This window comes from Eretmochelys imbricata, chromosome 6 (genome assembly GCF_965152235.1).
Source record: "Eretmochelys imbricata isolate rEreImb1 chromosome 6, rEreImb1.hap1, whole genome shotgun sequence".
Taxonomy (NCBI): Eukaryota; Metazoa; Chordata; order Testudines; family Cheloniidae; genus Eretmochelys; species Eretmochelys imbricata.
Window position 1 is genome coordinate 12072597 of NC_135577.1, and position 70429 is coordinate 12143025.

General features: G+C 50.7%; 2 protein-coding genes and 2 non-coding genes across 4 annotated transcripts; 2 read left to right on the top strand and 2 right to left on the bottom strand.

Moving 5' to 3' along the window:
* Positions 1-2674: 2674 nt before the first annotated feature.
* Positions 2675-8259, top strand: LOC144266428 (calcium-binding protein 2-like). The gene is made up of 6 exons (XM_077819881.1): positions 2675-2920; positions 5307-5337; positions 5933-6076; positions 6942-7051; positions 7170-7317; positions 8179-8259. Exons 1-6 carry the CDS (start codon positions 2675-2677, stop codon positions 8205-8207), a joined length of 708 nt encoding a protein of 235 aa, XP_077676007.1. The 3' UTR covers positions 8208-8259.
* A 13887-nt stretch (positions 8260-22146) lies between these two features.
* ACY3 (aminoacylase 3) lies at positions 22147-33749 on the bottom strand. Its single transcript, XM_077819270.1, has 9 exons — positions 33695-33749; positions 28743-28876; positions 28195-28307; positions 27288-27539; positions 26443-26638; positions 26268-26361; positions 23662-23769; positions 23229-23338; positions 22147-22338 (listed from the first exon to the last, which is right to left on the bottom strand). The coding sequence occupies exons 1-9, from the start codon at positions 33747-33749 to the stop codon at positions 22147-22149; spliced, it is 1254 nt and encodes a 417-aa protein (XP_077675396.1).
* Positions 33750-38588: 4839 nt separating this feature from the next.
* Positions 38589-38671, bottom strand: TRNAL-UAA (transfer RNA leucine (anticodon UAA)). The gene has a single exon. It is a non-coding gene; the product is annotated as a tRNA-Leu (tRNA).
* A 5800-nt stretch (positions 38672-44471) lies between these two features.
* TRNAL-UAA (transfer RNA leucine (anticodon UAA)) lies at positions 44472-44554 on the top strand. Its single transcript has one exon. It is a non-coding gene; the product is annotated as a tRNA-Leu (tRNA).
* The last annotated feature ends 25875 nt before the right edge of the window (positions 44555-70429 follow it).

A 70429-nucleotide genomic window follows, 5' to 3' on the forward strand; every position in this document is an offset into this window, starting at 1 on the left:
TAAGATGCTATCTCCCCCACTCGCTAGGTTGATGGCTTTGTTTACCTTTTATGTAAAGCTGCCTTCGTTGACTCTGCCTGAGGATGAGGTTGGTTAGACAAACAAATACCCATTTCTTTGTCCAGGGCAGACTGGGCTTATGCATTGCTTGCCAAACACATTTTAAGAACATAATTCTGGCCTATATTTATAACTCTTTCTACAGACCCAGGCATACATCACCCAAGGATATTAATGACCAGTGAGCTGTTTGTTTTTCCATTGATATCGTACATGCCACCTTTTGGCTCTATAGCGTGACAACCGTGCGTTAGGTGTAGCAAACATATCAGGTGTGCCAAGAGTCGCTGACACTGCGTTTGAACCACAACCAGGTCTCTGTGTTACACTATGTCCTGTTCAGCCCAGGTTAGTACAGCTGTCATTAACACAGAGGTGCTTGAGGGATGCCTGATTAATTTTGTGAGGTCTCCACCACTGGAGTTTATGAAAGGTGAATGGTAAAGAATGCCGAGGGTGGAGACAGTGGGGCCCAGAATTCTCTGGACAGAGAAAAGATGGTCAGGGACTGTGACAAGCTGCAGGGAGGAAAGATAGATCTCCTGGCACTGGGACAATAGAAAACTCCTGTGCCTTTTGCTAAAGTGCATTTGGAATCACGGGGGTCAGGAGGCTATGGACCCATCACTTGTTACCAGCCATAAGGGGGAGTGATGGGGAGTGGAAGGGGGCGGAGAGGAGCAAGTGGAGGCTGGGGGCTTGGGAAGATGGGGTGGCACAAGGACGGGGCTTGGGGAGAAGGGATAGTGCCCGGCAGGAGGGGGCGGGGCCGCAGTTTGGGTACTCATGGTTCCCCTACTTTGAGGTAGCTTCCACTGCTCTTGTTTGGAGTGAGACGGTTTGGTGGGTACCTTAAAAGCGGGGGTGCCGGATTGTGTTCAAAGAGAATGGCCGGTGGGAAAGGATGGCTGAACGCTGACGAAAGCTGTTAATGCGATAACCTGCTGCAAAAATGCAATGTTCTGATCCCAGAAGGAAATGGTAAAGACCAAGAAACCACCGGGCGGGGTGGGGAGGGCACAGCCAGCGCCAGCTCAGCAGGAGAAAGCAGTGTGCTTTCAGGTGTGGGAGAGGCCGACACCAACTATAACTGCCACGTAGCAGAGGAAAGTAGCTTGACCTCGGGCCGGAGCAGGGGAGTTAAACCCTATGAACTGAAGACACTGTCCCAGCTAGCAGCTGCCAGCCTGGAGCAGAGAGTGGCCCCCACTCTAGAAAGCATCCAGGGCCACCCCTCACGAACCCCAGGGAGGGGAAGCAGGGAAAGGGTTTCTGAAGGGGCAGGAAGGTTGTACAGGGAAGCTCCTGAGGAACAACAAAAGCCCTCTGAAACCTTACAAGCAGACTTGTGCCTGCCCGGCACTGGTTGGTGGGGGTGGTGGTTAATGGTTTCAGGCGCATGACTGCCCTTCGGTTGGGCATGTGGGAGCACAGAGGACTCATGAGAGGTTAAGGAAGGATTTTTACTGGTCAGGGATGGAGAGTGACATGAGAGACTATTGCAGACCTTGGGACAGACGCCAGAGGTGAGAGACCTGCAGGACCCCAGTGAGTTCCTCTGCACCCCTTGCTGCTGACACAAGATACATTTGAGCATTGGGCACTGTGGGCCCTATGCCTACCCAAAGTGGTAAGAATATCTTGGTTGTAGTGGATTTGCCATTGAGTATCCAGAGGCAGTGGCTCTAACATAGGGGGCCCTCCCTAGCAGGAGGTGCTCTGACACCAGGGAGGGGGAGGAGCCTGCACTGCCAGCCCCGCCCGCCCCAGCAGCGGATCCCCAGTTTCTCCAGGCAGGGCTGGATAGTGGCCCAGGGGTGTGTGGGGTTGGGTTGAGCTTCTAGGCCAGGCTATGAAAACTGGGAAGAATGAGGGAGGAGAGGGGGCAGCAGAAGTGGTGGGGATGGGCACAACAGGGGGAGTGCAGGGGGAAGGCAGTGCTGAGGGGAAGGTGAACTGTGTGGAGGGGAGCCATGGAGGAGGGCAGTGGGCAGGAGACAGACAGCTGGGCAGAGAGCAGAGTGGGAAGAGGACAGGGAGCTGTGGGTGGTGCAATGGTGAGGGAGAGGAAGGAGGGGGAAGAGCAAGCCATGGGGGGGGCCCGGAGGGGGAGTTTTGGGGGGTGGAGGGGAGGGGGAGCTGGGGGTAGGAGGGCAGTAGTGAGGGGAGGGGGAGTGTGAGGGGGCAGTGGGGAGGGAGAGCTGGAGAGTTGTGGGGGCAACGGGGGGGATGAGGAGGGGAGAGGATCGGGGGGCAGTAGTGAGAGGAAGGGGAGCCATGGGAGGCAGTGGCGGGGGGGTGAGGAGAGGAGGGGGAGCCGTGGAGGGCAGTGGAGAGGGACAGGGAGCTGGGGGGGTGCCAGGGGGCACTGGTGGGGGGCAGCAATTCATACAGGTGGGGCTGGTGCTGGAGCGGCTGAGCTGCCAGTGTCCTGCCTGTAATCCCAGCTAATTGGCTTTGCCCCTCAGCCCTGGTGTTCCTGGGGGCGGGGGTGGGAAAATAAGAGGATTTCTCTGACTCCTTCTTAAGGCCCCGCTGTCCCGTCCGCTTGCTCTGTGCCCGACCTGGAGCTGCCTGTCCCAGAGCTGGCTGCCGCGCCCCGGTGCCCGGCCCCATGCCCCACAAGCGGCTAGATGAGGTCGAGTCGGAGACATGCAGAGAGGGGCAGGACCTGAATAAGGGGGGCCAGGCGCCCCCTAAGGAGGAGGAGGAGCCCAAAGCCAGCAAGAGCCCCGGCTCCGAGTCGCGTCGCAGCTCACACTCCAGCCACGGGCGCAAACATGGCAAGAAGCATCACGCCGATGCCCATGCCGACGCCACCAAGGCCTACTCGCCCTTCCTCAACACTGTCTTCGGCAGGGTGCGCTTGCCTTGGGCGGAGATGGGGGGGGCAGAGCAGGATGGGGCACCAGGGAGGCAGGGCATGAGGGTGCTGGATGTGGGGCAGGGCATAGGGGTTCCGGGAGTGGGGCAGAACATGGGGCTTCAGGGTGGGGCATGGGTGTGCTGGGTGTGGGGTGGAGCATGGAGCATTGAGGTGAGGCATTGGGCTTCGCGGGGGGGCATGGGTGTAGGGTAGGGCATGGGGTATTGAGGCGGGGCATGGCGTTCAGGGGTGGGCATGGGGGCTCTGGGTGTAGGGTCGGGCATGGGGCTCCAGGGTGGAGCATGCGAGTGCTGGGTGTGGGGCATGGGGCACTAGGTTGGGGGCAGGGATGGGTACATGGGAGTGGGAGCAGTGATGGGGCACAGCATGGGGATTTGAGGAGGTCAGGACATGGGGGCAGAGTGGGATGAGGACATGGGGGTGGGATGGGGCAGGGTATGGAGGCACAGGGGGTAGGAGCAGAGATACAGGTGCGGTGGTGGGGTATGGGTGTGTGGGGGCAGGAGGAGTGGATGGATTGTTGTGGGGGGCTGGGCTCGAGGGAAGAGGGTGGATCATGGGTACGAAGAGGGGGAAATGTGGGCAAAAAGGTGCCCGGCAAGTGTGGGCATGGAGAGGACAGGCTGTGGTGTGAGAAGGGCTGGGCATGTGGGGTGGGGAGTGCTGTGTGGGGGTGGGCTGGGAGAGGAGAGGCAGCTGCAGTAGGGAGGCAGTGGGGGCATGGCCAGTTGGACGGTGTTGGTTGGGGAGCTCTTTGGGGTGAGATGAGGCATGGCTAGCTGGATTGGTTGGGTGGGGAGGGCGGACCATGGCTGGGTGGGCACGATCATGGTGGGGGCATGCTGGGGTGGGATGGGGGCAGCAGGGCAGGGTGGCTGTGCAGCACGTACAGCTTTCTGATGCCCAGAACGGTGCTGGGGGGCAGGCACCCTGCCCCCAGGCTCCTCCAGAGCGGGGAGGCGCTGGGCAGGCTCAGAGGGCCCAAGGGGTGGGGGAGAACGGGGCACTGCAGGCACCGGTGGGCCAGGGGTCCCCACTCCCAGATGGGAAATGGGACAGCCCCACTGGTGCCCATCATTCCCTGGGGCCAAGAGCCTGGAGGGATGGAGCCCAATCCTCCAGGTCCTTCTCTGCCCTCCAGGCAGCTCAGTGGGCTGCAGCATGGCATGGCGCCCTTGGGGCTTAACAACGGCCCTGCTGCCTGCACCCTATCACCCCGATTAGCTGGTATAAATAACCCCTTCTCAGCTCCCTCTTGGGAGCCCGCCAATCCCATTATCCCTGGGCGTGGGGCAGCCAGTGCCGGGGCCAGTCAGAGATGGGGGAGTAGGGGCTCTCAGGCAATGGCGTGGGGAGCAGGGCCCTGCTGGGGGGAGTGGGGCAGGGGTTGAACGGGTTGAACCATTGGAGGGCTGGAGTGTGGGTGGGGTGGGGGGCACTGGGAGCTGGCCGTTGAACCAGGCTGGGGCTGGAGATCACAGCTTTGCCCACAATCTCCTTAATCCCAGTTTCAGCAGGTTAATTTTGGCTGGGATTTCTCACCCGCTTCTGTGGCTTCTAAATGAAGTTGCCACCCTGACAGCACCTCCCGCGCCTTCCCTCCCCCACTGGACCCTTCACATCACCCCTCTCTGCAATGAGGTGTGTGCTCAAAGAGATGAGACCCCTCCTCACATTTCTCCAATAAAATATCACTGCCGAGCCCAAAATCCTCTAAGGGATGCTGGCTCTGATCTGGCCCTGGAGTGGGGGAGGACTGCCTGGCTCAGGGGGCAGCGAATGGAACACAAGGCCTTTCCCCTCTAGGGGACGCCAGCTCTGATCTGGGCCTGGGGCGGGGGCACTGGCTGGTTCAGGCGCTAGGGGGCCAGTTGGCTGAGGCAGGCTGGCGTGGGGTGCTGGCTGTGCTGTGGGGCTGGGGGCGTGTGGCTCTGCTGCGCTGACCCTGCTGTTCAAGGCTAGTGGGGAAGGTGATGGGGATCGAGTTACAAAGGGCAGCGGTTGGGGGCATTAGCACTGAGCTCCCAGCATCCCTGGGAGCCACGGAAACACTCTGGGCATGGAGCCCCTGTCGTCCACCCCTGCTTGCTTTTTGGGGCTGCTCTACCCTCTGCCCTCCCCCACTTGCCTTGTTCAATCCCTGCTTGCTCTGGGATGGGGGGAGTTTTTCCCAGTTAGCCCTTTCCTGCTATCTCCTGCCCTGGCTCCTGACCCTGCTTGCCATGCTGGCATGGCTCCTAGGGGTGGGTTTTGTGGGGAGGGTTTCCCTGACAACAGCTCTGTACCGGGGCTGCCTATCTAAGGGGGGTCCTCCCCACGTTCCTGGGGTCTAACTGCCTGCTCTTCTTTCTGCCCCCAGGAGAGAGATCTTTCCCCAGTAGAACTGGATGGTGAGTTGGCAGGAGTGGGGGCCTGCCCCTGGAAGGGGGGCACTGGGGCCCAGGCATGTCTGTTTGACCTCTTAGAGGTGGGGCAATAGATTGTGCCTGTCTCTCAGACATGCCCAGTCCCCTCTGGGTCAATGGCCAGGGACACAAGGAAGGGCACAGTGCCTGCCAATCTGAGGGGGTGGGTCTGGATTTATTTGTAGACTCTCCCAGTTGTGACCCTGTCCTGGGCTAGAATGTCTCTGGGCAAACCTAGGCATGCCCAGCCTGCAGCAGAGGATTCTGGGTAGCATGTCCCACCTGGCATTGCCCACTTTACAATTAGAATGACCACTAGGGGGCGTCCCAGCTGGAACCACTGTTAGTGGTGGAACCCCTCACCGTGCATCCCTGGGGGTCCTGGCAGCAGGGTCTTGGGCGCTGGGTGGCATCAGTGCAGCGGCCAAAGAAGGGGTCACCCCCATGCATCGATGGCCAGTTCGGGTTGGTTCTGACCCAGTTCTCACCCCACTGTGGCTGGTTTCCCTGGAACCCCCAGGGGGACGCCCGGGATAGGCACCCCAGCGCTGAGGGTGGCTCTGGCTCTTCCTCTTGGCAGAGCTGCTGGACGCCTTCAAGGAGTTCGACACGGACCAGGATGGCTTTGTGAGCTACAAGGACCTGGGCGCCTGCATGCGCACCATGGGCTACATGCCCACCGAGATGGAGCTCATTGAGATCTCCCAGCACATCAAGATGAGGAGTGAGTGTGGGGAATGGCTGTACCCTCAGGGGTCCCTCCCCGCACTGCATCTCACCCACCCGTGAGACCCCTTCTCACTGCTCCCTCTGTGGGACCTGTCCCTGCCCCAGAGAGACCCCCCTCCCCTCAGACTGTTCCCCACTGTGGGACCTGCCCCTGCCCCAGAGAGACCCCCCTCCTCACACTGCTCCCCCCTGTGGGATCTTCCCCTGCCCCAGAGAGACCCCCATCCCCTCACACTCCTCTGCCCCATGGGACCCTCCCCCTGCCCTAGAGAAACCCCCGTCCACTCACACTGCTCCCACCTTGGGACCCAGCACTGGCCCCCGAAAGAGACCTCCATCCCCTCAGACTGCTCCCCCCTGTGGGACCTGCCCCTGCCCCAGAGAGACCCCCCTCCTCACACTGCTCCCCCCTGTGGGATCTTCCCCTGCCCCAGAGAGACCCCCATCCCCTCACACTCCTCTGCCCCATGGGACCCTCCCCCTGCCCTAGAGAAACCCCCGTCCCCTCACACTGCTCCCGCCGTGGGACCTGCCTCTACTCCAGAGAGATCCACCTCCCCTTTCACTGCTCCCGCCGTGGGACCTGCCCCTGCCTCTGCCCCAGATAGACACCCCTCCCCTCACACTGGTCCCCCCGTGGGACCCTGCCCCTGCCCCAGAGAGACTCCCATTCCCTCGCACTGCTCCCCCGCCATAGGACCTGCCCCTGCCCCAGAGAGACGCCCCCTCCCCTCACACTGCTTCCCCCTGTGAGACCTGCCCCTGTCCCAGAGAGACCCCACTCCCCTGATGTGACTTCCCTCCGTGGGACCCCTCCCCATTGCGGGGGCTGGGCACTGATTTCCTTGTCTCTCCTGCAGTGGGTGGGCGCGTGGACTTTGAGGACTTTGTGGAGATGATGGGGCCGAAACTGCGGGAGGAGACGGCCCACATGGTGGGGGTGCGTGAGCTCAAGATCGCCTTCCGTGAGGTATGGGGGTGTAGGGGAACATGGGCACAGGGGGGAGGGGGAGCAGGTGGGGATGTGGCTGCACCCATCCAGTCGGGTGGTCCCACGCTCACCCCATTCTCTGTTCCCCTGCCCCCAGTTGGACAGGAACGGGGACGGGGAGATCAGCAGCGTGGAGCTGAAGGACGCCCTCCTGGCCCTGCTGGGGGAGCAGGTCCCGCTGCCGGAGGTGGAGGAGATCCTGCGCGACGTTGACCTCAATGGGGACGGCCACGTGGACTTTGACGGTGAGAGACCCTCTGCAGCCCCCACCCCACCAACCCCCTGGGGAACCCATTGACCCCAGGGACTCCCCTCACCCTACTGACTGCACTGGCCTTTGGGAACCTGCCTCCCACCCACTGGTGCTAGAGACCCCCCACCTCCCTTCATACTGAGCCCTAGGGATACCTCCTCTGCCCCCCCCCCCCCCCACAGCAAGGACTCATCCCTGCAGAGATCTCCCCCTTCTCTCCCTGCCAGTGTCTTCCTGTGACACCCTCCCACCCCCGCAGTCCTCTCTGTGCTCTCCCCCTTGTGTTTAGTTGTGTGCTGGGCCCTTAACCCAGAACTATAGGGTCTAGGTCCCTGGGCTAAAGAGCCACCCCCCACCCCCTCCAGAACAGGGTGAGGCTCAGACCCACTTTCTAGAGCCCCAGGAGGGCTGTTTTTTCACAGGGTGCCTGGGGGCAGAGCTGCCTCCTTTGGGATTGGATGGAGGAGGGGAGGGAGCCAAAGCTAGGACTGGGGAGGGGCAAATGAGAGGAGTGGCAGTGATGGCTGCGGGGTGGAGGGGACAATCTCCCCCCAGCATCCTGTCTCCCGGGGGGCATGATTCCTGCCCTTTGGCTGCTCCAAGCCCTCACCCTGCCCTTCACAGCCCCCTACAGCCCTGTGCCCCCTCCTGTGGAAGCTCTACATGCACTGCTTGGGGTGGGCAGCAGCATCCTGAAGCCTGGTAGGGGGAGCTGTGGCACGGGTTACAGTCTAGGGGGTGGGATGCAGTGTGGGGTAGCACAGGACAGTGCAGTCCGGCTGTGCTGTGCAGGATGTGCATTGGGAGGCGCTGGTGTTTGCTCACTCCAGGTCCCACGTTGTGTCTCTCTCAGAGTTTGTGATGATGTTGTCCTCCCGCTAACAAGGCCCTCACCCCCATCGCCATCGCCATTCCAGCCTCCAGGGGACCCGAGCAGCTCCAAGTGGATCCCCACTTCTTGACAACTGGTGACCCCCCTTCTTCGCCAGCAGGAAGTTCCCTCACGACTCCCTTATGGGCCTTTCTAAGAAGACCCCTCCCACCGGGTCTGCCTGCCCTTCTGCTGGCCCCTCTCCCTCACAGTGCGCTGCCAGGGAGCAGGGGCCTGAATGCCCAGTTGGCAACCCCACTGGGGGGCTGCTAAGTCTCTGACGAGGGCAGGCCCTGCACCCCAGCTGGGAGCCCAATAGGCGGGCTGTGGAATTTATTAAAAAACTACACGTAAGAATAAAAAACCTTCCCTTGTATTTCAATGAGCATCGGAGCTGGATGGCAGTCTGTACGTTTGCTCTCTGGGACGAGGCCCCTTTCAAATACTATGCACACGTCACATTCCATTCCCCAAAGTGAGGCTAAGAGGGAGAAAAAGTAAACACAGACAGACGTGCCCTGATGAATGCAATGTGCTGCAATGAGCCTTTGATGGTGATGCACATAAAAAAAGACATACAATTCAAGCCTAAATTTTATATTTACTTTTGACTTAGGGTAAAAGCTGAAACGAGCCAGACCTGGAACGGCATTATAATTAATTATATCACATTTAAAAACAGTGGAGAAAGTGACATGTACTTGGGAAGACTATTTTGGGAATGACCAGAAATGATTAATTATTAATTGCTTGTCATCCCAAAATATTATTCTCAAGGGTGTGTTGTTGTCTCCACTGAGCATGCTTACGTCCAGAGTTCTTATATTTAGCTTTAATGTTAGTTTCCACTGTCTGAAAATGTTAATTCTGGCACAAATGACAGATCGCAATCTAATGCTAGCCACCATGTTTGTTTGGATTTTAACCCTACTAGCCTCGTTATGGGTTGGTTCCTGAATATTCAAGATTCAAAATTAAGAGTGACCTATGATAGACGCAACGTTACACTACAGTCATATGAACTTGACGTTACAGGAGTCATATGATGGTATCAAGGTATGCCATGGCAGAGAAAAACATTGGGAACCACTGCTTTGGAGGACTCTGCTCAGTGGACCAGGCCCCCAAGGGGCCTCCAGGGCCGGCCACACCCTCTTCCTCCAGGGCCGGCCACACCCTCACTTGCCTCTGGGCTCCAGCCCTCCTGCCTCATGTGGGGAGCTCTGCCCAGCAAGGCCAACTGAGCCAGAAGTCCGCTTAGGGATGTGTAACTCTCCAGGGCCTGATGCACTCCAGCGGGTATTTGCAGTGACACGGGGCAGCTTTTCCAACCAGGGCAGGGTTGGTTAGTCCCCTGGCATACAGCTTTCCAAGTCCTGAGGGTAGCCCAAAGAAAGGAAGGTTAAAGCACAATCCTTCTGGCCAAGCCCGAGCAAACCACCTGCCTTGCTGTAGCAAATTCCATCTCAGGCACTGTGTCTCTCTGGCGTCCTTAGTCGGGGCCAGGTTCTTCCAGAAGCCCACTCTTGGTCCTCCACTGGTCACCTCCCAATCCTTTGGCTCCAGGCAAGGACATGCAGAATTCACAGCCCTGCCTGCTGTCCAGTGTCCAGTCCTTAGGGCTTCCCATTGTCTCTCAGGACCCTCTCTTGAGCTGGGTCAGTTTCAACCAGTTTCCTGATGAACCTATTCATTGCGGCCCAGACAGCAAGTCTCTCACATACACACTCCCCTCCTGCCCCACACAGCCCCCCCAAGAACTGATTTAACTCTCCACTCCCAAACTGGTTAGCAACACAGTACAGAGGGAAACTGAGGCACACAAGATTCATAAAAATATTACAGAAGATTTCCACTTCAGCACAGCTCTCCTCCCTTGGGGGCCGAACTGAGCAAGACAGCTTTACCCTTTGACCTGGGAGGTTCGAGCCCACCATGGTTATTAGGAGACGCCCTAGCATAATGCCCATTTCCATGGTAGCAGTTCTACCTGGCACTTGTGAGATGCGTACAGCACAGTTTCTAACCAAGCGTACAGGTTTCACAGCACAGGGCAGAGCTGTTTCACACCCTCCCTTTGGTCTGTTCTGCTCGATGACACGAGCAGGGTGCACATGGGAAATTTCCATGCGGTCCCCAGCCCTTTGGCCACCCCAGACCCTTTGGGTTTGAAACTGAGTCCTGCCACTACCTCCTCCCTGTCTTTTTCCAGGGAAAGATGAGGGCAGGGAACCCACATTCCTCCATGGGTCAGCCATCCTGGCTGCAGACTGGGGTGTCCTGACCCCTAGGTTGGCTAGGAAGTGACCCCGTGAGCGTCTGGTGGGGTCAACCTGTTGCCCTCACCCTCAGGACAGAGTCCTGTCTTATGGTCCCCAGCCCCGATGGGCTGTGATTCAGACTGTCTTGGGTAGGCGCACCCATCAGGTCCATGGCCATGCCCTGACAAGTTGTGTCCAAGTCCAGTAGTTGCTGTCCAGCTGCTTTACCCTTCCCTGGGGCTTCTTCCTGCTGAGCAGGACAAATATGTCTGGCAGTTGTCCTGCCCTGCCCACGTCCTCCCACACTTAGCTAGGGCCTCAGCCACCACCGGACCTAGCCTGGCCTCTACTTCCCCAGGCTGGCTCCCTTGGTCACAGCAGCAGGCCTCAGGGAAGTTGTGCCTGAGCCCATGTGACTCACATCTGCTGTGTGGAGATGGCTGGGTCCATTCCTCTGCCCCACTTGGATACAGCCGTCTGCTTACGGGTCTCCCGACCTTAACCTTTCCTCCTTCTCCCTATATGCACTGTCACTAACACCTCCGGTCTGCTTGGTTCAGACTCTGGGCTAGTCCAGGAGGAGGGGCTGAATTTTATCTTAAAGTGACACATTCATTCCCAAAAAGGAAGTCAAAGCTGATGTCCTGGAGACCAGCCACCCTGATCCTTCCTGTGTCTGCCAAGGGATCTCAGCCATAGGTAGGGCCAATGGCTTCCCATTTGCAACCTTCCTTCAGGTTGTCCTGCCTTTCAGGATTTGATGGGGTTTCACCAGCAAGGATTCTCTCTGTCCCACAGTCCCTCCAGCCCATGAATGTCTTCCCATTAACCTTCTGCTCCCACTACAGCCTTAGGCTTTCTGTCCACTAACCATGTTTTAAGCTTGTAGGGACATATCTTACAAAGTTGTTCCCCAGATCCTCCAGTGTAGTGACACCTGCATCTTTGCCCCATCATCATTCTTCCATCAGGGTGGTGGCTTCCATATGTGTCACAACCTTGATCTTTTGCATACACTCCAAACCTTTTCCTGTAAGCCTCAGGTGTCATTTCAGATTTAAGCAGTGGAGTCTTTTCAAATTGTTCATGGCCCCCACTATCAATTCCATCCGTTTGGCTGTATACCTGTATTGCTTTGGAACCGAGTGAGACAGACTGTACCCCTGAGTCCACACCCTATTGTACAAGGCATGCCGTGAGAGGTATCCGTGAAAAAACTCATAATTTGCTGATCAATAATATCATGGCAAAATATACATAGCCACGTTCTATGGGAAGTTCTAAACATAAGCGGAGATCATGACTAGAAGTAGGTTTTCCAGAGTCTTCTGGGGAGTGGCCAAACCAGTTCCTCAGAGAGGAAGGACAAACTGATGCCTCAGCCTGGTGTCAACAAGCAGGGCCATTACCTGCTAAGTGGCCATTCTTTGGCAGGAAAGGGGGCAGGGGCAAAAAAACCCCAAACCAAAAACCCTACATCTTAGCAAAGAACCAGCCTGGGGTTCCACTCCACACAGGCTGTCTGTCGCCTGTTCCCAGCTGGAAATGCATCTCAAAGTGGGGACAGGACTATAAAAAAGGGGGCAGACACCCCAAGGGACTCCTCCTTCCTTTCACTCTGTCCATCGATTTGCTGCACCAGAAGGAACAAAGGAAGCAGCCGTTACACAGAAGCCCAGAAACGCAATCACGGAGTCAGTGAGGCTACAGGGCCTACCCTGGAGGAAGAGTGAGACCCCTTGAGGGTCTAACACACTGAAGGGGTTCCTCCAAGAAACTGTTTAAAAGATGCAATGTAGTACCAATCCTGTGGCAGTTGGTGTTAGAAGTGGGATACTGAATGCATCAGTAGTATTTTGCAATACTGACTTGCTGAAGTAAAAAACAAGGTTAGTCAAAGGAAGAAGCAAGAAAATGGCATATAACTATCTCCCTAAGAAGGACATCATAAACCTGTGCGGGGAGAGAGGGTTTGGCCTAGGAAGTTGGGGATTGGTCCTGCTTTGAGCAGGGGGTTGGACTAGATGACCTCCTGAGGTCCCTTCCAACCCTGATAGTCTAGTCTATAGTCTAAGTTTGGCCCGTAAAACTGTTGAGAGCATGTGGTGAGAGAAATTTTGCTGTGAATTTAACATCGTTCGTTCAGGGAGGCTTTAGTTGTGTTTTATCTTTACTTTTCTTGTAACCCTTTCTGACTTTTATGCTTCATTATGTATTCACTTCAAAGCTCTCTCCCTCTGTAGCTAATAAACTTGCTTTATCTAATCCAGTGTGTCTAAACAGAAGTGTTTGGGAACCTCCATTTAGGACAGCAGGTGGGTGCATATCATTTCTATGAATAAAATGATGGACTTTAAGTGAACATGTGTTGGCCAGGAAAGGGCTGGGCAGCACAGGATGTACGTTTCTGGGGAAAATCTAGGACTGGGGGTATGCTAGTGTCACCCTGAAATATAGTCAAGGCTGGTGAAAGCCAGAGCATCATCCATGTGTGGCTGGCTGGCTGCAGCCCACACACAGACACAGCTGGGAGTGACTTGTTGTTTGTGAGTTGTCCAGACTGGAGTCTACAGTAGCAAAGTCGTGTAAAGGGCACCCCAGGTTAGAGGGCAGGGGTGACAAAGCTACTCACATGTCTGCATTGTACCCTGGTACTGAGTTAGTGGGTAAGACATTGGAGCTGGTAAGCAGGGTCATCCTGGTTCAAATCACAAGGCTTCTCAAAGGCAGTGATTTTGGCATCTATATCATCCCCTTAAACTGGGGCAACTGTTTGGTATCTAGGCTTCCTGAGGTCTTTCCCCACTTCCATTTCTCCATCTCCAGTTCATGCTTCTGTGTTCTTTTTCATGTTTTTGCTGCTTCTTCTGGTCAGCTCCCTCCCTTGCACAGTCCTCCAGTCTCTGCCGCTCTACTTGAAGATCCTTAGCTCCCAGCTCCAATTCTCACCACTTCAAGTCTATTAATGGGAAACCAGGTCATGAAGGTTCCCTGCTGAAAGGAGAATCAGGTCTTGAGGCCGCCTTGCTGCTGCTGTGGCTTTTCTTGATCTTGGACCCCCTTAGAACTTCAACTGGCTCTGGAATCTGGTTCTTGGTCCAATCATCCTTCTTCAGCCATGCACTCAGTTGCTTCTTGTTGAGCTTTCCAATGCTTAACCCTCTCTCCCAGCACAGGTTTATGATGTCCTTCTTAGGGAGATAGTTATATGCCATTTTCTTGCTTTTTCCTTTGACTAACCTTGTTTTTTACTTCAGCAAGTCAGTATTGCAAAATACTACTGATACATTCAGTATCCCACTGCTCACACCAACTGCCACAGGATTGGTGCTACATTGCACCTTTTAAACAGTTTCTTGGAGGAACCCCTTCAGTTTGTTAGACCCTCAAGGGGTCTCACTCTTCCTCCAGGGTAGGCCCTGTAGCCTCACTGACTCCGTGATTGCGTGTCTGGGCTTCAGCCCTCCTGCTTTATGCCACAAGCACTGACCAGCGAGTCCAACTGAGCTAGACTCCTGGTAGAGACTTGTCCACTCTTCAGGGACTGATTCACCTGAAGGAGTGGGGCTGGATGGGACCTGGCCAGAGGGCTGAGGCGTGGGAAGGTGCCACTCCCCAGCCTAACAGTGACTATAGCCAGGAGGTGCTGGAGCTGAAGAGGCTGCTCCAGCCACTCTCGCTGGCTGGTGAGCAACCCCTCTATAGGGGTACCTGGGATCCCTGGTGGGGTGGAGATTGGAGGAACCTGATATTGGAGAAAATGGGAATGGATGGGTGCACACAGACCCTGGCATGGGGAGGTGGGGAGGAGATGGGTGGCCCTGATATAGGGGAAGGGGCCAGTGGGGGGCACAGGGAGTCCCTAGCATGAGAGAATGGGGGCACACAGGGACTGGGGGGATGCAGAGAGTCCCTGCAATAGAGGGGGATGGCAGGTGGCAGCAGGGAGCTGTGGGGGGGATGGAGGGATGCATGGAGCCCATAGGGTGCAGTGCACTCAGTTGACACAAGCTACCACCTGTGCACCCCTTAGCGTATTGACCCTCGCAGCTCCCCATGAGGCAGAGCAGTGCTGTGATCCCCATTGTACAGATGGGGCAATTGAGGCCCAGAGGCTACATGATTTGCCCAAGGTTACCCAGGGAGCACATGGGAAAGCTGGAACTTGAATCCAGGCCCCTCAAAGCCAGTGTCGTAACCACTGGGCCAGCCTTCCATCTCAACTGCCCCCCATTGCTCCAGCACTTCCCCCTGGGATCTAACTCTTTTTGTGGACCATGGGGATCTCAGTGCTGGAGACAGACCAGGCTCAAGGCCTGGGGCAAGACCCCTAGCTCCCAGCCCCCTAGAGAGAATCAGCTCTTGGGTCCCTCAAAGCTGCTCCTCATGGGTTACGTCCCATGGGCCAGTCCTGAGGCCCATGGTTGCCATGCTGCCCTCCCGCTGGCTGTTGCACTACAGAGTGTCACCTGGCTGTGGCCCCCTAGAGTCCCTTTCCAGGTGTCCCTGCCTGTCAGCGGGGCTGGAGCAGAGCCTTCTGCCCAGGCTGCTGAGCTAAAGGAGAATCCCACCAGCGTGTAGAAGAGCAGTTGTGATCCCAGCCAGCAGAGGGCAGGGTGAGACAGGTGCTCATCCAGAGAGGTTAGGAGTCTGTTCCAGATCTCGAACTCCTGCTGTAGTGGCTCTGTGCCTTTAGCTCCGGCGGACCCCACTTCAGTGCCCAGTGTGTCGGCTGTCACACACCCCGCCGGGTCCCAGCCCCAGGGAAGATCTCCAGGCTTGTAGTCTCATTCCTTTCCCTGCCCGTGGCAAAGCCGCTGGAGGGGCGGGGGTCTGAGAGCCCCAGCCAGGGGTGGGGCCGGGGGAGAAGGGCTCCTGAGAGTGGATTCTCCCATTGCAACCCCTGCACTGATCTGGATTCGCTCCCTTGGTGTGTGCGCCAGCATTTCCCCAGAAGGGGAATGGGATTGGGGTGGGGGATGGAGTGGATGGCATCAGTTCCCCCGGACTCACCGTATTTCTGCTCTGACACCTCAGAGCTCGTGTCAGTCCCATGTGCTCCCCTTTGCCCTATGGGGTGCATACCCTTTGCTGCTTCTAGTACTGCCCTTTCCCCACTGGGCTGCCATTGCGGGGACCTTGCACAGTTCAGAGATGGTGTCTTTCCCCCCGGTTCTAACTCCACCAACGAGCTAATCTCCAGCGTGCAGCATCCTCCATTGCCGATGCTGCAGTCACCTGGCTCGGCCGGTCTGAGCAGAGCATCCGCTGCTCTCCAGGCTCCTGGGGTAGAAGCCTCCTGTCTGTGTGTGACACCATCCTTATCAGACCCCCATCACCGTAGTAACGGAGTACCGCCCAATCTGTGACGTATGAACCATCACACTCCCTCCCTGGGAGGCAGGGCAGTGCTGTGATCCCTGTTGCACAGATTGGGAAACTGAGGCACAGAGCTGCTAAGGGACTTGCCCAGGTCACGCAGGGAGTCTGTAGCACAGCAGGGAATTGAACCAAGTCCCAGGCTAGTGTTTTAACCACTAGACCATCCATCCCCTCCCATATAGCAATATGGGGGGGCAGGGCAGGTGTGACTCCCCCCACCTCCAGTTGAGACCCCCTGTCCTGGTTATCCCAGCCCCTTCCTCAAGAAAATAATGGGCCTGAGCCATCATCCCCACCCAGGGCTCAAGAGTCCTCAAGCTCCCTTGTGGCAGAGCTGTGCCCTCCCCTTCCTGCAGGAGTGGCAGGGGGAACCCAGGCCTCCCACTTCCTTCCAGCCCAGGAACCCTAGAGTAAGCAGCTCCATCCATCCCACTCACTGCTACTTCCCACGGCCACTTCCTACCTTCAGGCTGATGTCAAGTCTGTTCAGGTCGCCTGGCCGCGCAGCCCCTTGCAGGCTGGGCCCGTTCCAGCTCCCTGGGAGGGCCCTTGCTCAGATGCTGTTCTGGCCAGGGTCTTGCTGCCCTGGGAGCTCAGCTGCTCTCTCCCTAGGAGGCTTCTCCTTCCAGGAGCAGCCTGTGAGCTCAGCTGTTGCTAGTCAGCAACTTCCTCACAGAGCTTATGCCCATTAACCCCTTTGCAGCTGCTACTGTGTGGGCCCCTCCCATGCTAGGGGATCTGTGGGCACCATACCAGGGTACCTCAATTCTTTCCTCCCCAGCCAGGGGTTCTGTGTATCCCAATTCCCCTCTTCCACCCATGCCAGAATCCCTCATTTCCTCTCGCCACGTCCCATGCCAGGGGCTACCTGCATCCCACCCATTCCCTCTGGCCCTCCCCACCATTATTATTGGGCACTCAGTCATCCAGGGTGTCAACATGTTAAACTCTAGTGGGAGGCTATGCTGAGCTGAGATGGGGGTGTTGTTATGTGTGCCGGTATTAAAGGCGCGGTCAACCAGCTGTATGAGCTACAGACAAGTGGAGAGGTGCTTGACGCTGTGGCTGTGCTAATCAGATGCCGGGGCTCTGTGGATCCCCCATTTCAGATCCCCACCCCCGCATTTTAATAGTTTTCTGCCCATCACTGCCTAGAAATTCTCTGGGAGTTTGGAATGGATGGGGTGTGTGATTCCAAGACAGACAGACACTGGAGATGCCATCAAGCTGAGTGACAGAGTGAATGGGGTAATTATCTTTTATTGGACCAACTTCTGTTGGAGAAAGAGATGACCTTTCAAGCTCCACAGAACTCTGCTTCAGGTCTTCCCTGTATACGCTGGAAAGCCTGTCTCTTTCACCAACAGAAGCTGGCCTCATAAAAGTGATTACCTCACGCACTTTGTGTCTCTCTTATCCTGGGGCGAACGTGCCTGCCACAATACTGCATATAGCCTGCTCAGCCAATTACGGACTGGAAGGCACTCAGACACTATGGAGGGGGGCATAAGTACCTTAGCTAGAAAAGAGCAGTTCTTTGTTTCATGAGTTTGCCCCATATCCCAGTTGGGCTGCAGCAGTTGGCCACCCCTGCAAGCAGCATCCCTGAGATAGTAGCCTTGTATCCAGGTTCAATCTCCCAGCTGGGTGAGCCCCCCCCTCCCCCCACGCTAGTAAGTGGCTTTCTTTAAAATTGCTCTTTTCTGATCCCATTGGAAATTTATCTACCCAAGGAAACTGACCAGCCGTGCAACAGTGGAATAAACGATTCTGCTACAGGTCTGCCAGAATAAGTCCCCATGTGGCTGCTCTATTCCACAATAAAAGTGACTTCCAAAGCAGAGTAAATATTCTGGATTAAAGTTAGTTTTGTTCTGGAATAGGGTCTCCACAGGGGGAGATATTCTGGAATGGTTTATTCCACTATCCCGGTCAGTTTCCGCAGGAAGATAAGCCTCAGGGTATGTCTGGTTTAGTTTTTAGAAAGTAAAGGGACTTTTCCATCTCAGACTCTACAGTTCTGGGCTTTGGCAAACCCCGATTCATCTTTGAGAGAGGAAATACACTAATGGTGCAATCCAGAGCGCATGGAGGTTGATGATGATCCCATTGGGGTCTGGCTCAGTGTACAGTGAGTATCCTGTACTGGTGGCGATAATGGATTGTGTGTTGGCCTTTCAGAGCTTGGAAGATATTGAAAGGCAGTGGGTTTGACACACATTGCTGATTCTTACCCATGGAGAGAGCAGTTTCTGCATGGAGTGCAGATAAATGATTTCCTCTGCAGCAAGATATTCTAGCCTGTGTTATGCATGTGACCAGATGATCATAACAATCCCTTCTGGCTTCTAAATCTATTATTCTTACTATTTGTATTTATGGCAGTGCCTAGAGGTTCTGGCTGAGATCAGGTCTCCATTGTGCAGAACGCTGTACAGACAGTCATGGAGATCAGGGCCTGTTCTGCCGGACTCTGCATGGACATAGTAAACGAGATTGGGGCCCATTGTCCCAGGCACAGAGTCATAGGCCGTCCCTGTCTGAAATGCTTGCAGTCTAAACAGATGAAACAACCGAAGCTGCATCATTATCCTGATTTTGCAAGTGAAGTCTGAAGAGGTGAAATGACTTAACCAAGGTCACACAGTGAATCTGTGGCAGAGCAGGGAATTGACCTTGGGCCTCCTGCATCCCAGCACTGATCCTTAACCAAATTCTTTAGGGGATAGGATTATGTTAGCCTTGGGGAAACTGAGGCACAGCTCAGCATTGCTTTGGCCAAGATTGATGCTGAAAGAGGGGAAATTGAGGCACAACTCTTCATTGCTTTGGTCAAGACCGCAGCTGAAAATGGGGAAACTGAGGCAGCTAAGGAATACTGCATAATATGTGATTCCTATGCAAGATTGGAAAAAGCCCCTGATACGTGTGCAGTAGCCAGGAGGCCGCTGCCTACGATAGAGGCCCCTTTTCAGAGGGTGGCCATAGATACTGGGGGACAGCTCAGTCAAGGGGCTCAACAGCAGCGATGGATGATTTAGGCTCAAGCTTGTGAAGACCAGCTGTTTTTCATTGTGGTGAAATATTTGCTGCCAGTTTGCATCCAAACTTCAGCATAATAGAATAAATAGAAATAAACCTATTTCCCACCAGATTCTTCACATATGGGGGTGGTTCTAGAATGGAGGTATTCCCACAAGCTTGTCGTTTGTCTCCTGCTTCTAGGAAGCAAGGCCAGATTCCTGGGAAGGCAAAGATGGGATTTTTTGCATAGGGGGATGGAATGTTTTTCTGTCTCAATTTGCTATATCCCTGTAACCCCTGCAGCACCCCTTTCTGGCTGGGGGGAGGAGTCCACATGACTCACCTTCTTTGATGTTTAGTAGAAGGAGACATTTCGTTCCTATGAATAAAGCAGCTAGGAGAGGTGGGAGGGAGAGGTGAATGTGTCTGGGAATGCAGAGTGCTGACTGTTAAACTCATGCATCTGGTGCTAGCCACGGTCCGAGACAGGATACTGGACTAGCTGCACTGGCTCTGATCCAGTCTAGCTGTTCCTGTGTTCTGATGCAGCCCCGGAGGGAAGGGGCCTGGCTGGCTCGGCGGTGGGAAATGGAATTACGGTGTCTTTCTCCTCTTGGGGGTGCTGGATCCCATGTGGTCCCCAGGGGCTGGGACTAGTTGGCTCAGGGGAGCGGGGAATGGGACATAGTGCCTTTCTCCTCCAGGTCCCCAGCTCCCATCCAGCCCCAGGAAGATAACACAATGATGGGGATGAGTTTACCATCCCCCAGGTTACCGCTGTGCTGGTCTGTGTCTCCCTCTAGTGACTGCTCCGCAATGAGGTTTGTACATCCAACAGTGTTTCCAGCAGGGGCAGGGCTAGGTGGGGGGCGGGGAAGGGGACTTGCTGGAGCTATAGTCACTGCAAAATTTGCATATCCCCCCGCCCCGCCACTCTGCATCAGCTGCCGCTCTCTGGCCGCCCAGCTCTGAAGGCAGAGCAGAGAGAGCAGCGGTTGCTGGCTGGGCACCCAGCTCCAGCAGCAGCGAAGGAGTAAGCCTGGGTGTGGGAGCTGGTGTGCCTGAGGGCAGGCCCCGGACCCTGTCCCTGTCCCTGTCCCTGCCTGCTGGGGTACACTGCCCAGGACAGGTGGAGGGTCCGTGGCTCCCCACAGCAGCCTGGACTAACCCACTCTGGCCTGGGCTCCTGGGCCCCACCCCTCGTGGTTACTGCTTCTCGAGGGCTCTGCTGGCCCCAGAGCTGAGTCACCCTTCCCAGGCAGCTCCTACTGGCTGCGAGTAGCCAGCGCCCGAAACTGCCTGGCTCTGGCTTCCTGCCTCTAACCTGGCCAGGGGGTAGGACCTCGGGGGGGGGGGGAGGAGGAGGAGAGACCTTTTGAGAAGTAGCAGGGGGTGGGGCCACAGAGAGGGGCAGGGCCTCATGGCGAGGGGCACAGTCCCCCGCCTTCTGTCTAGCCCATCTCAGCCCCCCACCAGGAAAAGGCTGGCAGCGCCCCTGGTCTCCAGCTGGCAGACACCACCTCTGAAGTACTGAGCAAGGGCCATTTGCACTGTGCTCCCCAGGGGAGCCAGCAGGCAGCCCTGGCAGCCCCAGGCCAGAGCAGACTGCAGGGCTAACGTTTAACCCTGGCCTTTGGCCGATGCCACCTGCGGCTTATCTGCCTCCCGCAGGGCTGGTTAAAGCTAAACCCCAGGGCTGGGTGTGGAACAGCTGAGCCCAAAATGGGGCCCATTCCCTGCTCTCGCCCCAGCTGCGCCTGCTCCCGGCAGGGGGTGAAACCCTGAGTCCAAAGGAGGCTCCACCGCTCAGGCTCGGGGCTGCGCAGGAAGCCAGGCTATGCCCGGGGTGGCAGAGCCATGCTGAGCAATCCCCCGTGAAGGCAGGGGCAGCCACTGGAGCTGGCCCACTGGTGGCAGCAGGGGGCACTAGGGATCAAGGCCATGATTTTGGGGGGCTGTTAACGATCCTGATTATTGCCCTGGCCTCATACGAGAGGAAGAAAACAGTGGACTGGGAGGTGGGTGTGTGTGGGACAGACCCATCCCATGCTACTCCAAGCCTCTTCTGCTTCCCCTCAGCAGGTTGGAACTGGCCTCTATGATCGCCCAGTTCTGAGCCAGACCACGGCATGCCTGAGGGGACTCACCACACCTCCCACCCTCACCTTTAGCCCTGTTTCGCCACCCCCTCACTTCCCTGGCTCCAGCCCCCCTCCCGCTGCATTGGTTCCTACCCATCCTCCTCCCCCAGGGCCTCCCCCAAGACAGCCCCTACCTCTTCACTCTCCCACCCTACACCTGTCCTCACTCCTGCATTGCTCCTGCTACTGCAGTCGACTCAGGTTGCACCTCCCCCACAGCACCTGAGGGGGTCACTGAGTGCACAGGAGAGCCAGGTGCCCCGCTCTGTGTGCTGCTGCCTGGCACCACAGCAGACAGGAGTAACAATTGCAGGGAAAATCTGGCTCAGCCCCAGACTGGAGCACGCTCAGTCACCCTGTGGGGCGGGCCCATGGGCACTCTAGTCCTTTCTAGGAGCTGGGAGGGGTTGGAGCATACTCAGTGTGGACAGAAACTTCAGGGAATTAAAAAGGCCCTACTGAGCGTGTGCAAACTCAGATTCTCCAAAGGCACATAGAATCATAGAATATCAGGGTTGGAAGGGACCTCAGGAGATCATCTAGTCCAACCCCCTGCTGAAAGCAGGACCAATCCCCAATTTTTGCCCCAGATCCCTAAATGCCCCCCTCAAGGATTGAACTCACAACCCTGGGTTTAGCAGGCCAATGCTCAAACCACTGAGCTATAGCACTTGGCCAAATTTGGGTGGATTTTGATGAGGATGGCAAACGGCACTTCCCTCCCTCCAAGGCCACCCTGCTGCTTGGGGGCGCTAGAACCTTGCAAAGAAACTGCTGTAGAAATTAACCTGGCGAAACAACACCTTTGCCCTAGCCTTGTTCTTGGGAAAAGGCTGAATGGCTGAAACGTTCCAAAAAAATTTCTGCCTGAGGCAGACACCAGGCTGGCCTGGAAAGTTTCAGCCTGAATGGTCAGTTTTTCAAAGTTATAAGAAAGAAAGAAAAGACGTGCACTGGGAAGTGTCGGGGAACCTGGATAATAGGTGGTGCTACCAGATAGTGCACCCAACACCCAGCCCAGCCCCTCCATCACAACACAAGGGTGATGTCCGCCTGGTAACACCCATCCCATCCCTCATGGCACACACCGTCATATCCATTCAGACTCTGTTTATTCCCTCTTAGCCCACAGCCCACCTGGCTCATTCTCGCTGCAGGCCGGGCATGGAGAATGTGTGCTTCTCCATCTTGGCAAAGGCCACCTTCTTCTCATAGTAGGCAGCCTCGTTGATGAAGGCTGGGTAGATGGTTGTGTCGTCCTTGTACAGGATCTCCTCCCCACTGAAGGTCTGGAAGATTGGGTCTCCGGGATTCAAGGGGAGGAAATCCTTATCCTAAGGGTGGAACAGGTTGGTGATTGGCTGGGGCTGGAGTAGCCAGGAACTCCTCCCCCACAGCCAGTGCTCTTGCCCTGCTCCCTACAGCACCCCCTGCTGGTTGAGGCCAGGATCCCCACTGTCCTGGCAGTACTCTCTGGTAACCAAACATTTCATTAGATATGTGGCAAGACCCCATGCAGGTCACAATGCCTTGTGAACTAAGCCCACCCCAACTCATCTCCCGGCTGTCCAGTGTCACCCAGCCTGATGCTGTATTGCTACAGTGTACAGCTCCCTTGAGCCTGAGGGCTGCATAACCAAGAACATGGAATCAACTTCACTCGCCCCGTGCCCCGGAATAAACCCAGCTTCACCCCGCTGAGCTTGGGGCTAACTCTGGCACTGCCTTGCCATGGCGGAGCCTTTGGGGTACAGGCCTCAGTTGCACTAAGGCCCCTTTGTGCCGCTCAGTAGTAGAAACAAGAGCAGAGATATCCCAGCTGCTCTAGAGCTGGTGTAAGAGCCCTGCTCCCAGCCCCCACTATGGGCTAGACTGTGTGGGGGTGGGGTGCATTATGCTCTGGATATTCTCTGCCACCCTGGGACCGTGGAGAGCAGAGGGTAGCTCACAGCAGCCCTTAGGCTGCTTTAACCCACACCAGCGGCCAGGCGCACAACCCACAATGCAGGGAGCACAGAGGTGGTTTAAAGCCACCCTCCCCCGCCCCCCCAGCTCTACCCAGAGCTCAGAGAAGGGCTGAGAGAGAATCCGGGCTAGTGAATCAGGCCTTGTCGTTGCCAGGCTGGCTTTGCGCACATGCTGGAGCTACAGCTGTGATCCGTCTCTCCCAGAGAGAACAACAATGCAGGGTGCTGGGACTACCCTATTCCAAGCCCACACCCACCTGCAGCTTGGGATGCACCATGGCTGAGATCTCCCCATCAGGGTAGCGGGGATAGTTCATGAGCCCGGTGATCTTGTAGGCTTCAATCTCAAAGGCAGGGAACACTGTGCCTATGGAGCAAAGGGGGCAGCAGAGGGCTCAGAATGGGGGGGCACTGCATAGGAAGGCTGCTCTCCCCCCCGCCCCCCCAGTTAATCACAGGCTCCCACCGCTGTGGCTGGTGAGGAAGGTGACCTCCTCAAAGTATTAATATGGGAGGAGGGCCTCACCTAGGGTGACCAGATGTCCCGATTTTATAGGGACAGTCCTGATATTTGAGGCTTTTTCTCACCTACCCCTAGGGCACTGCAGAGCAATGTGTGATGGGATAGCTCAATTCATCTCCAGGGTGATGCCAGGTGGGATAGCTCATGGCTCCTCTGGGATAACTCACCCTTGTTAAAGAGTTCGATGAAGTCCAGTGCGCAGGCCATGAGGGCTCTCATCTGAGCAAACAGGTCAGCTCTCACCACCCTCTGGGGCTGTGGCCCCAGCTCCAGTGCTGCAGGGAGACCACAGAGACCCAGTTACAGCTTGGCTACCGCGCCCTCCCCAGCACTTCTCCCCAGAGCATGCTGCAAGGAGTCCCCCAAACATGCCCCAATGCCCATTGCTACCCCCGGGGCCCTGCCCCGGGGAAGAGCATCACCCACCCCCTCCCTCAATCACAGCTATGCCCCAGGTGCCTGCTAAAATACTACCCGTGTCCTTTCATCCCACTCACCCCCAACCCCGACCTCACACACCTGGCCCTCACTGCTCTCAAGACCCGCCATGCATGAGACAGCGGAAAAGGCTCTGGATGGGGATGCAGAAGCCGTGGGGTTCATCCCTGCCTCTGCCACCAACCTCAGGTGTGACCTCCAACCCATCCCTCTCTGAAGGCCTGGCACTCTAAGCCTGGCTCAATCCCAGGTTTTGGAAAAACTTTAACCATCTCGGGGGGAAAACACCAGGGAGGCGGATGAGCTAGCCAAGCTAAAGGGGCAGCATCGGCACAAGAATGAAGGGGGATCACCCAGCCATGCATAAATGCAGGCTAGAAATGAAAGGTGGGGTCTACCCATCAGATCAGCAAGGGTCCAGATGAGCCTCCCAGTGGGGTAGGGGGGTTGTGTAGGGCACTTCCCTGAAATATCCTGCACAAACCTTCTTTCAAGGAAGTTTAACTTAATTTGACAGGTTTCAGAGTAACAGCCGTGTTAGTCTGTATTCGCAAAAAGAAAAGGAGTATTTGTGGCACCTTAGAGACTAACCAATTTATTTGAGCATGAGCTTTCGTGAGCTACAGCTCACTTCATCGGATGCATACCGTGGAAACTGCAGCAGACTTTATATATACACAGAGAATATGAAACAATACCTCCTCCCACCCCACTGTAATAATAATAATAATAGTAATAAGTAATAATAATAGTAATAATAATAGTAATAAGCTATTACCAGCAGGACAGTGGGGTGGGAGGAGGTATTGTTTCATATTCTCTGTGTATATATAAAGTCTGCTGCAGTTTCCACGGTATGCATCCGATGAAGTGAGCTGTAGCTCACGAAAGCTCATGCTCAAATAAATTGGTTACTCTCTAAGGTGCCACAAGTACTCCTTTTCTTTTTAACTTAATTTGGTATGTTTAAGCACCTTAGGCATTGGTTGTATTGAAAATGCAGATGTTTGTGTGTTATTGGGGGATGGCATGGAACGTCTCTTGGCGGGGCAGGACTAAGGTAAATCCTGGGGCAAGTTAGGAGCTTCAGAGGACTACTTGGAGCAATGGGCCAGGCAAGACTGGGCATTTCAAGTGAAGTGATTCCCTAGGAAATCTTGAGGGGGAGGAGGATGCAAATGTAACTCCTCTGCTATGCAAGAAGCTTCGCCCTGAGAATGGGAACTTTGTCTGCTGATCACTGGTTACATGAGGACAAGAGCAGAGGGCCAAACTGTAGGAAAGAGGGACACATTAATTCATGGGGATGCTTGTTCTGAGTCCCCTGGTGTGATGAACTGGTGACCACAGAAACATCCATGGGTGGGGTCTGAAGGACTGATCACTGGGCAGAGCCGTGGCAGGAGTCGGGAAGCTTATTAGCAGTAGTGTCGAGTCTTTTGTTTTAGCAGCTTTTCTCTGTCATGCTTTCACTTTAGGAATAAATGTGCTTGCTTAGAAAAGCAGTGTGATAACTAATTAGGGTTAAGATGGAGCTCAGTAAGTTTGTGAGCATCAGCAGGGATGTGGATTCAATGATCCGAGAATGACTGGAGAAAGGATGGCTACTATCTGCTGACAGAGCACCTATGCAATAATCCTCAGCATGGCGATTGAACCCTTGGCCTCTATAGTCACAGCCAGAAGCCACTACGGTGTGAACTGCAGGAGGCAGCAGCCTCAGAAACCTGTATTTGTGATCGGGACACTGGAGGGTGACAGAGCCCCACACAGCATTACTGCACTCTGTCGAGCCACCCCAATTCACCCCATTTGCCATGGGAGCCCCGAAGGAGCCAGTCTCAGAGCTGGGGCAGGCAGCGCCCTATGAGGGAGGAGGTCATGGTGGGGCTTAGCTGGGAGCAGCAGTGGGAGGGGGTGTGTCTCCCAGGAGTAGGAGATGGGGAGCCATGGGAATGAGGGGAAGAGAGGGCACTGGGAATGGGAGGAGAGAAGCCTTGGGGATAAGTGACTAAGGGACAGGGCTTGAGGGCTGGGGAGAAAAGGGCAAGGGTTAGGAGTGGGGGCAGAACTTGGGGATGGGGAGGTGGGGCTTGAAGGGGCAGTGGGCACTGGACATGGGGCACAGGGGGCAGGGGTGTGAAGCTGCTGGAATGGTGATGGGGTGGGGAGGAGGTGACATAACCAAGGACGTGGTGGGGGGCAGCAGTGCTTGGTGCCAGAGGGGCATGGGAGGGTGGGCTCTGGGGGGGTAGCTGAGCAATGCCATTCCCTGCCCTGGGACAGATTCGCTCACTCCACAGGGCTCTCCCTGCCCCCTGGCAGTGCTCCCTACCTAGCCCGGCTTTGGCCACCGAGTTGATAGAGTAAGTCTCCTCGCCTGGCAACTTGTACAGGTAGATGGGACAGGGGCTCCGTGTGTAGTGCGTCTGGGGGAGAGAGGAGAGGGGTTAGGATGGGGGACCCTGGCCTAGTGCAGGGCGCGTGGAGAGATTGGAGGCTGGCCCCACCTGGATGTAGTGGCACATGTGCATGGGCAGCGGGCTCTCCTCTGAGTCCACGATAAGGCAGGCGCCCATGTTGGCCGTGGTGTTGTGCAGGTCAAACATGAAGTCAAAGGCCTGGGCTGAGCCCTTGGGGCCGTAGGTCTGGTTGATCTTGCGGGCCCGGACCACCTCATAGGGCTCGTCCTCTGCCTCTGCAGAGCTGGGATAGGGAGAGATGAGTCACATGGAGCCACCAGGGCCCCCGGAGCCAGGGGATGGCTCCAAGTAGGGCTCACCCTCCCCCCAGCTGCTGGGAGCCTTCTCCACTTCAGTTCACGTTGGTGGCCCCAATCATGGTGTGGGAAAGGTTCCGGGGGGGTCAGTGTGAGGGGTGGAGGATCCCTCTGGGGCAGGATCCCTGGGGGGAGTAGTGTGAGGGAAGAGGGGTCCCATGGGGGGTGCAGTGTGAGGGAAACCCTATCCACTTATGTGGGGCATGTGATCAGTCACCCCACACGGTGCTCTCTCATGGGCTATGAAGCCCCAGCTCATGGAAGATCCCTGGGCTTCCCACCACCCCCTGGGTTAGCAGTACAGAGTGTTGAATGCTAGGATAACTCATCCCAGCCCAGGGAACTGTTGCAGAATGATGCATCATGGGATACCTTACCCGTCACTGGAAGCCTCTCCACAGTGATGCATCATGGGATAAGTTTCCCACCCACTCCCTGAGAACCAGTGCAGAACGCTGCATGCTGGGACAGCTCTCCCCACCGCCCCGGGGACCAGTGCAGAGTGGTGCGTGCTGGGGCAGCTCTCCCCACTGCCCTGGGGACCACTGCAGAGTGGTGCGTGCTGGGGCAGCTCACCTGAGGAACTCGGTGGTGAAGGTGCGGTTCAGATCCCGCCCCACGTACCGCACACACTTCTCAATGGCACACGGGTTGCCCAGGAAGGGCGTGACGGCAAAGCTGTCACGCTGCAGCTCCATGGGGTCCCGCAGCCAGTGCTTGGCCAGGTAGACGCCCGACATCTCATTGCCATGGGTGCCCCCACTCACAGCCACACGGCTCAAGGGCTTGAGACGGCAAGAGGCTGCCATTCCTGCGGCTGCTCTGCTCCTGTGGGAGGGGGAAGAACAGAGGATGCTGCCCAGGTGAGAGCCCACATGGGATCTTCCCCATCCAGTGGCTCTTCTGCTACTCTGATATCATCTCCACTGGCCTGGCCTGGCCTGTGTGTGTGTGTGTGAGGGGTAACTGTAGGGGACTGATGCCCAGAAGCCAGCTGGGATGCCCCCTGCTACAGTCACCCTCCAGCTGGAGGCCCTGCCGGTATTTTCCCCCATCAGTATTTACTGGGGCTTCAATCCCCCTGACAGCGAAGTGTTCCTCAGCCGGAGGAGTGTGGAGCCCACCCCTGTCTCTATGCCTCTGTGAACAGCTTCCTTTCAGCGGTGTAGGCGTTATATGAGCTTCCCCTTACTCAGCCCACAGACAGTGCCCTGCTCTTCTTGGGAATCTGCTCTGGCAGTGCCCATGCCAGGCTTCACACTGCATGGCAGGGGTGCTGGGGCTGGCCTCCCTGGCTTTCAGCAGGTGCACTGGCCACAGCAGGTTCTCCAAAGGCTGGAACCTATGACACAGGGCAACTGGCCCTTTAAGAGGGAGTGGAGTTTAGGAGTACCTGTAATGGCTTCCCTGATGCCCAGGGGGATCCCTGCCCCTCTTAAAGGGCCAGTCACCCCGTGATATCCAGGCAGCCACACTTACCCACAGGCTGGTGTGGAAGAGCCTCAGGGCAGTCCAGATGGGGACAGAATCCTCAGCAGGATGCTGGGGCCAAGGGGTTATAAGAGGAACATGAAAGCCACTGGCAGGAAGCCAAATCTGCCAACGTCACAAAAAAGAAAAACCCACAAGGATGGGGAGGAGTTTCCAGGCACTGAGACCAAGCGAGCGCAGAGATTGGCCCTCCATCATTCCCTCCTGTGCCTCCTTCCCCTGGGAGCACAGGGCTGAGGAACCACCAGACTGGATCCAACCCACGCCTCATCTAGCCCAGCATCCTGATTCGTACAATAGCCAGCCCCAGCTGCTTCACATGAAAGAAATGCTGCAGTTGCAGGATCACCTGCCCCGCAGACAATGGTCACTCTAGCCCCCAGTTGTTAGAGGCTGCAGGGTTGTGCCTTGAAGCATGAGGGTTTAAAGTCCTTACATAGCCCTAGTTTATTCCTTGAACATGTATCCTAACTCTGCACGGTCTTTTTTTCCATCAAAATGACTGCCTCTTTTAGAAATCCTGCTAAGCACCAACAATACCTTGTGGCAATGAGTGCCGCAGGCCGATTGGGTGTGGGGTAGAAAGGCGTTTCCTCTGATCAGTTTGGCACCATTCCACGGCACGTCCCCTTCTTTTTGTTGCGCGGGGGCGACGGGACAGTGAATGAAATAGGCTAGAAATGGTCCAGCCAAAGGCGTATCCTGGAGTGCTGAACACTCACCTCTCAGGCAGCCGATAAAGGTCCCAGCCCACCTGCTGGTTGTGGGTGTATGTCAAGACAGACCCCCCAGCTTTGATTCTGTCCACTGCCAGTCAAGGGCTGTCAATAACAATCTCCTCGGGCCTCCCATATGTGAGAAGCTGCTCCAGGTCCAAGCCATGGAGCCCCTCTGTGTTTAATGTTTACCTCCCACTGTTGGAACTTGGGTGAATTATACCCCAGGGCTGGCAGCGACCTCTTCACTGAGGCTTCCCTCATGGCCTCCAGCCAGGAGACCTGCTGCACCTGGTGACCGTAACCCAGATCACAGGCGTCTCAAGGGGCCAGATGCTGGATGTACAGTCCCCAGGAAATGAAAGTGAACTCCAGGCCTTGGAAAGGGTTGGGGGAACCCTGAGAGGTTTGGGGAGCAGTGACTGGATTCCTCTGGCTCCATATCCCAGCGTCCAAGGGACAGGGCCCCAGCAGGTGTACACTGGTGTCGCTACATTGGAGTCTGCTCATTTGCACCCGTTGAGCATCAGGCCCCACATGCTTATCTAAAGCCTGCCCAGATCTCTCAGTGCCCTCCTGTGCCCCGCAGGCTCTCCCAGCCTGCCCCACACAGGGAGATTGGGGAGGGGGGGGAGGGAATGAGCAGCAGCTGGTGGTGGGAGCTGGTAGAATAGACAGGAAGTCCCTGCAAGCTTGATTTCATCCCCCCGCTGTTCCTGCCCTAGCGCCTCCTGCCCTGCCCCTCCACTGTCCACAGGCCCCCTTGCTGGTCTGCTTTTGTCCCTCACTACTCTGGGTGAAGTAGCCACAGCCAGGTCTTCTAATGCAGCTTAGGCCCGCCCCGCAGCTGCCCCGCTATCCAAGCCCTGCCCCCTGCAGCTGTGCCAATGCCCTTCAATCCTGACTCACAGCCCCCCGTTACCCTAGCCTTGGGCTCCCCCACTCTGCTGAAGCCCCTCCATCCTGACCCACAGCCTCTCCCCCTCCATCTCTTTGCCAGGTGGGAGTGGCACTAAGCCCGTTGCGAGGGGCAGGGCGTGTTCCCTTCCGCCTGGGCATGCAGCTGCAGCCGTCCAGAGAAAGCATGACACAGCAGCGCTAAGGGCCCCAAGGCCGCCTCTGGTTCCGAGGGCATGGAAGACCGTAAGGGCTGCTGGGGGTGGGAGGGAGAACAGGAGAAAGCCGGAGGGAAACTCCATCCATGAGCTTGATGGGAGCTGGGGGTGTCTATAGCCAGACCCACTGCTATGGCCTTGACTCCCTGGGAAAGTACAAGTGTTGAGATGCCTGCCCCCTGGTGGCCCTGAGGGTGCATTGCCCTCAGCTCCCTCCCTTCTATCAATCAGTTACTGACCGCAGAGTACCTCAAGCAGAGGGAGGTCTGATGTATTAGCTCTTTGAGAGAGTCTAAACCCCTCTTCATTAGGGTCCCTATAGAGGCTCAGTTGGGCCTCTTTCTGGAATCACCAGCCCTGCCCCTGGAGCTGGGTTGGTACAAACCAGGCAGGTTCCTGTCATGGGATAGGATAGGATCGGATCGGATCGGGTGGGGCAGGGCAGGGCCAGGATGGGTGCTTGGGGAATCCCTCCCCCTAGACCCACTCTCTTTTAACTGCGCTCTGGTAGCTTTGCAGGCTCAGGTGCTCCTCACTCAATGAGCTGCCAACCAGCCACCTAGATGGTTAATCACTACAGGTGAGCTGAGTTGGGCTCGTTCTCTCTAAAGAAGCCAGCCTTGGGTAGATTGGGCCCTGTCTCCTCTTGAAGGAACCTGCTCCCTTGTACTAAGACCCTGGTGGTGTCCAGCTCTTCTTTGAGCAGCCCCTCACTCTATTCCAGCCCCTGGAGTCGTGTTGTTTATATTCAGGTAATCCACTAGTCTTAACAGTAAGTCATTGCTAGTAACTTAATGCCCTTTGGTGTGAGCTACGTAGTTAACACATAGACAAGAACATCACAGGTGTCTGGCTGAGAGGGACCCGGTGGTCAGCGCCTACAGTCCCTTCTCCCCCTCCCGCCAATGGTGCCCATGCTCCCTGGGAAGATGAGGCACAGTCACCCACTTTGGTGGCTGCGTTGTGACCGTCTTCCTCCCCACGTGGGGAGTTAGCTTGCCCAGGCTGCAGTGCCACAAAACAGCCACTATCCTTGGCGCTAAGGCGGCAGAGAGACTTAAAGGGTCAGATCTTCAGCTGGTGGAAATTGACATTGCTTCATTGACTCCCATGGAGTGACAGCTGATTTACCCCAGCTGGGGATCTGGCCAACTGGCTCCAATGACGCTACGGCTGATTGACACCAGCTGGGGATCTGGCCTTATGGGTGGGATAGAGACTGTATTTCCTTCACATGCCTGCAGGGGGCGTTTCTCCATGGCAGAAGTCAAACATTTTGTCCCGGAGGCAGGGGAGCGGGAGGGGCAGTGTGTGGTGTGGTGTGGGCAAACTGGTGGGCTGCGTAGCCAGTCAGCAGCTACACAGAGGCTGTCAGTCCCCAGGGATCTCCATGCGGCCTCCTCACTGGAGCTTCCCTCACAAAGAAAGCGGGATCGCTGCTGCGCTCTCCCTTCCTGCTAGTCCCTGGGGCTGTGGGTATCCTTTGGGCCAGTGAATTGGTGTCACCTTCCCATTCTGGGCTCCTTCACCAGGGGCCATTGCTCAGTTCCTGACACGCACAGCCCCTGAACCAGTCACCTTCCCACCCTGTGCCTCCTGTACCTCAGCGCCCCGCACCAAATGTGCTGCAGGGAACCTCTTCCATTCTCTTCCAGCTTCCCGGCCCTGTGACCTCGGGCCCCATAGCCACTGAGGGCTACTGCAGGGCCTGCCTTTCCTTGCCACCTGGGCTTCCTCACTCTCATCTCAGTCTCTCTGGCCCTGTTTCACCAGTAATGAGAGCACCCAGGATGCTGCAAAATTGGAGAGGGTGCCAGGAAGAATTGGGAAAAGGCTTTGATGGTGGGAAAAAATGCCTGACAATGAGAGACTGAAAGAGCTCCGTGTGTTTCGCTTATGGAGGAGAAGATCCAGCAGGGTGGGGTTCTGGTGACAGCGTCTCAGTACCTCCCTGGGAGAAAACACCAGCTGCTCTCTGAGCAGAGAATAGGCATGACAACCAAAGGCTTGGCGCTGAAGGCAGACACTTCTGACTAGAAACAAGACACGGCTTTAACAGCGAGGGTGGTTAACCATCAGAACAGACTGCTGGTGGATTCTCTTTTTCTTGGTGGCATCAAAACCAGCCTGGAGGCCTTCCCGGAAGATGCTTTAGCCAAACGTAAGCGATGGGACTCAGTGCAGGGGTAAATGGGCCATATTCTCTGGCCTGTGCTATGCAGGAGGTCACACTGGATGGTCTGATGACCTTCAGCTCGCTGGCTCTATAGTGAGCTGCGTGACAGGCTCAAAGCGCGAGATGGGCTATTTTTTAAAATCAGCAGATTTAGTTTTGTGAAGGCAGCAGTATTCCCCAGCTGCACCTTCCCCTCATCCTCTCCCAGCAGTAGAGATTTCTCGGTTCCTCATTTATTGTTGTAGTGGATGGAAGTCAGGAAACTGCAGCATGGAAGTGAAAGTCCTGAGCTCGGGAGTCAGGCCAATGCCAGTCCGTGCCATGCCTCCCCATCCCCCAGGGCCTCAGTCCAAGCTGAGAGGAGTCCTTGCTTTGAGTGTGCCCCGGGGCTGTCACTTTATAGCCACAGACTCAGCTCACACAGCCGTAGGCTGGGAGGATTCTGGGGAGGTGATGCAGTGACATACATTTGCACTCACTCTGGGGAACTCTGCACACAGTTAACTGGCCCCTGTAGGCCTGCTGCCTCACAATCATTAATGTATTTATACCCACTGCACCCCGGGAGATAAGGCAGTGCCATTATCCCCATTGTACAGAGGGGAAACTGAGGCACATGCACATGTCACACAGGGAGTTTGTGGCAGACCTGGGAGTCAAACCAACATCTCCAGAGTCCCGACCTTAACCAGTGGGCCACTCCAGCTCGCTGCTGTATGGGTGTGAAACACCCATTAAGGCCAGGGTGGGTGTCTGAGTACAAACCCTGCCCGAGGCCAGGATCCTCTCAGCATTCCCTCAGATGCCACCTGGGAGGTGGGACCTAGAATTTAGGCCACTCACCCCAAATTTCCCCTTCACCCAGCGTGGCCTAGTGGATGGAGACCTGGATTCTATTCCTGGCTCGGCTGCTGGATGACGTGGGTATGTGACCGCACCACTCTGTGCCTCAGTTTCCGCATTGGTAAAAGGGTGATAATAATACTGCCCTCCTTTGAAAAGCACTTTGAGATCTGTGGCAGAGAAGAACTAGGGATGAGTATTATTAGCACAGGAGGCTCAGGCCTGGCTGCCCCGCACACCCTGGGGGCCCATCTAGTCCAGACTTGGGTGCTCGGTCTCGGCTGGCATGTAAAGGAGAGAGCAGTGCTATAGCGAGGCAGCGAGGCCATGAGTCGAGCACTGCTCTGCCTCCTTTGCTGTCGGGGAATCACTGTGCACTGACATGGGGCTGTCTAGGTGCCTGTATGTCCCTCACCCCGTGGCACATCACAGCCAGGCGCGAATCAGCGCAGTCCTACGGCCTGGGTTATCCAGGGGGAGAGGCCAGACATTCCAACGAACCCCTCTGGCCTTAAAAATCTACAAATCAGTCATAGATTTTGTCCTCACAATCCCTGCCCCGCCCCCCCTTGAGGTAGGGCAGCAGTGTCCCCTTTTTAAACTGAGGCACGGGGCAGCAAAGTGACTTGCCCAATTTCATACCGGAAATCTGGGTAGAGCGAGGAATGAAACCCCAGTCTCCTGAGTCCCGCACCATGCGGCCCTACCCATTAGTCTTCCTATCAGAATTGGGTCCCTGGTCTCCCATGGTGGGACAGCCTGGAAAACATTATAGTGCTAGACTCCTATTTAGCTGAATAAAGGGAAGGCTAAGGGTGACTTGATCACAGTTTACAAGTACCTACATGGGGAACAAATGTTTAACAATGGGCTCTTCAGTCTAGCAGACAAAGGTCTATCACCACCCAATAGCTGGACGTTGAAGCTAGACAGATCCAGAGGGTGTATATTTTTAAGGGTGAGAGCAGTTAAGCACTGGAATGATTTACCAAGAAGCCGTGGTGGATTCTCTGTCACTGGCAATGTTTAACTCGGGATGGGATGTTTGACTAACAGCTCTGCTCTAGCAATGATTTGGGGGAAGTTCTAAGATCACAATGGTCTCTTCTGGCCTGGGACTCCAGGAACCAGTGAAAAACACAGCGTGAGAGCCACGGTACTATCTCCAGTACACTGCTGATTCTCCTAATAGCAGGGCTAACACGGATTTTATTCGGATGATCGGGAGTTCAGATAATCAAGAGTTCAGGAGCCATTCAGCAGCAGGATGGTCTCCCCCACGGCCGAGGGCTCCTCTTCCTTGCAATCCTGGCTGGTCTCTGCTCCATTATCCAAGTCCTCTCCTTGTCCCCCACCAGGAGCTACATGCAGCAGAGGGCATGCCATGTAACTCATCTCATGTAACTCATACCAGGGGGCTAGGAAGGGCTTCAGATAATGCAGAGGTTCAGCTAATAGAGTTTGGCTCCATGGGAGTATACTGTATCTGCTTCTATGCTCCCACCCCTGTCGTGTGTTTCACTGGGTCAGCCCTGTAACAGGGACAGGGGGCTGTGAGCAGCTACAAATGGAGCCGCCTGGAGGCCGGTGCCCTGGTCACTTAGATCACCCAGGACACCAGGTGTGGTGAGAGTAGGAGGGAGTTGGGTGGCTTGATTGGCTGTAGCAGGGTAGAAGATCACTTAGAACTGTAGGGAGCCTGATGAGCTAAGGACGTAATTAACTCACCAGCTGGAGGACCCAGGGAAGAAAGCCAGCCCATATGAAAGGCTGACCCAGGGAATACCAACGTGCATGGCAAATGGGGAAGGAAGGGAAAGGGGAAGTGGGGGCGGCAGGGGCCATGCAACGGTAGACAGTTTCTCTCTTTTGCATGGTTTCACTGTTTGCACTTGTTCATGCACCTTTTCTTTTGGCAAGGTTGTGTTGTTACTGGTGGTTTGGTGTGGTAATGGCAGTGGGCCCACCTGGCAAGGGGTTTATAGACATCTCCAACAGGACTTCACAGCTCCAAAAGCACATTCAACAATCATTCTGCACCGGCTGAGAGTGTAATCTGCCAGGGCCTCTGATATCAGGATTCATAAGGCAAAACGGGATATACTGGGTCCCCCAGAATAACGGCGGGGCCAGTAATTCCATTTAAAACAAAGTCCATTGGTGGGAACAGTGTCCCAGCCTATCTCTGAATATAGATTGCCGCTCAGTGAAAAATCTCGGCATCATGAACTTTTCCAATGCACGTTTCAGAGTAGCAGCTGTGTTAGTCTGTATCTGCAAAAAGAAGAGGAGGACTTGTGGCACCTTACAGACTAACCAATTTATTTGAGCATAAGCTTTCGTGAGCTACAGCTCATTTCATCGGATGCATACCGTGGAAAATACAGTGGGGAGATTTTATATACACAGAGAACATGAAACAATGGGTGTTACCATACACACTGTAATGAGAGTGATCAGGTAAGGTGAGCTATTACCAGCAGGAGAGAAAAAAAACACCTTTTGTAGTGATAATCAATGTGGGCTACTTCCAGCAGTTGACAAGAACGTCTGAGGAACGGTGTGTGTGTGTGTGTGGGGGGGGGGAATAAACATGGGGAAATGGTTTTACTTTGTGTAATGACACATCCACTCCCAGTCTCTATTCAAGCCTAAGTTAATGGTGTCCAGTTTGCAAATTAATTCCAATTCAGCAGTCTCTCATTGGAGTCTGTTTCTGAAGTTTTTTTGTTGAAGAATTGCAACTTTTAGGTCTGTAATCGAGTGACCAGAGAGATTGAAGTGTTCTCCGACTGGTTTTTGAATGTTATAATTCCTGACGTCTGATTTGTGTCCATTTATTCTTTTATGTAGAGACTGTCCGGTTTGGCCAATGTACGTGGCAGAGGGGCATTGCTGGCCCATGATGGCATATATCACATTGGTAGATGTGCAGGTGAATGAGCCTCTGATAGTGTGGCTGATGTGATTAGGCCCTGTAATGGTGTCCCCTGAATAGATATGTGGGCACAATTGGCAACGGGCTTTGTTGCAAGGATAGGTTCCTGGGTTAGTGGTTCTGTTGTGCGGTATGTGGTTGCTGGTGAGTTGGGGGGCTGCCTGTAGGCAAGGACTGGGCTGTCTCCCAAGATTTGTGAGAGTGTTGGGTCATCCTTCAGGATAGGTTGTAGATCCTTAATAATGCGTTGGAGGGGTTTTAGTTGGGGGCTGAAGGTGACGGCTAGTGGCCTTCTGTTATTTTCTTTGTTAGGCCTGTCCTGTAGTAGGTGACTTCTGGGAACTCTTCTGGCTCTATCAATCTGTTTCTTCACTTCCGCAGGTGGGTATTGTAGTTGTAAGAATGCTTGATAGAGATCTTGTAGGTGTTTGTCTCTCTATATGAGGGGTTGGAGCAAATGCGGTTGTAGCGTAGAGCTTGGCTGTAGACAATGGATTGTGTGGTGTGATCTGGATGAAAGATGGAGGCATGTAGGTAACTATAACGGTCAGTAGGTTTCCGGTATAGGGTGGTGTTTATGTGACCATCACTTATTAGCACTGTAGTGTCTGGGAAGTGGATCTCTTGTGTGGACTGGTCCAGGCTGAGGTTGATGGTGGGATGGAAATTGTAGACATCATGGTGGAATTCCTCAAGGGCTTCTTTTCCATGAGTCCAGATGATGAAGATGTCATCAATGTAGTGTAAGTGGAGTAGGGGCACTAGGGGACGAGAGCTGAGGAAGTGTTGTTCTAAGTCAGCCATAAAAATGTTGGCATACTGTGGGGCCGTGCGGGTACCCATAGCAGTGCCGCTGATCTGAAGGTATACATTGTCCCCAAATGTGAAATAGTTATGGGTGAGGACAAAATCACAAAGTTCAGCCACCAGGTTTCTAGTGCAGCCCACGCTGACATTCATGAATTCCCTCTGTGGTTCATGAGTGCCAGCATAGAATCATAGAAGATTAGAGTTGGAAGAGACCAACCCTAAGGAGTTGGGGTCATCTAGTCCAACCCCCTGCTCAATGCAGGACCAACCCCAGCTTAATCATCCTGGGCCTTAAAAACCTCTAAGGATGGAGATTCCACCACCTCCCTAGGGAACCCATTCCAGTGCTTCACCACCCTCCTAGTGAAATAGTGTTTCCTAATGTCCAACCTAGACCTCCCCCACTGCAACTTGAGACCATTGCTCCTTGTTCTGCCATCTGCCACCACCGAGAACAGCCGAGTTCCATTCTCTTTGGAACCCCCCTTCAGGTAACTGTAGACTGCTATCAAATCCCCCCTCACTCTTCTCTTCTGCAGACTAAATAAGACAAGTTCCTCAGCCTCTCCTTGTAAGTCATTTGCCCATGCTGATCATTGGGGCGCATGGGACCCCAGTAACAAATGAGTGTTGTGAGAATGTGCAATTAATCAACGCAACGCTGAGCTGATGCGGCAACTCATGGTGTTGGACTCCATCAGGTGGTCGAGGGATATCTATCTAGAACACATCATGGGACATCAGCAATACCAGGAGAGATGAACTGGAGCCCCCATGGGAAGCAAAGTTGGGAAAGTATTGGACATATTTCCCTAATGGATTGTATTTTCTAAGGGATAGCTGCAGGAATCAATTAATTTAGAACAAGACTTAACTCAAGCCTACAACCTTTGAATCACTGTGCTGCCCTAGAAGGCCAACATGCTATCCAGTCTGCCACAGAGCCACCTAGAACATGCTGCTTTAACCCTTCACTTAGGGAAAATACACATCCCCAGGCATTAACTGAGTAATTCCAGGGCTTCTTTGACATTAGAGGGACTCAGGCCATAGCTTGGCTGTCAGCATGGATAGGAGAGGGAAAATGGGATAGGATGGGTCCCTCACAGAGAGCAAGGGAATCCAGAAGCTGGGCTGTGAATGGGCTACAGGGGTTAGTGGTGTTAAATGTCCACGGTGGGGCAGGTGGAAGGGGCTGACAGGAGACAAGGTGGGATTTGCAGCGGCTGGTTTCATCTTTCATCCAAGTAACTCAAATCTCAGCTTTCCCAGCCAGCACCTGGAATTCACTGCCGGGAGCTAGTCTGAGGGAAGAGATAGAGAAAAGCTAAGCCAGACCCAGTGAGTCAATGAGGGGCCGAAGTTAATCACTTACCTCTGTGCTGTTCAGATGAAGACTGAAAATGAGGTGGATCATTGGCTAATCTATTACATTAAGAACTGGGGAACAGGAAAATGGTTTCAATGAATCATTCCAAAGATTCGCTCAGGGGACTGGCAGGCACAGACAGTCCTGCATCCATGGGTATATCTACGCTGCAATTAAAAACTCACAGCTGGCCTAAGGGGCTGTTTACTTGCTGTGTAGGCTCAGGCTGAAGCCCAAACTCTGGGACCCTCCCACCTTGCTGGGTCCTAGATCCTGGGCTCTAGCCCAAGCCTGAAGGACTATGTACAGTAATTAAACAGCCCCTTAGCCCCTGGCTCAGGACAGCTGTGGGTCTTTATTTGCAGGATATGGTCAAATAGAGGCTACACTGGACTTTGAAAGGGAGAAAAGAACATTACTACCAGAAGTGGGGTTCGAACCCACGCAGACACATGTCCATTGGATCTTAAGTCCAACGCCTTAACCACTCGGCCATTCTGGTGAATACATAACAAAATTTCCATTGCACTATAGAGATTATTACTAAAGCCTGACCACACCACATTCAAGACATTGCCATTATCCAGCAGCCCTTGGGATTAACTGGGTAATTACATGGCTTTTGAAGTTCAAGGAACTCAAGCCCTAGCTTGTCTATCAGCACAAATAGGACATGAAAGGTGTGAGGGGATGGGTCCCGCACAAAGAGCATGGGCGGGGGGGCGAGGGGCAGGAGCTGGCCTAAAAATGGGCTACATTAATGGTGAGTTGCATTAAAACTGTACTGTGAGGCAGGTGGAGGGAGCTGATTGGTCCCAGCCTATAGGGGGTGGGGCGAATGTGCTATTAAATAGGCAGCAGGTTTAAAACAAACAAAGGGAAGTGCTCACACAACACAGTCAAACCTGTGGAACTCGTTGCCAGGGGATGTTGTAATGGCCAAAAGTATAACTGGGTTCAAAAAAGAACTAGATAAGTTCATGGAGGATAGGTCTGTCAATAGCTATTAGCCAGGATGGTCAGGGATGTGACCTCATGCTCTGGGTGTCCCTAAGCCTCTGGCTGCCAACTGTTGGGACTGGATGACAGATCACTTTGATTATTTCCCTGTTCTGTTCATTCTGTTTGAAGCACCTGGCATTAGCCACTGTCAGAAGACAGGCTACTGGGCTAGGCAGACCATTGTGGTCTGGCCTGGTATGGCCATTCTGATGTTTTTAAAGTCTGCTCTATGGACCTAGCAGTCATTCCAGTCTGCTAGCTCAGCCTAGCCAATGGTGCTTCCAGGCTGAAGTCTGGGCTATGTTCAGATTTTGTACTGGCATAACTATTTCAATGAGGGGTGTTGATTCCTTTCATGAAATAATTACACCAGTACAACCCTTAGTCCCTCTAAGCTAGTCTCAATCAAGTGTGAAATTTACAGATTTTAAGACTGGACAGGGCCATTAAATCAACATTACTAGATTGATATCCACAGGGCAGAAAAACTGACTCACTCAGCTCTGTATTGAAGCCAATTACTTGTGTTTGACTAATGCTGATCTTAGAAGGGCATCCAGGTGGGATGGGAAGACATCAAGGAGATATAGGAAGCACTGACCTGCAGGTCTCCTAGCTCCTCTCCCTCTACCAAGGCTCATGCTGCTGGCTCTCCCACTCATCAAATTTACCTCTAGGTAGACCGACCTCTTCTGCAGTGGGGCCTATTCCTGATCCTGAGGGGACAGTACCTTGCAGACTGTCTCTGCTCTAGTTTTGGAGGGTCCCCAGTCAGGATCGGGATGAGGTGAAAGCAGCACAGGGGAAGGAGGGGAAGGGAGTTCTCTCCTGGACCAACATTCACACCCACTTTTCCTCAGCGGGAGATGAAAGAACCACATGGAAATAGGAATTGCCATAGATCAGAACAAGCATGGAGGTGTGGGGCTTCCCAGCCTGGCCTAGAGCTGGAGGAAACCAACTCGGGGCAGAAGTCTTCTTGACCTGCTGCTCACAAACCGGGAAGAATTAGTAGGGGAAGCAAAAGTGGATGGGAACCTGAGAGGCAGTGACCATGAAATGGTCGAGTTCAGGATCCTGACACGGGGAAGAAAGGAGAGCAGCAGAATACGGACCCTGGACTTCAGAAAAGCAGACGTTGATTCCCTCAGGGAACTGATGGGCAGGATCCCCTGGGAGAATAACGTGAGGGGGAAAGGAGTCCAGGAGACTTGGCTGTATTTTAAAGAATCCTTATTGAGGTTACTGGGACCTCATCCCGATGTGCAGAAAGAATAGTAAATATGGCAGGCGACCAGCTTGGCTTAACAGTGAAATCCTTGCTGATCTTAAACACAAAAAAGAAGCTTATAAGAAGTGGAAGATTGGACAAATGACCAGGGAAGAGTATAAAAATATTGCTCGGGCATGCAGGAGTGAAATCACACCTGGAGTGAAATCACACCTGGAGTTGCAGCTAGCAAGAGATGTTTAGCAACAAGAAGAAAGTCAAGGAAAGTGTGGGCCCCTTACTGAATGAGGGAGGCAACCTAGTGACAGAAGATGTGGAAAAAGCTAATGTACTCAATGCTTTTTTTGCCTCTGTCTTCATGAACAAGGTCAGCTCCCAGACTACTGCACTGGGCAGCACAGCATGGGGAGGAGGTGACCAGCCATCTGTGGAGAAAGAAGTGTTTCGGGACTATTTAGAAAAGCTGGACGAGCACAAGTCCATGGGTCTGGATGCGCTGCGTCCGAAAGTGCTAAAGGAGTTGGCGGATGTGATTGCAGAGCCATTGGCCATTATCTTTGAAAACTTATGGTGATCGGCGGAGGTCCCGGACAACTGGAAAAAGGCTAATGTAGTACCCATCTTTAAAAAAGGGAAGAAGGAGGATCCTGGGAACTACAGGCCAGTCAGCCTCACCTCAGTCCCTGGAAAAATCATGGAGCAGGTACTCCAGGAATCAATTCTGAAGCACTTAGAGGAGAGGAAAGTGATCAGGAACAGTCAGCATGGATTCACCAAGGGCAAGTCATGCCTGACTAATCTAATTGCCTTCTATGACAAGATAACTGGCTCTGTGGATGAGAGAAAAGCGGTGGACGTGTTGTTCCTTGACTTTAGCAAAGCTTTTGACACGGTCTCCCACAGTATTCTTGTCAGCAAGTTAAAGAAGTATGGGCTGGATGAATGGACTATAAGGTGGATAGAAACCTGGCTAGACTGTCAGGCTCAACGGGTAGTGATTAATGGCTCCATGTCTAGTTGGCAGCCGGTATCAAGTGGAGTGCCCCAAGGGTCGGTCCTGGGGCCGGTTTTGTTCAATATCTTCATAAATGATCTGGAGGATGGTGTGGATTGCACCCTCAGCAAGTTTGCTGATGACACTAAACCGGGAGTAGAGGTAGATATGCTGGAGGGTAGGATAGGATACAGTGGGCCCTAGACAAATTAGAGGATTGGACCAAAAGAAATCTGATGAGGTTCAACAAGGCCAAGTGCATAGTCCTGCACTTAGGACGGAAGAATCCCATGCACCGCTACAGACTAGGGACCGAATGGCTAGGCAGCAGTTCTGCAGAAAAGGACCTAGGGGTTACATTAGATGAGAAGTTGGATATGAGTCAACAGTGTGCCCTTGTTGCCAAGAAGGCCAATGGCATTTTGGGCTGTATAAGTAGGGGCATTGCCAGCAGATCGAGGAACGTGATCATTCCCCTCTATTCGACATTGGTGAGGCCTCATCTGGAGTACTGTGTTCAGTTTTGGGCCCCACACTACAAGAAGGATGTGGAAAAATTGGAAAGAGTCCAGCAGAGGGCAACAAAAATGATTAGGGGACTGGAACACATGACTTATGAGGAGAAGCTGAGGGAACTGGGATTGTTTAGTCTGCGGAAGAGAAGAATGAGGGGGGATTTGATAGCTGCTTTCAACTACCTGAAAGGGGGTTCCAAAGAGGATGGCTCTAGACTGTTCTCAGTGGTAGCTGATGACAGAACAAGGAGTAATGGTCTCAAGTGGCAGCGGGGGAGGTTTAGGTTGGATATTAGGAAAAACTTTTTTACTTGGAGTGTGGTGAAACACTGGAATGCGTTACCTAGGAAGTGGTGGAATCTTCTTCCTTAGATATTTTTAAGGTCAGGCTTGACAAAGCCCTGGCTGGGATGATTTAGTTGGGGATTGGTCCTGCTTTGAGCAGGGGGTTGGACTAAATGACCTCCTGAGGTCCCTTCCAACCCTGATATTCTGTGATTCTAAACCTAGGAAATAAATCTCACAAAAAGAAAAAAAAATCCTTGATTAAAAATAAGAGTGAAGGTTTTTTGTTTCACTTGTTTTTCAGAACATTTTTCATTTTTCAACTCAAAATTTCATGTCAGTGGGAACCCCCAGGCACTTTCTCTTATTTTTCATTCCCTGCCTCAAAAAAAGGGGGATGTGGAGGGTTAAACCCTCTCATCCATACCCTCTTTTTTCACATTTTTCGGGTGAAAAGTTGTTGTTGGGTTTTTAAAAGGGTGCAAGAGGGGAGTTTCCCCTCCATTTCCAAACAAAAAATGTCCAACATTTTTGTTAAACATTCTAATTTCAGAAGTTCACAGGAAGAGGAAAGATGTTGATGACACAGTGTTGGTAGAAATGGGTCGAGCTGGGTATAATTTGAAAGCCCTTTCTCCTGCAAACACAATGGTACCAAAGATGACAAACCTAGAACAATTATAGAATCACAGGACTGGAAGGGACCTCGAGAGGTCATCTAGTCCAGTCCCCTGCACTCAAGGCAGGACTAAGTATTATCGACCATCCCTGACAGATGTTTGTCCAACCTGCTCTTAAAAATCCCCAATGATGGAGATAACACAAACTCCCGAGGCAATTTATTCCAGAGCTTAACCACTTTGACAATGAGGAAGTTTTTCCTAATGTCAGACCTAAACCTCCCTTGCTGCAATTTAAGCCCATTGCTTCTTGTCCTATCCTCAGAGGTTAAGAAGAACAATTTTTCTCCCTCCTCCTTGTAACAACCTTTTATGTATTTGAAAACTGTTATGTCCCTTCTCAGTCTTCTCTTCTCCAGACTAAACAAACCTAATTTTTTCAATCTTCCCTCATAGGTCATGTTTTCTAGACCTTTAATCATTTCTGTTGCTCTTCTCCGGACTTTCTCCAGTTTGTCCACATCTTTCCTGAAATGTGGCACCCAGAACTGGACACAATGCTCCAGTTGAGGCCTAATCAGCGTGGAGTAAAGCGGAAGAATTATTTCTCGTGTCTTGCTTACAACATTCCTGCTCATATGTCCCAGAAAGATGTTTGCTTTTTTTGCAGCAGTGTTACACTGTTGACTCATATTTAGCTTGTGATCCACTGTGACCCCCAGATCCCTTTCCGCAGAACTCCTTCCTTATACAGATACGTATTTGAGAAAATGGTTAAAAATCAATTTTAAAAAAAAATGATACGTTAACACAGGCATGTCAACTATGCAGCCCTCAGAAAGTTAAAGGATGGCCCTTGACTGACAGTACTGCATTATTAGTTAATGCTGACACCTAATTAATTTTTTTTATATTACAGATGACTATAAATGGAAGGAAGGCTTCAAGTTGATTGCCATCATTGGCAAAAAAGAAGCAGTTCAGTGGTATTAATTATACGCTTTGTTTATTATGCCAGAAGGGTTGTGATGTCAGCATCCAGCCAGAAATTACCAGAGCCCACCAGCAAGCAGTATGAACAGAGTTACATAACATAATTAATTACAATCCCAAAGTAATTTATTACATAAATCCTTGATTTTACTTTGGTCTTGATGATTTTTACGCATTAGTGGGGAGACAGAGTATCACCTAGTAGCTGAATCTTTGGGGACTACCACCATGGAGGACCTAGTCAAACACAATGCTTGGTGGCACCTACCATGCTTTAAGAAGTGCACCCAGAAACTGAATTTGGCAAGGCTGGACAAGAAGTACATCAAGCATCAGGAAAAAGTTGAAGATGCTGGGACAAGTGTCAGCTGTGGCTATGATTCACCTTATACTAGGTTCCAAGGCAGGTGTTGCAAGAACACCTGCTTCTTTCATAGTAAGCTGGAAGCCCGAAGGCATCTGTTAAGCACAGTTTCACTAGTGAGCCATGTGAGAAACTGTATGAAGCAACCACTCTTAGGAAACAAAAGGGAGAGATGAGAGAATCCTCAACCTCACAGCTTCCCCCCTGGAGCTGTTAAAGAGCCATGGAAACCAGCAGTAGGTAAAGCTATGCTCTGGGGATCAAAGCTCACTTTAGCAACAGGTAATATATGGGAATCACCAGAATGGCCGAGTGGTTAAGGCGTTGGACTTAAGATCCAATGGACATGTGTCTGCGTGGGTTCGAACCCCACTTCTGGTAAAAAACATTTTCTTGCCTCTCAAGCACCCACTGTTTAACACCATAAATAAAACTATTTTCCTTCCCACAGTTTTTCATTTAGTGGATAAAAATGAATTCTCTTGATTTTCAATCATCAATCAACCAACACAAAAGTAAATTCCCAATTTAGTGCCTTCCTAACTCATTTAGTCTGGTTCAGCTTTTTCAATAGCACTCATTGTAACATATAATCCTTCTGGCAGATGTTGGCAGCAGGAAAAAGGGACAGGCTCAATTTTCTAGGGGTTCCTACCAAAAACTCCAGCAACATTGTCTCCACCTCCCCACCTAGAAATCTGGGAAACTATATATACCACCCTGGGAACACCCAATGGGCAACACTTCCCCATGAAGTTTAAAAGGGCAACAAGCCTTGTGGATAAGGGGGAAGCAGTAGATGTGGTATATCTTGACTTTAGTAAGGCTTTTGATGCTGTCTTGCATGACCTTCTCATAAACAAACTAGGGAAATACAACCTAAATGGAGCTACTACAAGGTGGGTGCATATCTGGTTGGAAAATTGTTCCCAGAGAGTAGTTATCAGTGGTTCACAGTCATGCTGGAAGGGCATAACAAGTGGGGTCCTGCAGGGATCAGTTCTGGGTCCGGTTCTGTTCAATATCTTCATCAATGATTTAGATAATGACATGGGGGTACACTTATAAAGTTTGTGGATGATACCAAGATGGGAGGGGTTGCAAGTGCTTTGGAGGATAGGATTAAAATTCAAAATGATCTGGACAAACTGGAGAAATGGTCTGAAGTAAATAGGATGAAATTCAATAAGGACAAATGCTAAGTACTCCACTTGGGAAGGAACAATCAGCTGCACACATACAAAATGGGAAATGACTGCTTAGGAAGGAGTACTGCAAAAAGGGATCTGGAGTCACAGTGGATCACAAGCTAAATATGAGTCAACAATGTAACGCTGTTGCAAAAAAAAGCAAACATAATTCTTGGATGTATTAACAGGAGTATTGTAAGCAAGACACAAGAAGTAATTCTTCCGCTCTACTCCGCACTGATTAGGCCTCAACTGGAACATTGTGTCCAGTTCTGGGTGCCACATTTCAAGAAAGATGTGGACAAACTGGAGAAAGTCCGGAGAAGAGCAACAGAAATGATTAAAGGTCTAGAAAACATGACCTATGAGGGAAGATTGAAAAAATTAGGTTTGTTTAGTCTGGAGAAGAGAAGACTGAGAGAGGACATGATAGCAGTTTTCAAGTACAGAAAAGGTTGTTACAAGGAGGAGGGAGAAAAATTGTTCTTCTTAACCTCTGAGGATAGGACAAGAAGCAATGGGCTTAAATTGCAGCAAGGGAGGTTTAGGTCTGACATTAGGAAAAACTTCCTCACTGTCAAAGTGGTTAAGCACTGGAATAAATTGCCTCGGGAGTTTGTGTTATCTCCATCATTGGGGATTTTTAAGAGCAAGTTGGACAAACATCTGTCAGGGATGGTCTAGATAATACTTAGTCCTGCCTTGAGTGCAGGGGACTGGACTAGATGACCTCTCAAGGTCCTTCCAGTTCTATGATTCTATGATGAACAAGCACTGAGTTCTGAGGTTTAAAACAAAGACCTTTACCGTGGGGAAAGGAAAAAACAGAATAAACTTGGGAAAGCCAGCAATTCATCAATTAATAATATTTATGAGCTAAGACTTCTTCCCAATCAAGGGTGTCTTAACAATAGTCCCAACCTCAGTCTTTCTCTTCCAGTTGTGAGTGGCTGATTCATTCTAGCTACCACATAAGAACGGCCATACTGGGTCAGACCCAGGGTCCTTCTAGCCCAGTATCCAGTCTTCTGATAGTGGCCAGTGCCAGATGCTTCAGAGGGAATGAACAGAACAGGGCAATTATTGAGTGACCTATCCCCTGTCATCCAGTCCCAGCCTCTGGCGGTCAGAGGTGTAGACATCTTGTCTAATAGCCATTGATGGATCTATCTCCTCCATGAACTTATTTAATTAATTCCCTCTTTCCTGGCTCGCTCACTCACAGTTTATTGTGCATGACGGGTGGAGTCCAAGAATTCTGACAGCTCTGTCTCCAGCCTCAAGGGAAATGTTGTATTGGCTGCTCTACAGGCTCTACCACCTCAGGTGATTAGAGCTGTGATTGTTGGATGGAGAAACCATAGCTGAGTCCTTCAGGAAGGCTGCTGTTTACTGCAGCTTCTGCTCAATCCACAGCCTCAAATCTGCCCCAATTTAGCTCCATTTACTTCCTCAAAGCTGTTTTAACTCAGTGCTATATAGTGCCTCAAAACCACATCAACTCAGCTCTACAGAGTACCTCAAGCCCAATCACCTACTTGAAACTACCTGTGTGCTGGCTCTCCAGAGAAGAATAAGTGGCATAAAGAACTCATAACAGATTTATTTTTTTCTCACAAACACACTCTGGCAACAGATTAAAAAACCTGTCTCATTTCAAAGCCATCTCCAGGCTCGACTGTTCCAGAACTTTTTGCAGTCATGGTGACCCCACTCAGCTGTTCCAGAACTTATTTCAGTCATGGTGACCCCTCACCCCAGCACATTTATTGCAGTTTTCTTGTCCTTTCATTGCCCAACAGGGTCAGTGTCATTTTATTGCCCCCAAACTCAAAACTTAACTATATTTTAACCAAATGCTCCAAACAGTCACAGAACTGAAATGCAAATGAGACATGGAACACCCAGTCATTTCCCCATGCTCAAGAGATGGCAGCAGAGAATTCGGTCCCTCATGGAGCCCCTGCCCATCTGGAATTCCTATGCAGATCTGGGCTGTTCTTCTCCTTGTTCACCAACAGGAGTCAGTAGTGAGTGTCCCATTCTGTAGAGCTTCAGGTCATGGGGCTTACAAGAGAACACTGAACTCTTGGGGTTGGCAGTAGTGAGTGCTCAGCAATAGAAGACTGTACACACGTGTATCTATGGGTGCAGAGAAACTGCATGAGATTCTGCTGTATTGCCTGGAGAATAGTGGGCACTTTGCAATTATAGACAGTATCTTTTTAAGCCACAGCAATATCCTGTTATGCATAGATCAATCTGAAACAATGTTATTAGCAAAGAGAAATGTAATGTTTGGGTCACCAACAGAAACTTGTAAACTTGTGTTATTTTTCTATAAAATTAAAATACTCCCCAGTGATATGCTAGGGCGTGTTAATGCTTAATGTTTTTGTATGATCTCAAGCCACTATAATTGCTTTAGTTTTTAGGATACCTAAGGCAATAGGAATATAAGTTTTCAGTTTACAATGATGAAAACCTAGCAGGTGGTTTAATACCATACGCAGTCAGACTCAGAAAAACTTCAGTAGAGAAAATGCCCCACAGAAGAAGATCCCTGGGAATCTCCTTCTCTTCTTTGGTGTGTTGCTGTTTTCTAGGCTGAAGTGCATTGACCTACATTCCACAGTATGTACAGTGCAATCCAATAAACTGCACTGTGGGTAGCTTATTGGGTAGAGTCTCAGGCATTTAATTTGAGGATGCAGAGTCCAAGGCCTGGGTTTGTTCTCAAAAAGCAAGCCCTGGACACTTTAGAAACACAGCTGTTTCCATCCCCATCCATCCTGAGCAATACCTGCAGCCCTCCAACTGCAAGGAAAAGAGGCTGCCAAGTTTCAAATGTTCACAGATGATTTAATACTCTCCAAGCAGGTTTCAATCAAGTGAAGTCCATAGATTTAGAGTTCAAGGCCAGAAGGTACCATTAGATCAGATTCTAGGCTGACCTCTTATATAATACAGGGCAGAGTATGTCACTCAGTTACCTCTGTGTTGAGCCCACTAACTTATGTTTGGCTAAAGCATCTTCCAGACAGACTCCAGACTGGATTTGAAGACATCAAGACATAAATGAAGTATTGACCTTTAGGTCTCCCAGCTCCCCTCCCTCTCACAAGTGTCATGGTGCTATCTTTGGGAGGAGGGATCGATCAGTGGTTTGAGCATTGGCCTGCTAAACCCAGGGTTGTGAGTTCAATCCTTGAGGGGACCATTTAGGGATCTGGGGCAAAAATTGGGGATTGGTCCTGCTTTGAGCAGGGGGTTGGACTAGATGGCCTCCTGCGGTCCCTTCCAACTCTAATATTCTATGATTCCCTCTTGTACCATGTTGCCCTCTGAAGTGGTCTGTTCAGAGAGACCATAAGCTTATAGAAACTTTTTAATGTTAAGAATAACTGAAGTGTACCTAAGAATAACTGGAATATACTTCCTATACTGAGCTCCTGAAGGCTTCTTCGGGGGTCATCTTTTATTTTCTACTGGGGGAGAACAGATAGTATTAGGGAGAGCAAAAGTCTATGTTCCGCTAGGGTGACTAGATAGCAAGTGTGAAAAATCGGGACGGGGTGGGAGGTAATAAGTGCCTATATAAGAAAAAGCCCCAAATATCGGAACTGTCCCTATAAAATTGGGACATCTGGTCACCCTAATGTTCTGCAGTCTTAGAAAGTCATCAAACATTACATGTTAAACATGGCAAAAGAAATAACAGTATTTCTTTTATATTGTTGCACAGATAGGGGTTTCATAGATATCTTTGGCGTCTCAATAAATATATGCTTTATTAGTTGCTACTTACACTCTTCAAGTCTTAAAACACAAGTACACTTCCATAAGTACACAATAAAACAAGGTTCACAATATAGCCACTGGGCTCTCACTTCACTTCGTTCTTATATCTCATTGATTGACTGGCGATACCCCATCCCTAAAATACCCACAAGGGCATGGCTTACAACATTCTAAGAGGTTTGAGGAAAATGTAGTTCTCAGAAAGTCTGGAAGGTTCCATGATATTCTACAAAGGTTCAGAACGTTCTAGGAGGTTAGTGAAAAATGAATCCACAAATGAAATATCTGAAACATTTTACTTCATACATTCTATTTTCTCTTTTGTTGCTAACTTGTTAACACCAAAAACAGCACTCCGAATGCAGGTGGTCACTTGGGTTGCCTGCCCCTAAATCCAGTCCTGGAGGCAATGGTCACGCCCTGTGATTCAGCAAAACACGTAATGGCATGTGATATAGACATGTGACCTTGGACTGTATCTTTGTCAGTAACTTTCCATATAGAGGGGCTGCGGGCTTTGTTTGGGACACTAAATTTCCATGCAAATGGCAGAGGATATAAAAGACTCCTGAGACATCCCCATTTTGCGTCATTCCTGCTTCAATTTTCTGGACTGTGGATTTACAAATAAAAGGAGTATTTTGAAAAATGGACTAAGGACCTTCCAATCTTTTGGAAGTTGTGACACATTCCCCAGAGTGCAGCCTGGGACTGTGGGACCACTGATCCCCCTGAACTCTCTCCAGCCTGGGCTGTCTCTCACAATGCCTTTCTAGTGAGCAGCAGCAAACCCCTCCAGGTGCTGTTATCACTCAGCACAACCGCAAGCGGAGACTCCACACCCAGCTAATTGCATGAATGCTCACAGATCCACTCATGAATCACACAGGGAAAGGCACCAGCAAAATACCCCCAGCTCCCAGCACTGCACCTCAGGAATATACCATCTTGCACTGCTCAAGGTGGGCAGTGCAAATTTATTAATTGGTTCACCACTTCATCAATGGAAAGTGGATATGCACCAGCCTTTGCAAAACCTGAGCAGATTTGCCACACACTTCATACAAACTCCCTGGCAAATATAACCAGTAAAGGAAGTTTATTGACTACAAAAGATAGATTTTAAGTGATTATAAGTGATAGGCAAAAAGTCAGAGTTAGTTACCAAAAGAAAAGAAAATACAACCACGCAGTCTAAACTCTTAACCCTATTAGACTGGGCAACATCTAGATTAAGCAATTTTTCTCACCCCACTGTATACTGCAGTCCATAGTATACAGATTTCACCCTTGAAATCTGGGCCAGTCCCCTTAGTTGGAGTCTTCAGAGTGTCCTATTGCTTGCAGCATAGTTGGGTGAAGGAGAAAGGCCAAGCATGGCCTCCTATGTTTGTTTTTATACCCTCAGTCCATGTGCTTGGAAAACACAAGTCCAGGCATGTCTGGTGGGTATTGCTGAGTCTCCAGGCAAGGTTGAGCAATCCCCCTAGTGTGGCCTCACGCAGGTGAGTCATTGAATTGTAGCTCCCTTGTTGGACAATTGCTGTTGATGGGTTTTTTCACACCCCACCTGGGCTTTGGTTACTTTCCTTGCTGTTGCCTCTGGAGAGCTAATATCTGGCTGATTCCTCAATTTACAGCATGTTGTAGTGACCACCATACAACACAATTCTCATAACTTCATATGCATTAATGATACACATATATGGATAGAGAAATGACTTTCAGCAGATCATAACCTTTCCCCTGATACCTTACAAGGCATGTTTTATATGTAAGATCACAATCATATATAAATGAGGAATATGCGGGTTACAGGGTGCTCCCCCAAGGTACAGAACGTCACAGAAGTTACCAGAGTAACTTTTGGAAACCAGCAGTCTACTCCATTAATGCTACAAACCTGATCTAAGGACTTTGCAATCATTTGTATGTATATGATCTTATAACAATTTATAACTCTATTCTTTTCTTCTATTAATAATTCTTTAGTTAGCTTACTGAGGATTGGCTGACAGCATGATATTTGGGTAAGATCTGAGATATATATTGATCTGGGGGTAAGTGCTTGATCCCTTGGGACTGGTAGAACCTCACATATGGTGAATTGGGTTTTCAGTACCTCTCACTATATTACACCTATTTGTCTGGCTGGGAGTCAGGGGCTGGAATGCCTAAAGGGGACTGTGTTTGGCTTCTTGTTAACCAGGGTGGTACTGCAGAAGTTCCTTTGTTACTGGTTTGGTGAATCTAATTATAGAATAAATCACCATTTTGGGGGACTGTCTGCCCTGTTTCTTGCAGTCTGCCCTGTGTGTGGCATTCTCAGTGTAGCCCATCCCAGGCACCTGGTCACAATGGGGAGAGAGCGAAAGCAGCCCCGGGGGAAAGGGAATTTCTGTTCTGTAACAACATTCACAGACACCTTTCCTCAGAAGGAGGTGAAAGAACCAAATGGGACATAGGAACCACAGGAATTGTCATATTGGATCAGACCAGATGTACATGGAGGTGGAGGCTGCTTAGCTTGGACTAGAGCGGGCTGAAATCTGGGAAGTCTTCTGACCATAAATAAAACAAACACAAATCCTAATTACCAAAAAAAAAAAAAAAGATTTTTTGTTTTCTTAGGAAAAATGTTTTCGCATTTTTCAACTCAAAATTTACTTTTGGAGAGTAACCCTACCACTTTATCTTGTTTTTATTCTTCTTCCCAAAAAGGAGGAGGGGAAGATTAACCCTCCTACTCCCCTTTCTCTCACATGTCACCAGTGGTCTAGGTTTACTTGGGCCTGTCTCAGCACAGCGCTGGAAGATGTTGGAGAGTCCTACATTTCTGGGCTTTCATAAGGAGCTGGTGGTTCTAGTGAGGTGCAAACTACAGCCCAGCTGTCTGTAAAGCAGGCACAATAGCCATCAGGCTACAGAACCAGCTGCCATTAGGTGCTTCTGTGGAACCTCATGAAAAGAAACCTGACTGGCTGGGTCTAGAGGAGAGAGGTGAGTCCCTCACAAAAAGGGGATTCACAAACAGGAATATTTCAGAGAGAAATACCCAAATTAACATCCACTTCCAACATTCCCTGTGGGTCAGCCTCTCTCACCATTCCCTAGCTGGGAGCCTCCTCTCCATGGCAGAGACGTGTAGTCAGTGACTGGGTATAACCCACTGTTAGCGTGCATCATACAGCCCCCTCTGTGCCTGATAAACAGGATGGGGTCCTGTTACAGCCCCACCTATAAAACCTGGCTCTCTAGCTCAAGCTGTAGCTGTGAAAAGCCCAGTGAGGGGTTGCCAAGTGTTTGAAATCAATGAGCATTTTTAAAATGGTGTTATTTTTTATTTTTTTGCCTTCTGTTTTCTGAGCCTTTTGGGCTCACTTTGGTCACATTTCCAAGCTTTTCTCTGCACCCGGGGGGCTGGCGACTTTCTGCTTCCGTATTTTTTTTAAAGTGATTCTCCCATAATCACAGGGCTTCAGGAGCTTGGGCTTTAAGGAAACCCCGAAGATCACAAGGCTTGAGAGAACACAGCAAGAGTTGTCAGCAATGACAATGTTTGGTGCCACTGACTATTTTCTCTTTATTTTTAAAAAGGAAATCAGCCCCAGACAGCTACCAAGAGCAGAACTTGAACAAGGGGCCCCTTAAGATCTTCATTCTAACACTTTTCTAACTCACCTGTTTCAATCAACTGAAAAATGCCTCAGAGGTACACCTGACTTCTACCTTTATATTTCTCCTTGATTACGGTCACACCATACTCATCAGCTGCAGATGCTGCCTCCACAACCCAGCAAGACCAAGACCATGTCTACACTATGGGCATTATATCGGTAGCTCTGCAAATGTAGCATAGAGTCTACCTACATCAACAGAAGGGGCTTTTCCATTGATGTAGGTAACCCACCTCCCTGAGCAGTGGTAGCTAGGTTGCTGGAAGAATTCCTCCACTGACGTGGCTGCATCTGACGTGGCTGCAATTTTTCACACCTCTGAACAACGTAGATAGATCGATCTAAATTTTAAATCTAGACCAGGGCAAAGAAGAAAATAAACAGCACAAAATAATCAGAGTGAGATCCATGATTTTTTTCATTTATGTCTCTTTGGAATTAAGAGAATTTCAGTCACTGATGTTCCAACAACAGCTTCATGAGAAATGCCCCTTTGCAAAATCCCCCATGAATCGGAGATGAGCTTTGAATTCCAGCTCGCATTACAATCTCTCACCCCTAAAGTCACATTCCTGAGCTAAACCGATGCTCTTTAAGGGCTTGTCTGGAAAAAAAGGATAGTACCCCAGGATAGCTATAGAGGTAGGGATGCAATTATATCAGTATAAAGGTGCCTTGTATCCAGTGCTTAATTTGTAATGAATGGGGTGCTGGGGCTCAAGCAGGTTTTTTTACATTCTTAACTGATACAGGAAGCCCAGAGGTGCCCGGGCTATGAACTGCCAAGACTAGAGGTGCCAGGCTCAACCCTGGCACAGATTAAGTGCTGCTTGTACCAGCATAGCTTACTCCCAGAGATTGTATTGGTGTAATTATTTCAGGCAAGAAATCACACACACAGAATGAAATACCCAGAATGAAGTACCCAGACCTCAGCCTGGAAGCACCATTGGCTAGTCTGAACTGTCAGACTGAAATGACTGCTAGATCCATGGAGCAGACTGTACAGCATGTTAGCTCCACCCCTAAAAGGATCTGGTCAATCAGCCACCTTCACCTGCCTTACTATGGAGTTTTAACATAACATTAATTGCTTAGCCATTACCTTAAGAACTGGGGAATAGGAAAATGGTTCTAATCAATCATTCCAAGATCTGCCCAGGTGATTAGTAGGCAGAGAAAGACCTGAGAAGTGACCTGCCCTCCCTGAAACTTGCATCCTTGTTGTTAAATAGAGGAGACCCTACTCTTGAGAGGGATAAAAGAACAGCTGTACTAAAAGTGGGACTCAAACCCACATGGGGCACACGTCCACAGGAGTTTAAGTCCCACACCTTAATGACTCAGCCATTCTAGGTGGTGCAGAAGTGCTCCCTGCTAGTACTGTACACAGACACCTACCAGAGGCTGACTCCACACCACGTCTGGGGCACTGCCATTATCCAGCATAATTTGCGTAATTACCGGGCTTTTGAAGTTTGAGGGACTCAAGCCCCAGCTTGTCTATCAGCACAAACAAGGCATGGAAGGAGTGATGGGTTACACATGTAAGCAGTGTCAGGATGAGCTCCACCCTGACATCTGGTGGTGAGGTGTGGCAAGTTGTGGAAAAGAACTTCAGGGGCCGATGTCATTTGCATAGGCACACCCACCACGCCTAGAATGAGACCATAGCTGCTCAAATGGTCACTTTGGCTGCTGTGGGATCCCCAGCGTCTCTGTTATTGGGGCAGGAAGAATAAATTGTTATTACCCTGATTATGGGAACTGTGCTTGGAACTGTACGTGGCCTTTTGTTATGATGGAGGGATTCACCATCAACTAAGTAGCACTCGCTAGCCAAGGGTCATGGGTTCCAAAACTGTGTGACTAGAGAGAGGCTGGGGACAAGTATTAATACTTGGTGGCATGGGCCCCTTGGTGAGGGCCTTACATGCTAATTGCACTTCCTCCTCTCTCCACTGTGGAATATCAGAGCTAATTTTGATTCCATTAGAAGTCTAGTTATAGGCTGCTGAGCTCACTTTGGGCTGACAGTGCACCAGCACTGGGGCTCCCCTACTACAAGCTGAAATCACTGAGTGTTGTGTTAAGTAGTGGGAGCCTGAAGATATATTGTGGAGCAGTTTGTGGGACGGCTGGTGAAGCAGTTCGACGCGGAGCAGTGTGTGGATGGCAGGAGCTGCTTGTGGGTCGTGGAGCTGAGCGAAGGAGTTCGTGGGGCGGCTGGCAGAGCGGAGCGCAGCGGAGCGAAGGAGTTCGTGGGGCGGCTGGCGGAGCGGAGCGCAGCGGAGCGAAGGAGTTTGTGGGGCGGCTGGCGGAGCGGAGCGCCGCTATGGAGCTATGGGGCGGTCAGCTTCAGATCATGTAAGGTGCCTCTTACCCCCGTCCCATTTCCACCCAGGTTGGGAGGTAAAGCTCCGCAGATAAACTTTCGAACTCTGGGGCTGCCCTGACCAGGGACAGAGACTTTTGGGGCATTGGACTTTTGGGACTTTGGGTGATTTGGGGTTGCTGGACTCAAGAACCAAAGGGAAAAGGGCATGCCCCAATTTGCCTGGGGTGGGTTTTTTTTTATTCATGGGTTGTGTTATGAATCCTGTTGGTGGTGTTTCCCCAACATAATGCCACATTGTTTCTCTCTGTTATTAAAAGGCTTTTGCTACACTCGGACTATGTGCTTGCGAGAGGGGAAGTATTGCCTCTTGGAGGCACCCAGCGGCGGTGGTATATATTTGTCCCAGGTCACTGGGTGGGGGCTCGAGCCGGTTTGCATTGTGTTATTGGAATGGATCCCCTAGATATTGAACCCAGCCCTTCTTGCTGCCAACTCTGACGGGCAGAAGGGTTACACACATCTATGATTCTATGATCACAGAGCGTGGAGGCAAAAAGAACATAAGAATGGCCATCCTGGGTCAGACCAATGGTTCATCCAGCCCAGTATCCTGTCTGCTGACAGTGGTCAAGGCCAGGTGCTTCAGAGGGAACGAAGAGAACAGGTAATCATCAAGTGATCCACCCCTGTTGCCCATTCCCAGCTTCTGGCCAACAGAGGATTAAGTTACATAGAACAAAGGCTACTTTGCTCCAGAACACACTATAATCCAGTGGTTCTCAACCTTTTGTACTAGTGACCCCTTTCATATAGCAAGCCTCTGAGTGTGACCCCCCCCTTATCAATTAAAAACACTTTTTTATATTTAACACCATTATAAATGCTGGAGGTGAAGCAGGGCTTGGGGTGGAGGCTGACAGCTCGCAACCCCCCATGTAATAACCTCTTGACCCCCTGAGGGGTCCTGACCCTCAGTTTGAGAACCCCTGCTATAACCTATGTGCACTATCATACCTTTAGTTAGCTCTCCTTAACTTCCCTACCCGTTCCTGGGTAGACATAGCATCAGACAGAAGATTTGAAGGTCCCTGAGTCATCATGACAAAATGAGGGGGTGGGGAAGGGGAGAGAAGCAGGGGAAATAATCAGAGAACGATCCAGAATTTCGCAATTAAGACTAGAGCTGGGTGTTTTTAAAAAAATTTTGGTGAATAGTAAATTCACCAAAAATATATTGTATAGGCCACTGAAACTACTTGCAAATTTGGGTTGAATTCAATGAATAGTTTTGGCTAAAAAACAAAAGGGGGCAGGGAAGGGCAATTTTTTAAAGTCAAACGGTTTATTTTGATCATCTCATTTCGGAAGGGTAGTTTGTTTAGAAATTTAGCTAATTAAAAAATACCTCAAAAAGGCATGGAAAAACACCCCAAACCATCTGAAACAAGATGAAAAAAATCAATTTAGCTTCAAATCAAACCACATTTTTGTTCTTGATTTTTTGGTTTGGACCCTGAACCGAAACATCAATCATTTGCTTGGCTCTAATTAAGACCATTGATGAAATGAGAGATTATTGAGTGCCTCTAGCTTTAGTTACCTAGTTACCTCTCTGGGCTGCTGTGAAATGGTGGTATTCCTAGAGGAAGGTTGGAGTCTGTAGATGTAGCTCTGTTGATTTTAATGTGGAGGTTTTTTGCTAGATTTTGTGGGAGGCCATTTCTCATGTGTCACTTCTCCTGGTTGGGGAGAGGAACTCCTCTCTTCTTTACCATAGAACCAGATGCTCGGGGTCTTCTTGTGAGATGCCACAATGTAATGTTTGGTTTCAGAGTAGCAGCCGTGTTAGTCTGTAGCCACAAAAAGAAAAGGAGTACTTGTGGCACCTTAGAGACTAACCAATTTATTTGAGCATAAGCTTTCCTGAGCTATAGCTCACTTCATCGGATGCATGCAGTGGAAAATACAGTGGGGAGATTTTATATACACAGAGAACATGAAACAATGGGTGTTACCATACACACTGTAATGAGAGTGGTCAGGTAAGGTGAGCTATTACCAGCAGGAGAGAAAAAAAACCTTTTGTAGTGATAATCAAGGTGGGCCATTTCCAACAGTTGACAAGAATGTGTGAGGAACAGTGGGGGGGAAAAGGGGGAGGAAATAAATATGGGGAAATGTGATATATGCCATCATGTGCCAGCAATGCCCCTCTGCCATGTACATTGACCAAACTGGACAGTCTCTACGTAAAAGAATAAATGGACACAAATCAGATGTCAAGAATTATAACATTCAAAAACCAGTTGGAGAACACTTCAATCTCTCTGGTCACTCGATTACAGACCTAAAAGTTGCAATTCTTCAACAAAAAAACTTCAGAAACAGACTCCAATGAGAGACTGCTGAATTGGAATTAATTTGCAAATTGGACACCATTAACTTAGGCTTGAATAAAGACTGGGAATGGATGTGTCATTGCACAAAGTAAAACTATTTCCCCATGTTTATTGCCCCCCCACCCATTCCTCAGACGTTCTTGTCAACTGCTGGAAATGGCCCACCTTGATTATCACTATAAAAGATTTTTTTCTCTCCTGCTGGTAATAACTCACCTTACCTGATCACTCTCATTACAGTGTGTATGGTAACACCCACTGTTTCATGTTCTCTGTGTATATAAAATCTCCCCACTGTATTTTCCACTGCATGCATCTGATGAAGTGAGCTGTAGCTCACGAAAGCTTATGCTCAAATAAATGCGTTAGTCTCTAAGGTGCCACAAGTCCTCCTGTTCTTTTTAATGTAATGTTTGTCACAGCTGCTTTACCTGCAGAAGGTCCTGGGTTTGTGCTCCAGTGGAACGACCAGAACTTTCTGGCTACATCAACCCTTAAAACGCTGCTGTGCTCTAATGTAGACGCTCACTATGGCCACAGGAGGGGTTCTTCTATCGCTGTAGTAATCCACCTCTCTGAGAGGCAGTAGCTAGATTAGGACCAGCCTTATGGCAAATGGTGCCCTGGGTGAACTTGTATTTTGGCATCCCTGGCCTCGCTGCCTTCCCTGGTCCCCACTCATCCCCCTATTGCCCAGACCCCCTCTGCCTCCCCTGTCCCCCTGACCCCTGCTGGTTCCCCATCCCCCTTGTCCCCCCCACCTCCCCCACCCAACCCCCCTGACTGCCACTGCTTCTCCAACCATTCTCCCATCTCCCTTGTCCCCCACTGCTTCTCCAGGCTCCCCCCCACCTCTGTATCACCTCTGGCCCCCTCTGCCTCCCAGGACCCCCCACCCATTTCTCATTACCCCTTGTCCCGTCTGCCTCCAGTAGCCACAGGCATTTGCAGATTAGATGATGGTGATGGAATTGCAAAGACTTTAAACAAGAACAATGGACATTGGCTCCAGCCCTGCTACATCAAGTTTAACAGGACTACACATAAACAAACAAACTAACAAAAAAGAACTGAGAAAGCTGTGGATCACCCTGAAGAACTGCAGAGAAAATACACTCTCTGTGGATCAGCCCCTTTTCACCATAACCGAACAGATACAGCGGACCTGGCCCCCTGGGGATGGAGAGGACAAATTTGTCATTAAGCTAGAACTGAATATGACAATTCTAAAGCTCATTGGAGACTGGCGATTGGCTAGAAGATAGTGGAGAGATGGCAGCCAAAGTGGACTCCCCAGGAACAGCTGACTTCTTGAAAGTGTCTCATGTCACACATTCTAGGCGCACCCATGAAGTAACCGCCAGCGGTCTGTACATCTTGCTGCAGAATGCACACATGCAGTCTACCCAACATCTCAGGGAAGATGAGGCCCCCATGGGGTAGGGTAAATGGTGTGACAAGCAAAAACTAGAAAATCCAGTATTCCACTTCTGGCATGCCACACTTAATCAGGAGCTTCTTGTATTGACCTATGTGCTGTCAATCCACCAGACAAACTTTGCTCCATACATTGAACACCTTGGAAAGCTGCCACCTTGGTTCTTTGCATTAGATCACAGTAATTATACTTGTTGGGTGCCTGTTCACCTCCAAGATATGGTTACCCTTCATACAGACACAGCTAGAGCCTTCCTAAAGGCGACCTTCACAGTTCACAAGCCACATGTTTGCTCTACAATAGCACTCGGCCAAGCTCATGAGCAAAATAATGCCATAATCAAAGGGGATGGTGGAGCTCTTGGTCGACACAAAGTCCAGAGGCCCCTTGGCCTCAATGACAGTGGGCCAAGAGGTGGCCAGGCTGAGAGGAGGATTTGAAGCCTCACTAGAGAGATGAACCAACTGAAAGGTGTCTAACACAAAGCACTGTGAGCAGGCGAAACATGTTCAGTCTTCTTTGTCGCGACATGCCAAGGCACTTGTTGACATCATAGAAGACACGGGCAACCCCTTCTCAGGAGAGAGTGCAGACTTAGCTAAACTGGACACCAAAACCGTTCCCAATCCTTCTGCGACTGTCTCTGTTAGGGAGGCTGAGAAGATTGGGCAGCAGCAGCACACCACATTTGTAACAGACAAACCAAGTCAGAACCAAGCCATTAACGGAGCCCACCAACCAAAACAAACTCCTTGTTCCACAGACCTCCGGCAAGGGAGGTCTCCAAGGCCCAAGTACAGCTCTCCTCCTTGAAAAATGGCAGGGAATGCGATGTTTCAATACACTGAGGCCTGTGAATAACTTCCTTGTTTTTTAATTCAATCTTTTTGTGACTCAGCAACATCTTTTATGTCTAGATCAATCGGAAATATCATTCTTAGCAAATAGAAATGTAACTTTCTGGTCATGGACAGAACCTTTTTAACGGATTGAGTTAGTTACTTTTCTATAGCATTCACTTTTTAATGAATACTCCCTAGTGGCATGCTACTAAGCATGTACATTCTTAATATATTTGTATGATCTCAAGTCAGGGGTAGTCAATTCCTTTTTGTCAAGGTCCAAATTTCTTGTTCAATGTATAGTCAAGGTCTGGACTCCAGACAAAATAATAACAATAATGATAATAATAATAAATAAAAATATTTGGGATCCATTTAGAAGAGTCTGGAGGTCTAGATTTGGCCTGTGGTCCACCTATCGACTACCCCTGTCTCAAGCCATAATAATTCATTGCTTTAGTTTTTAGGACACCTAAGACAATAGGAATCTAAATGTACAAAAATGAAAACCCACTGGGTGGTTTAATACCATAAACAATCAGTATCAGAAAAACATCAGTAGAAAAAATGTATCTTAGAATTGCATATGACTGCCAGAGCCAATGTGGCTCCCAGATCTGAGAATCTTGATTAGGTCATGCCCTAAGACTCTGGCAAGTTTCATGCTTTTATCATAAAACCCACAATTATTTCACAAATCTCATCAGCTCCCAGTAGCACCACGGGAAACACTGACCTGACGGAATTGTTGGATTCCTCCATCTCTGGACAACAAACTGCAACACAGAGAGCTGGGGAGGGAAGACACTCACATCTGCCAGAGGAGGACTGAGATGTGGATGAGTAAGACACCAAAGGGGTGGGGTGGAAATCTTATCTAATAGGTACTGGTAATTAATCACTTGTTTTCCCAAGTTTATTCTAGTTTTCCTGCTTCTCCTCCCGCAACCCCCAATAAAGTTCTCTTTTAATCCCCTGGACTGAGTGCTTTTGAGCTGGGATCTGGGAGGGCTTCCCCTCTGTGGGTGTCTCTGCCTTCTCTTCTGCCATGCCCCCCATGTGGAGCCAAGATCTTGGGGGCCCTATTACTCTGAAAGGGTCTGAGCCCCTGCTCCCTAGCCCCCCCATGCAAGCCAGCAGCTGAGGAAGCCCTGCCCTCTTGGGGGAGAGCTGAGTACAGACATGCTAGGAGCATGCACCGAGTACACAGTGCTGAGATTGGGGGTGAGGAATTGAGAATGGGCAGGCTTGGTGCCTAGCACAGGCTCCCAAGCACTAACTGGGGGGAGCACGGGGGGGGGGGGGGCTGAGAACACCCACTGAGATGAATGGAGCTATTGTCTCAGGCTGTATCATCTCCCCCTTGGCGCTGTCCTTCTGCGTATACCATCACACTGAGATCAATGGGCCCCCTCACATCTTTTGGAGCTGCCTATACTGCAGATGGATGTGCAGAGCCCCTTTCCTCTCTCCTTCCTAAAACTCCTCCTTTCAGCATTCCCCTGTGCTGCGGATTTGGGGACAGCAAAGCAACTGATGATGATTTATTTCATGCAATATTACAGTGGAGCACCAGCTCTGCTATGATTAAGATTGGAAAGCTTTTCCTGTTTAACGGATGATTCTCCTAAGTGCTTGAAAATCCCCGTACTTACATGGGTTGTCTTGAAATTTGCTGTGCCTCATAGGGGTGTGGAGTAGGTTCAGCGATCCAAATTTGGGGTAATTTGACTAAGGGGTTCCTGAGATACAACTCCCTACCCACCCTGAAAAATATAAAAATAGCAATTCTGAAAGTTCACAGATTCTAGCAACTTTGGTGTTTGAAACCCACCCAGGGCAGAAACCTGACACTGGATTGTAAACATTTGGCTAAAATCTGTCTCTGTCAAGGTTTTTTTATGTGATTATTTTGGAGAAATGTAATCTGAGGAAAGGAAATGATTCAGAAGGCACTCAAGCTGTTTTTGAAAAGAAAATAAATTACACATGTGAATGCTTACTGGGAAGGGAGGGGTGATTAGGGGTGGCAGAGGAGGCAGGAATAGGAGTGAGGGGTTTGGGTCTGGAGTGAGGGATGGGGGATTATGGGGAGATAAATGTTAATGGGTGGTAGGGGAGGGAAGAGGAGTTGGGGGGCTGAGGTACAGGGGAGTAGTGGGGGCTGGGGGGAGCAGAAGACAGAAGTGGTTGGACAATATGAGGGGTGACATGAGGTGGGGGTAGAGGAAGTGGGGGAGTTAGGGGTGGGGAGGGGCTATCAGCCCTGTATTTCTCCCCTCTATGTATGTGCTAGGTTCTGGGCAGCAGATTAAACTTACTACTTCTTGTCCTACCTCCAGTGGACATGGAGAACAATTGATCCCCATCCTCTTTAGAACAGCCCTCAGTGTATTTGAAGATTTATCAGGATCCCCTTCAGTCTTCTTTTATTATAACTAAATATGCCCATTTTTTGTATCCTTTCCTCTAGGTCAGGTTTTCTAATCCTTTGATCATTTTTGTTGCTGTCCTCTGGGTTCTCTTCTATTTGTCCATATCCTTCCTAAAATGTGGCACCCAAAATTGGACACAATACTCCAGCTGAGATCTCAACCGTACCAAGTGGGACAATTACCTCCCATTTCTTATGTACAACACTTCTGTTAATACACCCCAGAATGATATTAGCCTTTTTCACAACTGCATCACATTGTTAGCTCACTTTCAATCCACTATAACTTCCAGGTCCTTTTCAGCAGCACTACACCTAGTCGGCTATTCCTCATTTTGTAGTAGTGCATTTGATATTTCCTTCTAAGTGCAGTACTTTACACCAGGGCCAGATTAAGGCAGGGGATTTAGGGGCTGCAGCCCAAAGCCCCAGCTCAAGGGGGGCCCCACAAAAATAAATCACAGACAGCGATCTCCAACTCTAGGCTGCTAAAAGTCCCACGGTGCAGAAGGGCACTCAGGTAGGCTGCCTGCATGCCTTGGCCCCACGCTGCTCCCGGAAGCAGCCAGCTGCTAGCACGTCTCTGCGGCCTCTGTCGGGGGTGGGGGAAGGCAGCCCCCAGCACTGTCCCTGCAGCTCCCATTGGCTGGGAACCAATGGGAGCCCCCTCCTGCACCAAACTCCCTCCCAGGAAAAAGACTTGTATACAGGGACCCCACAAAATCTAATAGCCTCGGACCCACAGGAGAATTAATCCAGCCCTGCTTTACACTTGTCTTTATAGAATTTCATCTTGCTAATTTCAGACCAATTCTCCAATTTGTCAAGGTCATTTTGAATTCTAAACCTGTTCTCCAAAGTGCTTCTAACCCTTCCCACCTTGGTATCTTTTGCAAATTTTATAAGCATACCCATCACTCAATTACCCAAGTCATTAATGAAAATATTGAATATTATTGGTCTCAGGACACTAGACATGGGACCCCCACTATGTCTTCCTAATCTGACAGCAAACCATTGATAACTACTCTTTGAGTATAGTCTTTCAACCAGTTGTGCACCCGCTTTTCAGCAATTTGTCTAGACCACATTTCCCTAGTTTGCTTATGAGAATATCGTGCAGGACTGTGTTGAAAACCTTACTAAAAACAAGCTCTCTCACATCTATAGCTCACCCCTATCCACTAGGCCAGTAATCCCATCAAAGAAGGAAATTAGGTTAGTTTGGCATGATTTGTTCTTGACAAATCCATGTTGGCTATTCCTTATTACCCTACTATCCTCCAAGTGCTTAAAATTGATTATTTGATAATTTGTTCCAGTATCTTTCCAGGCACTGAAGTTAGGCTGACTGGTCTATAATTCCCTAGGTCCTTTTTGTTCCCTTCTCCAGTCCTCTTGGACCTCCCCCATGCTCCTTGAGTTCTTGAAGATAATTGCTAACAGTTGCTTCAGCTAGTTTCTTAAGTACCCTAGGATGAATTTAATTAGCTCCTTCTGTCTGAATGAATCTAAGTTATCTAAATATAAATAACCTGTTCTTTCCCTTTTCTGGCTTGTGTTCCTTCCCCCTTGTAATTAATGTTAATTCTATTAAGTATCTGGTAACCATTAACCTTTTTAGTGAAGACCAAAGCAAAATATCTCAGCCTTCATCTGTTATTAGCTCTCCTCTCTCACTAAGTAGTGGACTTACACTCTCCCTTATCTTTTTCTTGCTCCTAATATATTTATAAAAACTCTCCCTACTGTCTTTTATGTCCCTTGCCAGGGATAACTCATTTTGTGCCTTAACCTTTCTGATTTTGTCCCTACGTGCTTGTACTATTCTTTTGTACTCTGACCCTCTTCTTCTCCTGCCCCCGCCCATGTGAGCCAGGATTGGAGGGGGCGGGATGAAAGTAACACATTTAAACACCTGAAAACCAGGAAATGATTAAAGTGCATCTCACTTCTCTCTGGGGTGGGTGGGCAGGCTGGTTTGGAGCTGGGCTCTTTGGGAGGGTCTGAGGCATGGCTGGGCAAGGCTGGCTGAAGCAGGGGTGGTAGTGCGGGTGAGGGGCCCAGCTCAGAGTGCAGCCCAGGCCCAAACTGCTGCCTGTGTATCCACCAACGTAGTGCAGCAAGAAGCAACTTCTCTCTAGTGGCTTCTACAGTGTCAGCTAATGGCTTAATGGGATGGAGCTGGAAATGTTGGGGTGTGTGTTGGGACATGTTGCGGGGAATGATGGGGGAGGGGTGTGGAGAAGGAATGAGACACCCCTGATTTCTCTTATGTGCTTCAAGTTATTGTCATGTGTAATAGAACTGTCAAGATTTTGGGACATAGACGATGCCTGAGACTGCTCTCACAGGCCCTCTCAGCAGCTACACTTTGCAAACATTTCAAAGCATGACCATTAGCCCCATTCTACTATAGCAAAATGTACAGGAGTGGGAAGGAGCACTGAGGCACCACATAGCAACTGTGGGGCCTAGGATAGAGATTGTTGGACTGGGAGTAATCCTGACTTTGCCACTGCCCTACTTAGTGCCCTTATGTAAGTCACTTCCCGTTTCTGGGCTTCAGTTTCCAATCTGTATAAAGGGGATGACATGAAGTTCTTTGACATCTATTAGTGAAAAGCACTTTACCAGAGTGAAGTCTTTTTGTTGTTATTACCTAGTCAAAGCAAAGTATCAACTGCAAACCCAGGTAAGAACCACAACCACCTAAATTACCATTAACTCCTACACCAAACATTTCTCTTCCTGTTAAAAGAACGAGGAAATTCACTGACAAAAAACTTTGTTAATGCAGAGTTAAGGTTGCCCAGAGGTATTTTGTGCCCTAGAAGAATATTGAGTTCCACAAAACTCAACTTCTGAAAACCAGGAAACACAGTGTTAAGGTATTTCAAACTCCAACTTTGACAACCCAGAAAATTCAGCGGTAAGGTACACATCAAAGCAACTTGAACTCTGCCCTCTGTAAGCGATGACCTAATATGCCTAGAACACCTGTTCTTGCACTCTGCCTTGCAGATAGTACACATCACTTAGGGAACGGGGCACATGACAATTGTAGCACAGAGTCTAAGGCCTTCTCTTTGCTAGGGAAGACCTTGTGTTTAGGGGAGCTGTACTGAACAGGAGCTACCCACACCTGTTCCATATACTCAAACCCTGAGCCTGCTCCTGAGGGACAACCCAATGTTTGCTACATTTTAAAACCCCTTCACATCCTTTTACAATCCCCCTCATCCCTACTCACAGGTTTCCATCTAACATTATACTCTCACTCACCCATCATTAAACACAAGATTGTTCTCACCTCTCACCTCATTGTTGACAACTCCATGGCAAGAAGACCCCTGTGTCCTACAACCTACACAACTCAGCACTAAAGTGACGCATGTTGGATCCCTCAAGGTGCCCACGCGTCTCTTAGTTTTGGTCACACCCATGTGGTAGAGGTGGCTCAGATCCAGATAACTTCATATCACAATCATACCTCCGGGCCCTTTCTAATTAGCATGCAGTGCAGTGTCTGGGGCAGCTGTTGTTGTCTCTGGATCAGCCAATAAGTTCCTCTTAGGTGAGGGGCTTACCTGGCGCCTGCTGAGTTAGCTGCGCTCTGACCTGACTGGAGCTGCAGAACCTGGCCGGATTGACTGTGTGGGCAGGGGTGCTGTGCAGGTATTTGAAAATCCCAGCTAGTAGCCAGAACCTGAGCTGCCACCCCCACCCCCATTCTGCCCCTTTCTGTGGACACCCCCAGCACTCAGGTTCCATTGGCCAGATGAGAAAAACCTTTCTGAAAATGGTGCAAGCCCTCAAAAGAATGATAAACCCATTTGGTCTGATCCTTCTGGAACTTGTGAGCGGCTCCTGTTCAGGGCAAGAGACCAGGAGCAGCCACAGGTGTAGGAGAGAGACTGTGACATGGTGTTTATTCACGTTGTCCCACCCAGCCCTGGGAATGCTACCCCAGCTAGACACTCACCCGGCTGCTGGGTTTGGGTCCAACCCCACTGGATTGTTGAGCTCTCAAGCGTCCCTTGGTGTGAATAGGCTGCAATGCTTGTCCCTCCCCTTGGTCTTTCTGACACATTCCTGGGCCCAGCCTGTCGGTCTGTTACCCCTTCATAGAAATGAGACCCCACAGGCCAGCTGCCCCAGGACCAGGCTGACCCCTAGCCTGCCTAGCAGATTGGAGAGTGTAATATATGGGTTTGGTTTGATTGATCGATGAGACATCAAATAGGCAAGCTCAACTGGTTTAATCAAAGATTAGACGTCTAGAAATAATGGGCACAAACAGAAAGGCAATCGCTTACCAATCAGGCACCCACCAGCTCACCCTGGCCTGAGATGGTTTGCAATCTCTAGGTCTTTATAGACTCCTGGTTTATCTCATTCAACATTTTGTGCTTAGCTGCATACCATCCAATCATTATCAAATATTGCGTTCCATCATAATAACTTTAACTTACTTAACAATAAAGCTTTGCAAGACTTTAAACAAACCTGTAACCCATCATTTCATTTTGTCCTTTGCGGTTTGGAACATTTAATACATTGTCCAATCTTATGTTAACGTCATATTGCGGTTATGCACCTGCAAGGTGAATAGTGTTCCTCTTAACCGTTTCCATATAAGCCCTGGCTTGCGGTTTTGATTATAACTTGTTATTCACATAGCCAATCATAAAGCACAGAAACAACCTTAAGCAGCTTAAGCTTGCTCTTCAGCCAGGCTCTCCCCTTTGATCAGTACTTCAGTCACTTGGTGGTGTCTGTAGATGTAGGTGGGAGAGAGAGCATGACAAACGTGTCTCCCTTTTATCATGTCCTTTCTTCCCTCTTGGTTTTGCCCCCTATCCTCCCTTCAGAGTCAGGTGAGCATTACCTCATTGCAGTTCCAAACTGACCAAAGGAAGGAGGTGACTCCCTCGAGGGTCTAACAGATCCTTTTGTTGTTGCCTAGACCAGCATCCTTTGTTCTTTTGAGGCTGGGCTGGGTTTGTCCGATACATGCTCTATAAGGTGTGAACTGCCTCTCTGTTCTTGGAGAGTTTTTCATAGAATCATAGAATATCAGGGTTGGAAGGGACCTCAGGAGGTCATCTAGTCCAACCCCCTGCTCAAAACAGGACCAATCCCCGACTAAATCATCCCAGCCAGGGCTTTGTCAAGCCTGACCTTAAAAACTTCTAGGGAAGGAGATGCCACCACCACCCTAGGTAACGCATTCCAGTGTTTCACCACCCTCCGAATGAAAAAGTTTTTCCTAATATCCAATCTAAATCTCCCCCACTGCAACTTGAGACCATTACTCCTTGTTCTGTCACCTGCTACCACTGAGAAAAGTCTAGAGCCATCCTCTTTGGAACCCCCTTTCAGGTAGTTGAAAGCAGCTATCAAATCCCCCCTCATTCTTCTCTTCTGCGGACTAAACAATCCCAATTCCCTCAGCCTCTCCTCATAAGTCATGTGCTTCAGTCCCTTAATCATTTTTGTTGCCCTCCGCTGGATGCTTTCCAATTTTTCCACATCCTTCTTGTAGTGTGGGGCCCAAAACTGGACACAACACTCCAGATGAGGCCTCACCAACGTCGAATAGAGGGGAACGATCACGTTCCTCGATCTGCTGGCAATGCCCCTATTTATACATCCCAAAATGCCATTGGCCTTCTTGGCAACAAGGGCACACTGTTGACTCATATCCAACTTCTCGTCCACTGTAACCCCAGGACCTTTTCTGCAGAACTGCTGCCGAGCCATTCGGTCCCTAGTCTGTAGCGGTGCATTGGATTCTTCCGTCCTAAGTGCAGGACTCTGCACTTGTCCTTGTTGAACCTCATCAGATTTCTTTTGGCCCAATCCTCCAATCTGTCTAGGTCCCTCTGTATCCTATCCCTACCTTCCAGTGTATCTACCACTCCTCCCAGTTTAGTGTCATCAGCAAACTTGCTGAGGGTGCAATCCACACTATCCTCCAGATCATTTATGAAGATATTGAACAAAACTGGCCCCAGGACCGACCCCTGGGGCACTCCACTTGACACCGGCTGCCAACTAGACATGGAGCCATTGATCACTACCCGTTGACCCCGACAATCTAGCCAACTTTCTACCCACCTTATAGTGCATTCATCCAGCCTGTACTTCTTTAACTTGCTGACAAGAATACTGTGGGAGAGTGTCAAAAGCTTTGCTAAAGTCAAGAAACAATACATCCACTGCTTTCCCTTCATCCACAGAACCAGTAATCTCATCATAGAAGGCGATTAGATTAGTCAGACATGACCTTCCCTTGGTGAATCCATGTTGACTGTTCCTGATCACTTTCCTCTCATGTAAGTGCTTCAGGATTGATTCTTTGAGGACCTGCTCCATGATTTTTCAGGGGACTGAAGTGAGGCTGACTGGCCTGTAGTCCCAGGATCCTCCTTCTTCCCTTTTTTAAAGATTGGCACTACATTAGCCTTTTTCCAGTCATCCGGGACTTCCCCCGTTCGCCACGAGTTTTCAAAGATAATGGCCAATGGCTCTGCAATCACAGCCGCCAGTTCCTTTAGCACTCTCGGATGCAACTCGTCCGGCCCCATGGACTTGTGCACGTCCAGCTTTTCTAAATAGTCCCTAACCACCTCTTTCTCCACAGAGGGCTGGCCATTTACTCCCCATGTTGTGATGCCCAGCGCAGCAGTCTGGGAGCTGACCTTGTTCGTGAAGACAGAGGCAAAAAAAGCATTGAGTACATTAGCTTTTTCCACATCAGGGTTGGAAGGGACCTCAGGAGGTCACCTAGTCCAACCCCCTGCTCAAAGCAGGACCAGTCCCCAGCTAGATCATCCCAGCCAGGGCTTTGTCAAGCCTGACCTTAAAAATATCTAAGGAAGGAGATTCCACCACCTCCCTAGGTAATGCATTCCAGTGTTTCACCACCCTCCTAGTGAAAAAGATTTTCCTAATATCCAACCTAAACCTCCCCCACTGCAACTTGACACCATTACTCCTTGTTCTGTCATCAGCTACCACTGAGAACAGTCTAGATCCATCCTCTTTGGAACCCCCTTTCAGGCAGTTGAAAGCAGCTATCAAATCCCCCCTCATTCTTCTCTTCTGCAGACTAAACAATCCCAGTTCCCTCAGCCTCTCCTCATAAGTCATGTGTTCCAGTCCCCTAATCATTTTTGTTGCCCTCCGCTGGACTCGTTCCAATTTTTCCATATCCTTCTTGTAGTGTGGGGCCCAAAACTGGACACAGTACTCCAGATGAGGCCTCACCAATGTCGAACAGAGGGGAACGATTGCGTCCCTCGATCTGCTGGCAATGCCCCTACCTATACATCCCAAAATGCCATTGGCCTTCTTGGCAACAAGGGCACATTGTTGACTCATATCCAACTTCTTGTCCACTGTAACCCCCCTAGGTCCTTTTCCGCAGAACTGCTGCCGAACCATTCGGTCCCTAGTCTGTAGCGGTGCATGGGATTCTTCTGTCCTAAGTGCAGGACTCTGCACTTGTCCTTGTTGAACCTCATCAGATTTCTTTTGGTCCAATCCTCTAATTTGTCTAGGTCCCTCTGTATCCTATCCCTACCCTCCAGCGTATCTACCACTCCTCCCAGTTTAGTGTCATCTGCAAACTTGCTGAGGGTGCAATCCACACTATCCTCCAGATCATTTATGAAGATATTGAACAAACCCGGCCCCAGGACCGACCCTTGGGGCACTCCACTTGATACCGGCTGCCAACTAGACATGGAACCATTGATCACTACCCGTTGACCCCGACAATCTAGCCAACTTTCTATCCACCTTACAGTCCATTCATCTAGCCCATACTTCTTTAACTTGCTGGCAAGAATACTGTGGGAGACCGTGTCAAAAGCTTTGCTAAAGTCAAGGAACAACACGTCCACTGCTTTCCCCTCATCCACAGAGCCAGTTATCTCGTCATAGAAGGCAATTAGATTAGTCAGGCATGACTTGCCCTTGGTGAATCCATGCTGACTGTTCCTGATCACTTTCCTCTCCTCTAAGTGCTTCAGAATTGATTCCTTGAGGACCTGTCCATTATTTTTCCAGGGACTGAGGTGAGGCTGACTGGCCTGTAGTTCTCAGGATCCTCATTCTTCCCTTTTTT

Coding starts and splice junctions, on each gene's coding strand:
- LOC144266428 (XM_077819881.1), top strand. CDS start 2,675: ATGCCCCACAAGCGGCTAGATGAGGTCGAGTCGGAGACATGCAGAGAG. Junction 5,338..5,932: donor TTCCCCAGTAGAACTGGATG/GTGAGTTGGCAG, acceptor TCCTCTTGGCAG/AGCTGCTGGACGCCTTCAAG. Junction 7,318..8,178: donor CGGCCACGTGGACTTTGACG/GTGAGAGACCCT, acceptor TGTCTCTCTCAG/AGTTTGTGATGATGTTGTCC.
- ACY3 (XM_077819270.1), bottom strand. CDS start 33,749: ATGGTGCGGGACTCAGGAGACTGGGGTTTCATTCCTCGCTCTACCCAG. Junction 28,877..33,694: donor TCGCTCTACCCAGATTTCCG/GTATGAAATTGG, acceptor GACCATTTCTAG/CCTATTTCATTCACTGTCCC. Junction 28,308..28,742: donor GCGGCACTCATTGCCACAAG/GTATTGTTGGTG, acceptor TGACGTTGGCAG/ATTTGGCTTCCTGCCAGTGG.